This window comes from Cinclus cinclus, chromosome 9, assembly GCF_963662255.1.
Source record: "Cinclus cinclus chromosome 9, bCinCin1.1, whole genome shotgun sequence".
In the NCBI taxonomy this organism is placed as follows: domain Eukaryota; kingdom Metazoa; phylum Chordata; class Aves; order Passeriformes; family Cinclidae; genus Cinclus; species Cinclus cinclus.
The window spans coordinates 3,195,051-3,254,862 of NC_085054.1; the positions used below are offsets into that span (position 1 = coordinate 3,195,051).

Below are 59,812 nucleotides of genomic sequence, written 5' to 3' on the forward strand. Positions count from 1 at the left end.
CTAGAGATGGGGCACAGAAGCCCTGCTGAGGAGCATGGCTGTAGGCACCGTGCCTTTCTGCGGAGGACCTGCAGCAGGACCACGCTTCCCTGGCTCTCCCATGGCCTTTAGCACTCTTTGGAGCTATTTCAAGTAACACAGGAGAGGAGCACTCTGTTGGTTTGCCAAACGAGATTAAGCCAAAGGTGAAGAGAAGCCCACGCACGAAGAGCGGCGGGGAGCGCTTCTGCCCCACCGCCAGCCGAGAGCAGCCCGGGCTGTGCTGCCTTGGCCAGGGCTCGCCGGCCACGCAGAACTGCTGCGTTTGTGCGCGGCTTACCCCGCTCTGAGGGAGCGCTTCCAGGCTGTGATGAGCACTTGCGGAGACAACGCTCCCTGTGCCAGCAGAGGAGGACGAGGCTTGCTGGAATGCACAAATGCCTTTCCCGGGCACCGAGTTCCAAAGCCCCGGAGCGAAAGCCAGAGGCTGGCACCACAGGGAGGAGCTGACAGTGTCCCATAGGGCGTGGGACCTTTCCCCCGTGAGGAAGCGAGGAGCCCCTCGGGGCCCGGCCTCCCGCAGGAGGCAGCGCGACGCTTCTCCCTCCCCTCGGGCCCTGCCCCGCGCCCCGGCACAGCCGCGGCCGAGGGCCAGGAGCGCTCCGGGGACCTTCCAGCCCAGCCCAGCCCAGCCCAGCTCAGTCCAGCCCCGAGTAACCGGGACGCGACCGTCCTGCCTCGGCAGCCGAGCGCTGCGGACCGGCCGCTCCCGCCCCTGGCGGCGGCGCGGGCGGGCCGGGCCGGGCGAGGGGCCGGGCCTGTCCCCGGGCCTTTCCCTGCCCGCGGCGCGGGGCAGCGCAGCTCGGGCGGGGCCTAGCCGGGCCCCGGGGCCGCGGTCGCCGGCGGCGGGATGGCCTTGGTTCCCTACGAGGAGGGAGGCGGCTGGGCAGCGCGGCAGCTGCACAGCCCTTCGGCCACCTTCCACTTCGCCAGCCGCACCATCCGCCTCCGGCAGGACTGGCGGCGGCTGGGAGTGGCGGCCGTGGTCTGGGACGCGGTAGGTGTTCACGGGCGAGCGCTCGGTGCCGCTTCCTGCGGCTCTTGCCGAGCTTTCAGATTCACCGTAGAAAATTAGTTACCGTAGAACTGTAAAGGGAAGGCTTTTATTTATTTATTTTATCTAATGCTAGGAAAGAAAATGTTAAAGCGTGCTTTACTTCTCCCTCTTCCCCCATTAAGAGCTCCTGCAGGAACGCAGGGGAGACGCGCCACCTAAACCCTGCGCGGCCAGTACAAGGAAATATTCAGGATAACTCTCACCTCTTTCTTTACAGTGGCTGGTGATGTTAGCTTGGCACCCTTCAGAGCACAGCATGGATCCCACTGCTTGTAGCCTCAAGCAGGACTGCTGATAGACTTTATCTTGGCGATAAGAAGCGTCCAAAACAGAGGGGTTTGTGGTGGGTCCAGGGCCGCAGGGCAGTCGCTCACAGCATCACTGTAGGAATCCAAGGGCTTCCCATCAGAGTGGATCTCAGCCCCCACACAGATTGCGCTTTTATCTCTAGTTTAAAAGAAAGTGTAGCATTTTTAGCAAACTTCTCAAATGAATTGGTGTACAGGGCTGCTGGTGTTTCTGGACATCAACTTTGGCAGAACTTGCTGTGGGAGAGATCCTTATCAAGATCTTTATAACATATACTAGATACAACCAGCTAGAAGTGTCATTAGTTTACTTTCCGTGTGTCCTTCCTGAGGACATACCAGTGTTGTGCAGAAACCTTTTGAAGTACATTACTATGAAACCTTATTCTGGACGCCTGCAATACTGTGTTCATTTGCTAGTTTGGCAACCCCTCAGCTTTTCCTCTCCAAATGCAACTCTTTCTACCTCCTGTTATGCTTGGGGATTCATGGAGCAGTTACCACATCCAAGTTGTAACCTCTGTGGTTCCTTTTTCCTTTTGCCAGTAGGAGTCTTCCATGAAATTCTATAAAAAACTTACAGAAAGCATGAAAAGACTACGTGTGCACACAGGAGGTGGAGACGTGCTGAACAGTCTTGCTGCAGACCTGAAGCAGCTGACCCTTCCCATAACCTTCTCTCTCAGGTTAAACCACAAACCCTGTGTTCAGTATGACTGAAACCCTGTGCTTAATCACCCTTGTCCCTTGGCTTAGGCTGTTGTCCTGTGTGCTTATCTGGAGATGGAAGGCGCTGATCTCAGGGATCGGTCTGTGATCGAGCTGGGAGCTGGAACTGGATTGCTGGGAATAGTGGTCACACTGCTAGGTAAGGGCTTTTTTGTTGTCTCATTTAAAGCAAATCACATCTGAAGTCAAACTAGTTACAAGTGCATGCCTGGTATAGAAGTGAGCACCAAAGCTGCATGTGTGAACTGTGATGGTTCTTCTCTGAGTCATCTTCCTTCCTCCTTAGACTTGAGAGCCTGCTGAGATATTTGTTGCAGTGATGGTGCCACTGCAGTTTACTTTATGGGGGGACCCTATTGAGGCTGAGCCTGTTGCCATGGCAGGCAGCTCAGCAGCATTCAGCTCTGCAGCTATTCCCCCCCAGGGAACAAGAGCTGTGCTTCCCATCTACCACTTGTCCTCCCATGCAGATAAAGCTACAGACAGAAACCACTCTCTGAGCTTGCATATAAGCCTTTCATTAGCCTGTCTTGCAGACAGCATGGAGAAATGATTTGCTGCTGATCTGTCTGTGGCTGAAGAGCAGGAACTGGGTACGACGTTAAATTTGTGCTATCTTTCCCAGGTTAACTCCATAATTCAAAGCTCTAGTGGCTGTGAAAGGTGCCTACTGAAATCATAGAAACAAAACAGCTTGACAAAATACAGTCATGCAAAATCACACAGGCATAACTTTTGTCTGACCTGTGAAAGAGGCTAGCTGCCTCTCTCCTACAGAAAAATACGGCATTGGAGCAGGTTAATTGTAAGACCCCCTGTAAATTATTCTTTTGGCACATATGGAAAGGCCAAAAGTAACTCCTTGACTTTCATGCATTAAGAAAAAGTGCCAGAAACCATGTTTTTTCCCCTACCCAACTTAATCTTCACGTAGAGTTGTTTTTATACATAACATTTTTATACGTAATGTTTATAACATTTTATATTCTTAAGTGACAGATGAAGGGTAGGATGTCTGTACACATGGGAGTTTTGCCTGTTTTGTTCTTTTGTTTGTTTGTTTTTAATCAGGCAGATCAGGGGAGCTGTTAATGTTTAACAGGAACTGAGGAGCCTGCTGGAGCTAGAGCACTGTATTCCCCACGCTGTATTGAGGGCTATGGACTGTGAGTGTGAGCCATGTCCTCCTGTCCCCCTTAGGTGCCCGTGTTACCATCACAGACAGAGCAGCAGCACTGGAGCTCCTGGAGTCAAATGTGCAGGCGAATTTACCCCCTGAACTACGTCCCAGAGCAGTGGTGAAGGAGCTGACGTGGGGAAAAGACCTGGATAACTTCCCTCCAGGAACATTTGACTTTGTCCTGGGCGCAGACATCGTTTATCTGGAAGAAACATTTGCAGAGCTGCTTCAGACGCTGGAGCACCTGTGCTCAGAGCGAACGGTGATTCTTCTTTCCTGTCGTATCCGCTATGAGCGGGATCTCCAGTTCTTAAAGATGCTGAGAGAGCGTTTCTCTGTATCCGAGGTCCATTATGATTCCAGTAAGGATGTTCATATCTATAAAGCACAGAGGGGTAGTCACAAGGATGACTTTTGACTCTCTGCTTTGTTAATAAGCCACTGATGCTGTTCAGTTCTCCCCTTTGTTTCTACTCAATACACTCGTTCCTAAGCATGAAGTTGCAGTTGTGTTATTTTCCTGGCTTCTTGTTCTGCTGGTCTTGTCTGATCACTGGGTCTGATGCAGCAAGGTTTGTACTTCTGTTCTGCAAATTGAACCTCTGCTTAATTTCTGAATGGAGTTGTATAGGGTGTTCCACTGTGTTTTTATCAAATGTAATTCTTGAAACTGATTCAAGTTGCAGAAATCTCCAGCGTCGAAATTGTTATATCAAAAAGTCTGTTGTCTGAAATCAAACCACATTTAACTTCCAGGGGAAACTTAAAGAGATTACAGTGGGGTTTTTCCCTTTATCACTTCCTTAACTCTAGAAAAGTAAGAGTGGATGAAACAAAAGCTAATTCTCCAGCTCTAAATGCTTTAACTCTTTGGGACTTCTGCATCTTAGAAGTTGTGGTAAAAGGAACCACTTCAAAGGCAAAAAGAACCAAAGGCAGATGCTATAAAGTTGTTCTATTGCTGTCACTGCTGCATTGCAGAGGCACAGTGAAACAACAAGATCTGGAGGCACTGGGAACAAGGGATTGCCAAGTAAGCCAGCTTAGAAATCAGTGGTATTTTTCCCTGACTTGCACACAAATGGGCTATGCCTGCAGTGCCGAAGCAATTGTGGTTTCTGAGTTGTCCCTGACAAATCTGCCTCACACAGATCAAGGCTCCTTGGAGGGGATGCACATGCACACGTTCTACTGGGAAAGTGCAACAAGGAGACTCAAGCTGTTCTTAAAATATCATGTTAGCCCTTGAGTCTCAAAGTCCTGCTAGATAACGTTCTACTTTGTGCCTTTGTTTGTGCTCCCTCTGTCTCTGAGAGCTGTTCTTGAGGAAAGGAGGATGCTCTGTAAAGTCCTTGTAGCAGGGGAAGTACTCACTCTTGCCTTACTTGGGACCTTGGGGCAGTGTCTAGGTTTTAGTGTGCTTTCAGAGCACAGTGGTAGTTAAGATGCTGTTCTAAGTAAAGATTTCATACTCTGAGCTTGTAAAACACATCTGTGTTTATCCCACAAGATCTGGGAGTCCAGTTCACACCAGCAGCAGACTTCCTTCTCTTTCTAGTGGTGGAATAATGAAATTGATGAAAACAATGGGCTAACAGAAGACAGCTACACCTCTAAATGCAGGAATTGCTTTACTAGCTTTTTTTTTGTGTGTGTGGATGTGGAACTTTTTTGCTTTAAACTTAAACTCAAAAAGCCTCAGGTCAGGCTCAAACTTGGAGTATGTGCATGTGTTTGGCACTGACAATAAAAAACACCTTTGCAGGACAAAGCAACAGCTGCTTTGGGCCACGAACATTTTGGAACATTTTGTCACTCTTGCTCCCATCATACTTCCTTGTCGGTGGTCCAGAAGTGCTGGGCTGACTGTAATGTGGAAATGACACATTTTTCATTAAGGTTTGTGCTTCTTCCCTGGCACATCCCATGAATGCTTTCAGCGAAGTTACTAGCTTGGCTCCTGTGTGGGAGTTGCTGTAACAGTATCCTCAGAAGCCACACGGTGTCAGTAAAACAGTACTTGGGCAGCTGGCTGGGAATTCGCAGCCTGGAACTGGAGTTGGAGTCAGTCTGGGAGAAGACAGCGCCTTTATTTGAGAACAGTTCATGAGGTGAGCTCTCACGTGTCAGCTGTGGCTTCTGCTGTCCTATCAGCTGGGTGAGCCGTGGTTGAAAGGAATTAGGAGCTCTCCCCCCCTCACTCTGGCTCTAGTTTTCGAAGTGTAGCTGTAAATTCTCACCTCTTCCTTTTCCTTCCCACTGGTGTTTCCTTGTCTCCAAGCTCGTCTGGGATTAGGCATTAGGCTCATGTGTAGCTCAGGCTCCCCTTGGGCTGGAGCTGGTAGAAGGCCGTGTGCTGGTGCCTGGGCTCGTGAGTGTCCAGGAGAACTTTTCTGTGGGAAAAGCCTGGCAGCACTTGGCCCTCACAAGAGGCTGGAGCTTGCAGCACTGACAGCCGTAGCAGCAGCTTGCACTGTTGCCATAGCAGGAACGTGCTAAAAAGCCTGCTTAAATAGCACAGAATAAAGGCTGATGCAGCAACCTGCACACTACTAAGAAGGGGGTTTTGCCCCAGGCCTTGCTTTGACAACAGGATTTTGTGCTTTTGAGACAAATCAGGTTTTTTTCCATCTCTTTCTAATGGTTTATTTAAGTTTTCAGTGTCAGATTTCCCATTGCTGCTGTTACAGCCCACAGGCATCCTGCCAGCACAGCCACGGGCCAGTAGAGACCCAGCTTGGCTTTTACCATGCTGCTGGTACACAGCAGCTGTATGCACACCCAAGGGAGTATTTGAAGGCTGAAGTGATGCTACTGCCCATCAGTAACTGTGGTGAAAAGCACGAGATGGCACTGGCAGCTCAAGTGAGTGCCTTGTCCCTGAACTGCAGAGCTCTTTGTGGCCACTCCCCAGCCCAGCAAGTGGCACCCCCCAAGGGGACACCTTCTCTGACTGCTACTGGGGTGCATTACTGTTAGATTTGGGAGACAGATCCAGGAATACTGCAGTTAGACCACGACCGTGTGCGTGTTAGTTGTGGTTGCATTTACAGCTACAGCGGTTAGGGGCGGTCATCAACCCTGAGAATGTAACTCGGCTGTAACCTGCAGTCTATCCCCGCTGGGCAGTGCTGACACCCGCGTGCGCCAGGCAGTGAGTGCTGCCTTCTGTTGTCCCAGGTTGGGCTTCACAGGTTTTTTGTATTCCCGTCACACTTACCTTCAGGGAGAGGTCAGGAGTGAGTCAGGCCAGGCGTGCAGGACGAGCAGCAGAGGTGTAACTGCTGGTGAGTGAGCACAGGGAGCAGCCCTCTGTCCCAGCCCGCGGGAGCTCCTGCTCCAGAGTGAGATGATGCACAACAGCTGTTGCCAGCAGCTGTTTGGCAATTATACCAACACCCTACTCAAGCACTTTCTGTAACCCTGTTCATCCCAGCACTAGGGAATCCCACTCTTCCTTTGGGTGGTTCCATTGCACTGATCCTGTTTTGTAACAGGTCATCCGAGCTCATCTGTAGAAGGATGTGTTTGGCAAGTATCCCTGAGCAGTGGGGCAATGTACAAAGCCTCTTGAGAAATTCACTCGCTCTAGGGAGTGGGTCCAAGCCACAGTAAAGTGACCAGGTAAGTCACAATCGTTCTGTGGTACTTAGAAACCATCCCTGAAACAAATGCAAGAGAACAAACTTCAGTGAAATGTCATTGTAACCAAGGTAATGTTTGATTGATACTAAGATTCATAGCTGACTACACAGGGATCTATGTTACCCAGTTCAGTGCAAAATTCAAGCCAAACTGCATTTTTATCTCAGGGACTAACCCCTGTTTGGTGTTGTCTTTCATGACTGTAGATTTTTCTAAGCAAGAACATGAATGGCATTATAAGAACTAGAAAGTCCCAGCTGTAATGGGCTGACCTTACTGCTTCTCCTTGATTTCACTGGAGGTGTGTTTACCTCAGTGCTGAATTTGTTCTCCTGGCTTCCGTCCCAGTGTTTGGATCCAGCCTTGCAGATTACATAATAGGGTTGTGATCCTTGCAGTGTTTGTTGCCTTCTGTTTCTGTTCTAAAGACCATGGTTTACAGGAATGCTTAAAAGTGACACATGCAGCATATTTAAACTGTGAAAGGTGTAAGTCTTTCAAACATTATTAAACAACAGAACTGCCACCAGAATGGATACTGGAAAGCAGGTTTAAAAATACCAGGAGGAAGAGAAATGTTGTTTTTCAGGATTTAACCTCTGACTAATCTAATTCAATTAAGATTTAAAAAGCCTTCTCTTTGGGGAGAATGCTTTATGAATACTTAGGGCAGGGCACAGACTGAAAGGACACCACAGACTGCTCAAAATAAGCCTTTTCTCATATTCCTCTAGCTACCATTTGCCACTAAATTAAATTGGTGTAAATGGAACACCCTGCTCAAAAAAGAGACTTTGTAGAGTTTTTGAAAGCATGTTTATGTGACTGCACATAAATGTTTGTGTAAAAAGGGAGTTATGACAGTTTATACCACCAAGGTTACAGTAAGAAAAAGCACTTCTTTATGACAATAATTCACAAATTCACAAGAATCACTTTAATATACAAAGCAATTACTACCATTCTGAAACACAAAGCAGCTAATATGTACATAGTGTTAATAAAATGCATTATAACCCAGTACAATTGTTTTAAAAACACAGATAAAGCACAAAAAAAAAAAAAGGAAAAAAAGAACACAACAGGGATGTTTCCAGATTTTTGAGGAGATGTAAAAAAGCACTTATTTTCCCCCAATGATTTTCATTTAGTCTTTTAACTTCCACAAGTACGTGGGAGTCAAGCTCAAATACCCTGTTCTGTGCTGATATGGTTTGGGTAAATAATCAGAAATGCAGATGAGGTGAACATACTCTTTCCAGCTTACATGACAAAGGGAGAATAATAACCCTTGCTCTGGAAGCTTCCCTGAAAAACATTGTTTCAAAAAACTTCAAAATATAAATCCAGAGTAGAAACAACTAATTTCTGAAGTGAACAACCAATCTGTGGACAAAAGTTTGTGGAGGGTTTGGCTGCCAACTAGCACCTCTTCTTGCCCTGTTCCCATCCCAAGAAGACCATTATAAGCAGCACAGCTTCAAATCTCATATAAACTTGAAGTTGTAGAACTTTTTAAAATTAACGTTTTAATATAAATAAATGTAATTAAACACACAAAAAATGGAGTGGCACCTGGATAAAACACAACTTGTGGAGAGCAAACATCCTCAGTTCTTAAGAGCGGCCATTTCCAGGTAAGCAACTGGTTTGAGGCCAGCCGTCCCCATGCTCTCATTCAGCTATCCCCTAATTTAGAGAAATATGCAGCCAAGGCTGAGTGAACTGCTCAAGTCCTGAGTGCAGGGAATGCTCAGCTCATGGAGTGTGCCAGCCACGGGTCATTCCAGCCTGGCCCTGGCCCTTTCCCTGCCAGCACACTGCACCCGAGGACAGCTGACTGCTCCTGCCTCTCCTGCTGAAAGCGAGCCCTGAACTCACCACGGAGCAAGTCCCAAACCTGCACTGGCAGTGCCAGAAAGCAAACGGCTCACTCTCTTCAATTTCTGCTATGCCAACTAGCCCAAGCACACCTCTTTGCAGGCCACAGCTTAAATACATTTTAAAAACACATTCCAAGGCAAAACACTTGAAATGCAAACCCTCTTTACACCACCTGGATCTGGTCCCTTTTCCCCAAAGATTCACGCACTTAAATCTCTCTACCCACAGACCTGGACCTGTCACGAGCACACAGCAGGTGGATTTCAGCACCTCCTCTTCACCACTCTGGCTCCTTCCAGACCAACTGAGCTTCAGGATACATTCAGGCTTTTGTAAAATCAGTGTCTTTTACAGCTAGCAAATTACACAGCTCAGAAAAGCCAGTTTCCAGGCAGACGACAGAGAACCATCAATGCACTGTATGCTTTTTAAAACCTGCTCACAGTGACAGACTTCAGGGTTATAGGTAAATTATCATCATTCCTGCAAAAGAAAGGTGGTTGTGCTTTTCTTTTCAAGCACGGTGACACAACGTCAATGTACCTTTGCTTCCTGGTGTCAAATTATTGGAAAGCCTTTCGATTTACTTTCTTGGAATGCAGCTCGTAAAATCCACAGACAAATCTTGAATTAAGAAAAGGGGAATAAAGTGGATGAAAAATAGTTTAGCTTTCCTTCCAAATTAACCTCCTTTTCCCACATGGGATCACCGAACTAGTTCAACTCTAAAAATAATTTCACGTCCATCCTCCACGTACTGCTCCAAGACACCACACACTTGATTCTTGCCCCTTCAGCTCTCCTGCCCTTCTGAAGCAATGCCTGCTGGGCACCAGGTGCTGATCTGCAAGTTCAATTAGCCAAGGAGTCAACTGCTGTGGAGGAGTGAATTGTGTGCAGGCAGCAGGATCGCAACAGTTACGCCAGAAATCCTCTCAAGCAAAACAAATTTATCTTAATTTTTTTTGTTCTCTGTGTTTTGTTTGGGTTTTTTTTTTCTTTTTTAAAGTGCACATTTTAATTAAACATTTACAAAGAATATAGTGTAACAAAAATAAATACATGACCTTTTGGTTTGGATCATTGGCAAATGTTACATCACTAACCAGGCTCCAGGGTGAAAAAATTACAGTAAAAACAAGGTCTTAGAAAATCAATTAAATCCTCTATGAAATGTCATAGATTTGCAACCACTGATATCGAACTTGCTTTGATTGGTGGACTTGTCTTTAAACCACAAAAAGCACTGTCTGCCATAAACAAAAAAAAAAAAAAAACAAAATAAAAAAGCAAGTGCCATTTTTCACTAACAGATGATTACTACTTGCTGCTGCAGTTCACTGGAAGCCCAGATTTTAAAAAAGCAACCTGTGTTACAAATTTAGGTCAGAAACTATCAGGGCTGTTTTTCCTTACTAAATCTCTTTTTTTTTTTTTTTCCTGAGCCTCTTAATGATTCCGAACACCCCACCAATTTTCTGATCAATGTACAAGTACCAGAGAAGACAGTGATCTACAATGCAAATGCCAACTCCAGGCTAGCCAGAACTACAGGTGTCTAAGCAGTCCTGACAGGCACAACAGGCTAAAATTGTACTTTCAGATACAAGCAACGGTGCCAGTGCTGGTGAAATTGCTGCCTAAAGAAGAATGCAAGGCCACTACCCCAGGAGGAAAACAGAAGTCTTACCAGTGGTTCCTTTAGAAAATAACACCTTAACAACCTTTCCAAATGTTTTGCCTTTGATATATAGCTGCCAAAGAGAAAAAGCACAAAAGTTAATTACTCTGGGTGGTGGTAGTTGTAAAACAACTGTTTACATAATTTCAAAAGTCTTCATCAATAAAAAACAAACTTCACAAAAGCCATGAAATAAAATTCTTGAAAATGGATAACTGAGAGACAGCACAAAACAAATCAGTAATAAGCTCTAGAATAACGCAGCCCAGAGCTATTGGGGTAAGGGGGTAAGGGGAAGCTTTCACACACACACACACACACACACACACACACACACACACATCCACACACACCCAGACACACAGAAAAGTAAAAATTCTTTTTCTGACCTCCATATACTATAATACTCAGCATTCCTGACTTAAAAGCTCTCAGAGCTGTAGATTATATACTGTGTGTATATATATATATATGTACATATATTATACATATGTATTTTCCAAGAATATCTAAATTAAAAGAGCACCTTTGACAATATCTTAACTGCCTGACTGGTGCTGTTGTTTTGCAAAATAATGACATTACAAAAATTATATTTCAAACCAATTCTTGTTTATTATGAACATAACGGATCTAGCCCTTTCTAACCCTCTCTTCAGGTAAAAGAATCTATCAGTTCTTGAAAACTCACAACCGTGAGATAAAAAACTAATCCTCCCTCCTCCCTGTCAGCATAATTTCCATCCTACTTCCAAATGGCCTTAGTTTATAGAAGCCTATTACCCCAACCTCACTACTTGGTAAATAACATAGGAATGGATTCCTGTGTCATATTCTTTCCCTTTTTGGGTCAATATGAATAGTAAAGCATGAATGGGTAGCCTAGCCAGCCCCGTACTTGGTCTAATACATTTTTTATTATTGTAATCTATAATTTTCATTAAATAAATTTGTGTCCCTAAATCCTCAGTGCAGCATAAATAAAAATATTCTTTCAGACCCCTATGTACTTTGAATTACATTCCTTTTCTTAGTGAAAGTTTATTTGCTTATGAAGTCCAGGCTAAAACCACTACAGGCCACTTGCAGACCACACACAGACAAATGGGTAACACAGTTCTCCTCTCACTGCCACACGAATTTGCACAAACTGTGTGTCAGGAGAACCCCACCTGGGCACTGTTTTAGGCTCCCATGCCCACTCAGCCCCAGGCTTTGTGCCCAGTGATTATCAGCAAGCTCTGGACTGTGTTCATTACTCACTAGACACAGCTCTCTGAGCCCAGATCGCCTTGCTCTGGTTCACAGCAAAACCTCACGTTTTTGCAAACAGATGTTCTACAAAAGAAACAGCCTTAATGTGGGCATACACAGCCTTTCTGTGTTTCTCAAAGGTGCAGGAACCATTCCATGTAATTGCAAATCAGGCCACCATGAGCTTCATGGTTTACAAGAATGACTCCTGTATTATCAACATTTATACTTCTGTACTCATTCTGGAAAATATAACTGTTTTATGTATTTGTATTCGCTGAATTTAAGAATCAGATCATTTTTATAAAAGCACTGCTGAGAACTTAGGGTCTTCTTTAAATTTGCATTGCTAAACTAATAGATTCATCTCCCATTAAATAAAACCACAAAAATCAACTCTCTATGGCAGATAAAAATAGACCATTTATAAACACCCACAAAACTTGTGAAAGTGATTTCTTTCGTATTTCTCATACTTATGTTCTCTTCTTGAAATACAAGTGTAATTTGAAATTCTTGATAACTCTAGATTTAACAATAATGCTGTAAATTCAACCATGCTCCTTTAAAATTAAGTCTTGGAAACTGAATGCCCTCTCAAATGAGAAATCTAGAAGTTTTAATACTGCTTAGGTGTTTGAGACTCAACTGCCCAGAGTCTTCCAAGTATTCTTCTTGTATCACAAGATACAAGAAAAGATACTCACAAGATACATCACACTGATGGTATAACCGTTTAGAAACCTGTGTGTGAAATTTATCTTAAAAGAGATGGAGTGAATGGGAAAAATATTAGCTAGTACTCTGCTAGGGAAGGCATTAATGGAGACCAGAGCCTGAGATCCTTATCCAGATGTTTCTATACATGAAAGTTTGACCAGAAGCCCAAAGTAAACTTACTCCATCAAATGACCCAAGTGAACAACAGTGAGAGACTAGCTTCAGAGGGCCAGTACACAAACCACACATGATTCTTTTTTTGGACACATTCTTTTTGACAACTCCTTGACATTCTTTTTTGATTCCTTTTGAGCACGATTCTTTTAAAGTCCTAATGCTTAGTACAGAGTTTTGTTTTTTTTTTTTTTTTAAACGTGAACTACCTTTTTTAACACCATAAATATGGGAGAGATCACAGTTCCTCAGTGCACAGAAAAAAAAAAAAATACATCTTGCAAACATCTGAGGCATGTGGGTAATTTTAGCTGCAGGAATAGATTACTGAGTAAATCTAACCCTTTCAATAAAAAAATACCCCAAATAAATTAAGAGTTTAGCTAACCTGGCCAGGTTCAAATAATCAGTATTGTCCCTTGTGAAGCAGGAATTGGAATATTTGTGTTTGAAGTCCTCTTTAATATTTGAGGTTGTCTTAGCAGCTGTCATACTGCAACTTAATTTATGTGTAGAAGGCAGCCTCACAAAGTTTGAAAAAGAATTTAGCAAACCAGGCTGGTATTTCTACTGAGTACAGTAGTTTCCATTGCATAAGACAGTGGTAGGGAAATAAAAACAACCTCATTGCTTGACAGGACTTGGGACACAGACCATACTGTCATCAAGGAGTACCTAAGTGGAGTTGGCCATGCTTCAACTGCTTAGTTGTTCTGCATACAAATAGGTAGTGGTTTCATGTGTTACCCCTGTTTACTATGTGACTGTTCTCAGAACATCACAATTGCATATTTTTTCAAAATTTTCTTTCCCATCCAAATACCATTTCCCAACCTATATCCTATGAAGTTGGTGTCTGTTTTCTGTGCATTCAGAATGCTGAATGCATTTGCACACGTAAGCTATGAGAAGGAACAACAGACCAGTGAAGCTCATTTCAATGCATTTGTTTCTGAGGTATGGAGAAGGTTCTACTAGTCCAGGAGGGCTTAATACAGATTGCAAATCAGACCCCCTCCTGGGCTAGTTTGACAAAGGTCTGTTATCTCCACACCAAGAACATGGCAGTGAAGTGCCCTTCGTCTGGCATGCTGCTCAGCTGTGTATTTGTACAGTTCAGCATGAATGTGTGAAACCAGTTTGGCAACCATTGCTTCTTCACTGCACGTGGTACACTGTACATGCTCCACCTATGCGGCCCACAGTTCTCTGGACCAAGAGGCTGGGGTGGTTCTGTCTCTAAGGCAATGGAAAGAGCTCAGCACAAATTCTTGACATCTTTACAAGAGGACCCTCCCCACAGCAACTTCCCAAGTGACCACTGTTACTCCTTGAAGAGGATCGGGAGACGAGAAAGAAGCCTGTTCTTCTTCACGCTGAGATTGATGATGAAATTCATCTTGTAAGGGGAGAAGTGGAGGCAAGTACTTGAACATTCACAGTTTGATGCAAAGCACAGATGAAGTATATTCTGTAGTTGCTTCAGGCAGTTTTGCGCATAGAAAAAAAGAAATGTTTAGAAAATAAAAAGTTTACTTTGTCTTTCTGGGTGTAGCCAGAACCAGTCTCTATCCCACCTGGACAAGTGAAAACGAGAATCCAAAATTAATCTGATTTGTGGCAGTAAAGGTCCTTAAGTGCTTTCAACTCCTCAATCAGTGTCTTGTTTTGGTTTTCAAGTACAGCCACCCGATTTTCTAGACATTTCACATACTCCTTTTTCTTCCTGCGACACTCACGTGCTGCCTCTCTGCAAAGCAAAAAAGGCCATTCAAATCCAGAACAAACACTTGTAGACATGGGCTACTCTAACTGTTTTCAGGCAAACCTTTACTGATATTGCCATTTTCAGAACGTGGAGGTACTGTTAAGAAATGCAAATGAGGAAAAACCACTGAGTCCATAACAACTGCTCCTCACAAATCACACACACTCAAGATCCACATATCATTTCAACGTACAGATCCCAGTAAGGTAACACCAGTAAAATTATTATTATTATTATTATTATTATTATTATTATTATTATTATTATTACTTCTGTGAGCAAAGGGTCCTACTCAGTGATAAGATTTTGCTTGCAGGATTTACACTGGAGCCTTTAGGCTGAGTCAAATGCTGCTGCAATAATTTGACTTTATTATCACCTATTATTCTTTTTACAGCCTTTAACTCTTCCCTTTGCTGCAGTCCAACAAGATGGTCAACTGGTGTAAAAAAGTGCTGTATTTAGACCATTCATGTATTTGCTCTTGACCAATGCTTTCATTTTAGTAACGTCTGCATCACTGCAACGATAACATTAATGACAGAGATAAAAATAAAAAAATATCACAAAATAAACAGTAAAAACCATGTAATTCTTTAGTCCCGGTCAGCTATGCAAAAAAAAAAACAGACCTCAAGACAGTTGAACTTCTAAGTCTGGCTTGCAAAGAGTGAGCTGCCTGTAGGTAACCTGCTAACACACCAGGAACACCAGTGAAAAATACCAGAAGGTATTCATGTGCTGCTGAGCATCCTGAAGGCAGGAACACCAAGGCAGGAACTACCCTGCACAGCAATATAATGGCACCAACGTGCAAAGTAAGCACAAGGCTAAATGCCACAGGCAGATGGGAGCCCAGGCAGAGGGCTCTTCTCCTGCAGTGCAGCTTGTCCAAGCAGCACGCTGCAGACACATGGAAATAAACACTTATTTGCCCTGAACCTTTAGGTGCAAAGCAGAACAGCTTCAAAAATAAGTCTGTGTGACCCTTCAGTGCAAGCACTACATGGAATGGTGAGACAGTCAGTGTTCTGGGAAATGAGAGGACAAATCAGAACCCAGTTCCTCCCTTTATTAGATAACTAGTAGCTGTAAAAACAGAATGCATTCTAGGACCTAACTGATAAGAAGCCTATAAAGTAATTTTTGAAATTCAGCTCCCAAATGAGACAGGGTGAAGAAAACATAGCCTGTAAGCCCTGAAAGGACTCAGGTATCCATTTGTCACTCCCACAAATACAATTTCACATGCCTGCAGTGCTTCAGTAAACCATGTGTAACATTTAGAATTTAAGTAACTTTGGGCTGTTAGATTAAGTACTAGTGGATCAGGAAGTGCCTCCCAATGCAATTACTAACATGTCTCCTTGGGTGACAACATTTTCTTTCCGTGATTCTTTCCCCCCTTATGCTGTATATATTAAGTCACCTCAAGTCTGTGTGTGCTAGTTGTTAATTATGAACAGCCAGTTTTACTGAATTACAACAGAGCTTTAAAAATGTATACAGAAAATTTGCACAATAATTTCTATGAGTATTTACACTATAATCCTCCAGTAAGTACCATCTTACCATCTGCTTCTCTATCCTTTTTCCCACTTTGCTATGGAGCTTAGATTTGCAAATATCTATTAAGCAGACAGGCTAAAAGCACCACATGCAACATGATACTGTTGCAAAAGCTGTCAATTTAACTCAAGTGGGGTAATTCCCCATTGTTTTTCTTGGCTTTCACAAACACAAAAGCTTTCTTTCACTGGAATAAGACTGATGACTAAATGAGGGCATTCTGTGATTCTAATTAATTTTTTTTACAAATGCATAGGCTGAAAGGGTGATACCTACTATTCACTGGTATGAGAAAACTACATAAAAAGGGAGATGGATGACATTCTGTATAAAAACCTTTTAAAAAAAGTTAACTCTGCTGTCCAGCATTATTTACTTCATTAAAGCCCCTTGTATAAGCACTGGGCCTGCTCAAGTAAGTTTCTATTGTGTTCACAGCACAGCAAACTACAGAAGATAAATGAACCTGTACAACATCAGTTTTTTTCAGATGGACAGATGAAGTTAACAAGGCTTTCAGGGGGCTCTCCCTGCTCAGAAGGGCAGGAAGCACTGGGTTCTCAGCGTCACAGTGTTAACACACAGCCTCCAATGGAGTTCAAGCTTGGTGTGATGGGCCAGTTCAGACCTGCCCCTTCCCACTCCCACAGCAACAGACTTCAGGAGCATCCTACTCAATTTCTCCCTACTGCTCCCTTCCTTTCCTACCTCCACCCACTCCCACCTCTAAGCTTAGCTGCTCCTCCTCACACACTGAATCCTACAAGATCAAGTTTTTACCTTTCTTTCAGCCCCTCTGCTGCCACTACTGGCTCCACAGGACTTCAATCAAAACGAATAGCTGCTCATTTAGCCTTTGCTTGAGCCTTTCTGCCCCTGGAGGAGAAAACCCAAAGCGGCTAAAAGAACAAGTGAGACAATCAAGAAAGTACTCATGAAGAGCACATGTGGGCCAGCAGCAAGGAGAAGTCATGCAGAAGGCTAAGGGAAAGAATCCAGGGAAGAAAACCACATGAACGTACTAACTCAAAAAAAGCAACTCATCTTGGTGCTTGTATCTCCAGTCATACAAATATGCCACCAGTTACTTTTCTCCTTACTGCAACAACCAAATTCACACACCTCACAGATCAAGTCTGACACTTCACTCAAGGTTTCACAGTTGCAACACGCAGCATTAGGTAGATGCGCGTTTGTGCTTTACATCTTTAAACAAAGGCAAATTTTTCATTAAGCATTTCATAACACGACTAGGAAAGATCAGCACTCTTAGTGCTTGACACTCCAGCCCTATACAGAGCTGACTGGGAAAAAGAAGTGATCTGAAGGTACGTGCCTGTTCTTCATTAGACGCACTTCTCTCTTCCGCGCAGCCTCTTCTGCCGGCTGGGTGGGAAGTGCTGGGGAGGATGCCATGACTACTCCTGGTGCAATGGTGCTGGTCGGGGCGGTGCGGATCTGGTAGGTCTGCACATCTCCCGAGGCAGCTGCAGGGACATGGGAACACGACATCAGTGTGGTGGCAGCGCTGCCACATGTGCAGTGGAGAGCACCTAGTCATCTCTCTAACACAGTCACCTCTCTGATCCAGTCATCTCTCTAACCGTGCACCCTGGGCCACAGCTCAGGAGGGACAGCCATCATCTGGGTCATTGCTGATACCTCAGGCTTAGTTTATGAATATATGCAAGGTTTTGGGCATTTCTGCTGAAGAAGTCTTCACTTGAGCTTGGTAACTTGATTTGTTTTGCGATACAGCTGTGCTTCTTTCTCCCTTGTTGTATTTCTTTGTACTTCTCTGGTTTTCAGGCAGTTCTAGCATTTCTAGAGAAGGATGGGGTCACTATTTCTAGCTATGCTCCAAATGCCTGTCAGGAAAAGGAGGAACTGCACGTGTATGTATCTAGCACAGAAAAAAAGGTATAAAAATGTAGCATTTATTCCCACAAGAGATGGACAGTGCACACTACTGCTTCTCTAGAATGAGCAAGGTCTTGACTTTCTTTTAATTACTGTAATCTTAGTGTTAATCTTTCCTGAGCTCATAAGAAACCACAATACCACCTAAAGAAATCATATGTCCTTAAGAACACAAAAACCCAACAAATGCAACAACAGTACACTGCTATGCATTTTTACTGATGCCTGGTAAACTCTTCACTGGATAACTTTCAAATCAACTACTTCACAGTCATAGAAGCAGGGGCATGCTTCTGTTCAATTAAAATTTTGTGAGACTCCTCAACTTTTAATAAACAAAGTGTATTTTGATACGATAGCTGCCCACAACTTACACTATGCAAAAGCAGCTCTGCCAAGTTGAGGGCTAGACCAAATGATCACGTAAGGCACTCTCCTAAATTGTTCTATAATTCCCAGACTCACTGAGTGAGTGAGTCACTCAGTGACTAGTTACAAAAGTTACAGTAGGAAGAAATTATGACTTGAAATTCAAAAAGGAGAAAACCTACTAATAAATTCAAACATCCTTCTCTCCTGTCTTTAATACTTGCTTTAAATTTCCTATTGTTGCACATATGGACAACTCAGAACTCTGAAGTGGTATTAGTTTTTGCAGAACATACAAAAAATCTGTGTGGACAAAATGCAGGAAATACAGCATGGAGAAGCAAAAATATATATATTAAACCTCAAATATCCACAATTTTACCAATCTAAAGGGAAAAGCTTCAAGAAAATATGACAAATAGCTTTGTCCAGAATGTCAATAATTTTATGGACTTAGCTGTGCCAAAGCTGTTAATTCTGTTTCCTGACACATTTGAAAGAGTCAGGCTGGCAACTGATATCTGTGTAGAGAAAACATTACACAGAATGACTGGCTGTGAAGTTTCTCACCTTGTACAACAACCTGGTTGCTGGGTACAAGTATCTGCTGCCCATCTGTGGTCTGTGCATATTGTAAAATGGTGGTGCCAGGTTGGGTTGCAGCTGCATTGGTCATCGTCAACGTCTGCAGACCTTGTACTCCATCTGTGCCATTGTTAGACAACTGTATTGCTCCTCCTTGGGTGATGGCAACTGCAGACAAAAAATAAAAAAATCAACCCAGCATTTAAGACACCAATTCACTCATTAACTTACAGTACTAAACCTAGGTATGGAAAAATACTGATCTAAGCTAAATCCTTTGATCACTTACACACCCCCACATCAAACACATGGCTTCAATGTACACCAAAGAAATCGTCCTTTGAAAGGCAAGTTTTCAAATGTTTGTGAGGGCCAAAACCTGCAGCCTAAAATATAAATATAAAATATAAATATATATTTTATATAAAATATAAAATATAAATTAGTTTCTCTAATAAAACAGAATCACATGGAGGAGTTACAATCCACCCCCAGGGAATACTTCTTAATTTGTTAAGATTTTCTTCTTGGTTGGTTTAGGCATTTTTCTCAGTCCTTACTTTTTCTACTCATCTGAAATTCCTCTCATCTTCTGTGCTTTATGGCCTTCAGTCTCCTCTGCTGCTAGCGCTATCCATCTTGTGTTTTCACTTTCTTCTTGAATTGGCTTATTTTTTCCCCTTCTGATTGTTTCCTCCTTTTCTACAACTTCCTCAGACCCTTCCTAGCTTTTTTTTTTTCCATTCATAAAGGTATAGTTTGGTTCAGGCAGTCTTAACTTTGCTGGCTTTTTTCCTTTATTTCCCTCAATCCTGTCATGCAGGTATACTGGGACACTGCCCCTTTTGTGACTCACAGAATTTCACTGTGTTCCTATATACAGACACACTAAAACCTGAAGTGTCTGCACACACAGTTAATGGGAAGTTATAACAGGAATCAGAATTAACCACATCCGTTTCAATAAAATTAAGCAGAGTACCTGGCAAAGGGGTTAAAGAGTAAAGAGAGATACAAAATTTTAGAGTTTTTAAGAGACAGATATAAACAATTAGTTATTTCTCCCTTTTGTATGTGTTGTATATGTCTACCACTGTATGTGTTAGTGTGAGATAGCATGTGTCTGATCTTTACTGCCATATCCTCAATCATTCTTCAAGTCAAAACTCTGTATCTATAAAATCTAACAAATAAAGAAAACACAGGAACATATACTTATGATATATATTAAGGTTGCTGACGTCCTTATTTTTCCAGGACTTTCTAAAAGTGTAATTGCAGACTGTAATAGTTTTTCCTAATGATGAGGTTACAGTTTTGTGAACAAGTGTTAATGATCTGCCAAGAAAAAAAAAAGAAACTTCTGAATTCCCCCATCTAGTTCCTGCAGTGAAGAAGTTTATAATAGCATTATGGTTACTTCCTGTTTTGCCTCAGGATGCCTTAGCTGCACCAAGTGGCAAGCAGTCCAAGAATGTTAATTGAGCCTTTCAAACACTTACAATAGAAATCTGTTTAAAAAGGCCTGGTTAACAGTCAAAATAAAATAATCTTTTTTTTTCACCTCCTGCTTTGTCCTAGTCCAAACAACAGTTATAAAAATAATAGTTCTTCATCTTCTCATCCCCACTTACTAGCACCACTGAGAAATTCAGACTACATACTGTACTGCCCACTGCTGGTTTGGTAAATGGGAGTTGGCACCGTAACAGTGGCGATGGCAGGTGCTGCTGTTTCCTCTTCAGACTTTTCTTCTTCGATCCTTGGCACTCCTGGGGCGTCTGAGGACAAGTCATTCAAAATTTTTCTGGCAAAGACAGTGTGTTGTAGAGATTTTAATAAAAATTGGGGGAGAAAAATAGTCTATCTGATACACAGTGCTGGGGAAAACTGTGAAGTGCAGCAAGCCAGCAAGGAAAATATGAGTGGAGGATGAAAACCACACACACTATCTTCAAACTCTTATTGGACAGGATTGTTCAAAATTTCAAGCACTGATGGGCAAGGGAGCCAGCACAGAGCAGCTGTGCTTGCCAAAACCCACAATACAGCTATTACAACCTTCCTTTTTTCTTCAGAGCATGTTTCTCTCACCCATTTTTATTTGTTTCCTGCTTTTAGCTATATAAACACTTAAACGGGGGCAGATCCTGTCTCCTCACTTACACTGGGGGAACTGCTCAATTCCTAAGACTATAAACACCTCATCCAGAGAGCTGAGTACCAAGGGAGTTAGCAGGAATGCTTGCAGAGAGCCAGCAGTTCATAATTTAACACCTTCCTGGGAGACAATACCCAATGTTTGAGAACAGTCTCACAGTTATGTTCACAGGTGCCTTGCCTGAGAAAGTTCATGCATAAAGGAAAGAACAGATTGTTTCATTATCTCCATGAGCTAATTATCCAAAGTCAAAACTTCAAAAAATCCCTGCTACAGGTCCCACTGAACATGACTGCAGACTCACCACAGCAATCATTGAAATTTGCATCACTGAGATCAAACACTGTCCTTCCTCAGAGGACTGGCAAACCCTTTGCACTGCTGGCACATTCTATTATGTCACTGCAAAATGCAGTAAATGCCCTTAGGTAAATGGCAGTTTTTGCAATTGTCCTCTTATGTTTTCCAGTGGATTGGCACTGGAACTCAGTGGGAAGAAGCAAACCCAGCTGTAGACCCTAAGTTCCAAGGCAACACTACCTTCTTATACAAGCCTCCTAAGCTGTGGGAGCCAGAACACCTGTCTGAAGCTGTCTGAGGAGAGCAGTCATCCTGTTTAGCAGCTTGACCAACAGAGCTTTGCTGTTGCTGTTTGGACTTTGTGTGCATGCAGGAAACACCAGCACTGTGTGAAGAACTACTTGGACAAATAAAAAAATTCTCATCCAAAGAGCTTGCAATCTCAGTGTTAGACCAGAAACTAGTGAATGAAACAGATGAAAAAATACGGAGAGAGCAGGGATGATGAAGAACAAAATCCAAGGAGATTAAAAAAATCACTTTTAACCTCATGTCATTATGACATCGTAGTTAAAACCTACCTTTGCCATCATAAAGATGGATTTAAGGCAAAAGATAAGGTGGCAGCTTTACAAATACAGCAGCCAAGAACTGACACGGAACACGTGATGTACTTTAGTAGCAGAATCACAGAGGAGTTTTTGTGGAAGACGTATAGCTTTCAATTCTGTGAACATATCTGCACCTATCTTGTTTCTGGGGCCAGTTACAACAGGCTGAATAATGCCAGCTGGGAAGTCACTAAAGACAGCAGTGGTCTGGCTCAGCCTTTCTGACCTAACCAACACCAGCCCAGAGGCTGAGCTGCATATACAAGTTTTACAGCTACCAAGTGTTGTTGCTGTGTCACCACGATCTGGTTTGATGACAGAGGCTGTGTTGTGGCACCAGTGCATGCAAAGAAGTCCATCTCAATGAGAAGTCAGCATGCACATGCGCCCTCTTCTCAGTTTTGCTGCTTGTTTACTTAGCTCTGCTTTCTCACCATATACAGCCACTCTTCCATTTATAGTAAAATCAAGTGTCTTGCTGCAGAAGCAGACTCAAGGGAATCTGGCAGCCTTGAAGTTAACACTGCTCCTCACAAATAAAAATATTTTCCCAGATCTATTATGGCTAGGGATCTTCAGAAATGATTTTCACTACCTTTGGCAGAACAGCCTTGAAGGCTGCTGGAGAAGGCAGATAATAATCTCCAAAGTGCTAAAAAAGTAGACTGGTTGAGATATGTTCAGGCCTACAGCCCAGCTTCTATTTCCAAGGCTATGCTCATAGAGAAAAAAAAGAAGCATCTAAATTTTCTAAAGCAGCAGGAATTCTCACAGGTCACTTAAAACCTACTGAACCCCAGAGCTGTTCCTTAATGCTATTTAGCATATTGTAAGAATGAAAGTGGGATTTAGCACAGACACAAAAAGCTGTACAAAGGCATAATTAACAAACACAACACACCATGTGAAGGAGAACCTCAGCTGGTTTTGCCAGAGGTATTTGCCATGAGAAAGAGACACTAGATGCCTTTCACTATATTCAACTCACAAACTGACTTAACTTTAAACACAAACTACTTTGCTCAAGCAAAAATTCTGTCTGAGCTGTGGAATATCACGACTTCCTTAAGTCTAATGGGAGACAGGAATTAAGTCTGATTGCTGCTAGCAGGTCAACAATAATGAAAAGCAGTCGAGTTGATTTTTTGCGGCCTACGGATTACACAGAAGTCGCTTTTTGCAAAGCTTCAGTGTTATTTTATGTACTACGTATTCATTAAAGCTATTTCTAAGACATCTCTCACAAGGATACCTCAATTTTCTGAAATGTGGCAATTAGCACAATCTCAGCTCACTTCTGTCTTAAGTGAGTGTAACTTGACGACCACGGACATATTCATATTCCAATTCCAAGACATTATAGAAGAGAGATTTCAGTTAAGTGGCAAATCTAAAAATAATAAAAATACAATCCCACTGTTTGTATCTCCATGTGAACAGACCCATCCATCAAGCAAGATGCTTCTGCTTTAATCTCCATACCTGTAGGAGGGTCGTCTGGACAGAATTTCTCTTCGTTTCTGTGAGTCTGTGACACTGTCTACTGATTCCTGTGAATCTTCACTTTCTGCTATAGTAGAGATCTGCAAATAAGAACAGCAATCAAATTTAACAAGACACTTCCAATGCCTTTATTTTGAGGAAATGTTGACATCCTGTGAAAAACACCCCAATGCAAGTATTCTATCTAGACAATGAACAGAAAGTTACTGCTTAGTAATAGATCCAGGAAAGAATGACCACAGCCAGTGATCTGCCCATCAGAATGTTCCTTATAATTTAAATATTCCACTAAGAAAACATAAACATTAGTACCATATGGTTTTTGCCTTCCATGATGTTTTGTTTTCACCCATTGCAAGGAAACAAAGATTTTTTTTTTTGTAAAATTCAGGGAGAGAATAAGTAAAACAAATCAAGGTAGCAGAAACATTTGGAAACAAAGAATAAAATACTGAAAAAACATAAATTTATAAGTAATGAGGTAGATATGTTAAGGAGAGACTGTCTTTTATGGGAGAAATTGCCAGGAAAATGTAATGCATGAAGATATTAAAAATAATGTAGCGCTGCAATTATGAATATCTGTGCTAAATAAAGCAAAATGTTTATGCAGGAAAGCTAAAATTAAAAAAATATTAAAATAGATGATTAAAAATTTGAAATGTGCATGACAAAATATATAAAAGCTAATGATGCTTATGTGAGAAACAGAGCTCACATCCTGACAAATTATGCACTGTAGAGAAGATTTCTGAAGGCTCAAAAATCTTGCTGGCGCCCACATCTTATAATCATCAGATAGAGGACCTGAAAATGTCCAAGGCTGACTGTGAACTACTGGGCTCTGAGTATCAAAACACAATGGATCTGCATTAAGCCAGGTGAAGGCCAAGCATGGTTTCATTGTCAGTCTCTTCTCTTCTACCTCCAGGGTAGCAACTTTTGCAGTTATCTCCAAACTGCTCACCTCTGATAGATTAAAACTCTAAACTTTTGACTGCAATGGCTGAGGATGGTACAGCCTGCCACAAACTCAGCACTGAAGCTGAGAAGGAAAAAATAGACTACTATCAGAATGGCCTAGTTTTAAATGATGCATACCTTATTTCTTAAAATAATATCCAGTTGGATACTTGTATCAAAAAGTCACAATACCTACTTTTTGAAATTAAACATTTTTTGAGCTCATTGTTCTAACAGCAAATGAATAATGTACAGTCCTTGTCCTGTGTAGCTGCTGTACACCAAAAAATTTCAGCATTCAGTAACACTGAACTTCAAGTGGATAAAAAGCAAGTTAGAGGTTTTAAAGATCACAGACTAATTGTCTCCTCTATCTTCAGACCACCTCACCATACTGCATTACCCGTCTTGCTTTACAGAAATAAAAATGCCAAGGCTTTATACAAAGGACACAACACTTAATCAGCACATTTTAAAAACATTTACATGTGAAGACTGATAGGTTTATTTTGAGAATCAGTAACATACAGAAACCTTTTTTTGTAAATCAATGCAAGTATTTCTTACTCAGCCAAGACTCATTCTAGAATACTGGCCCCATTAATTCTTAAAAATTACATTACCTAAAAAAATTCATCCTTTTGTTCGCTTCAGAATAATATGAACTATTGATTATTTACTCAATAAAAATTTATGGAAATACAGTAGAGAGAAAAAAGTAGAGTAACACTGTAAGAAAAAACATAAAGCTGTTAAACTCACCAAACAAATTCTAGAGGGAAATGAAACTCGGCAATGTTTGAAAATGAAAAAGTGGTTAAGCCAGAACAGAAAAACAAAGTCAGAGTAGCAAATACTGTACAGATTAGCAAAAACACAATCCAGGACACAAATACATTGAAACCACTGCAATGACAGGCCTATTTCAAAGACCCAAATCACATCTTAGGAATTTCTTCAGTCAGTACCTGAACTGTCTGGACCTGTGGAGACTGAATAACTGATGGCTGGGCAGCCTGAATTACTCCATGCACTTGAACTGTCTGCCCATTGGGCAGCTGAACTAAGGTCACCGTGGGTGCAGAAGATGTTGCGTGAGCTGCTGGCATAGATACCTGCAAAGAAGAGACAGTGAGCATAAATTAGGCTATTGCAAAATCTCCTTACTTCAGTAATTGTTTTGGTGAAAGAACTAAGTCTCTTCCAGACCCCAGTCACACGACCCAAATGTTTCAGTGTAATATAAAACCCCCTGAACTGCCTGAGCCCAACACCTGACCTACTTCACAAAATAATCTAATGCAGAATTTCTGCAGGCTCTAACATAATGCGTAAAATCACTGACAAGAGTAAGAAAAACACAACAGCCTCTATTTTGAGGTAACCTGATACAAACACATCCTTACCTTTTACTTAATTCACTTGGATACTGCTCAGACTCGGGTGTACTCCTACAGACACTGCTGAGTCAGAGGCAGAAACATATGGTAGTGAAGCTATTTTTGTTCTCACTCAGGAAAATGCAAAGAGTTTGTCAGATGTAAGAACTTAACATTTTTAGGGAGTCATAACTTTCGTTTTCTACTGATTAAGCCATATGAGTAGCTGGCATGTAAATGAAGAAAACTGACCATGTGTTCAGACAGAAAAACCCCATGAGTCTGCAGTGGAAACAAGTATTTTGTAGGCAGTCATTGTGATTACTGTGTAACAGGTCAACACAAACTCTAGTTTCAAGAGTTATTTCTGTAAGGAAAAATTGCCCACATTTTAAACACAACTGCATTTCTCCAGCACAGACCTGCAGGCACAGCAGCTATGCCAACAGGGTTACACTGATGACCTCAGCTTGGCACATTAGGGCTCACGTTTTGGGGACAGTGGTAGCCACACAAAGCTGTTCACGGGGCAGGCTCACCCTGGCAGCCCACAGAACTACTGTGGGTAGCTGAAGTGCCACGTACCAAGGCTGCTCCACGGCCGGGCCAATGCCCAGTGCACAGCCAGAACCCCCAGGTGTCTGCTGACAGGATTGCCTGTGTTTGGGGCTGGGGGCTCCTGAAAGGCTTCAGGGTGCCAGGGCCACCGTGCCCTCAGTGTGTGTCCGTCCCACACGTCGTGGCCCTCAGGGAAGGACTGCGGGCGAGCGTGAGCTGCTCTGGCAGACCTCAGCCAGGTCACAGGTCACTGACTTGCCAGCTTTCTTCTTGTCACCCAAGCTTGGAAAATCTAACAATCCTCCGGGGTTCAACAGCATTTTAAAAAATTTCGATCCACATAGCTGCACTGCCAGAAAGGGCTGCACTGCTCTCCTACCTAATCTCAAAGGGCTGCTATGTACTGGATGCAGAAAGAAATTCTCTGCTGTCCCTATGAACACATGGTTCTCAAAAAGCTGCAATAGCTGATCTCTGAATTCCCATAAACATCCACCACTTACAATGAAATCTTGCTTAACAACAAAATTAAAGGGAATTACACATAGACCTCTCTCCTCCACAGCTCTCTCCCTAATCCACCAATGTGCATTTGCTTTTACCTTCCTTTTTCAGGAAAGCAGCTGCAGCATTACATAGTGCTGCTTAGCTCGCATCTGAGAGAAACTGGGGCTGAGATTAACATGAGAGCACTTTCCTCTGGCAAATTATATTCCTTTACCAAGCGACCTTTCTTAATAATGCATGTCTGACTAAACAGTCCTTGGCAATGACATCAAAGCTGATCAACTGGAGGCCATTGTGGTTGGATTAAGCCCACAGCAGAGTGTAACTTCCGCACATGTCTCTGACTCATACTTTGTGGAACTGGGACGAGTTTCCTTTTGACTCTGAAAACTATCCTGAACTCACTAAAAGTGCAGCAAAACTAAGCTTGCAAGAGGGGTGACCTTACAAGAGATAATACAAGAATTAAATTGGTATTATTAATTATTTAGATTTGGCTAGGCCTCTGAGGGCACTCCTTAATGCTAAACACTGCCACTTCACCTATTAAAAATATCATAGTAACACAACACTGATGTGAACAACACAAGGAATTATGTTTGAACTGTTTTATCACCTCCACAAAGTCTGTACAGGCTGGGGAGAAACCAAGGTGCAAATAATATAGTGAATGACAACATGGTGGTTCACTTGGATTTTAACCACACCTGTATAGTGTTTTCTTACATGGAAAAAAGTCTTATTCAAGTAGTGGGGTAATTATGTCCAAGTAAACTGCATTCTACCCACTACATACTTGTAAGTTCAGCTCCCTGGAGCTTAGCATGTTAGCACATAAATGTATAACATTCTTGATTCTCTGGAATAAATCATAAAGCACATCAAGTGAGCAGCAGTTAACTGCTTTTGGAAGGGAAATAAACTAGTTCCACTCAGTTCACATTGAAGCATTATTCACACCACCTACATCCTGCGCCAAAGTTAGACAGTGAGAAAACTGCCCAAAGAGGCAAGCTGGTGCAGGGCAGCTGGTGGCTTGTAAATTCACACTGCAGCTTCATCCAACAAAATCACCCTGTGCATTTAAAGAGCTCCAATCCTTACACTACCACTTGAATGGAAACGTACAGACTACAGAGGGCAGGACTTGTTTGGAAGGCTCTGGACTTTAAAAAGACACTAGACATTTATAAAATGTTAAGTGATTTAACACTTGTGCCACTTAAAAGACACTCAATTCCACAAACTATGAGCTCAAAAACACCTGTTTGTGCTTTGCAGGCTGCAATCAGTTTTCAAATTAAATGGTTACAGAAAAGTGCCAAACAGATTCTGCAGTCGTTTATACAATGGGGCTGCTTCTGCCAACCATCAGTGTATTCGAAAATGAAACCCAGTTCCAAAATCAGAGATGTAGCTGGGATTGTGTTTCTTACCTCTCCAAAATAATTTGGGGACAACAAATGATCTACTTCTGTCTCTCTAACTCACTAACAATTCTGTGAAACTCCAGAGACAACAAGGTAACACAAGCTGTCAAGTGCCAGATTGTTCCACTTGATTATAATGCTCATAATAGTAATCCCATCTGATAAAATGTTGTATTTGCTGCATTATCTACATATTCAGTTTGTTTTCTTCAAAACTGAGCTGACTACTACAGACAAGTTTTTAACAGAAAACACAATAGCAAGACAATGCAGTCAATATAAAAAAGACAGCAGATTACACGTATTGAAATGAATACCTTTCAGTGGTATGGCTGTGGTAAAGAATGTTAGAAATATTTTTACTCATTACTGTGTTAACATTCACAATTTACACACATACAACTCTTCAGAACTAACACAGCCTAATGTGATGGGAAGTCAAAAATCTCTACTGCTTTAAAAATGTGAAGACAAATATTATAAGAACTATACATCACATGTGTTTCAGAATGGTATCAAGGCCTGTGAGCAGACATTATCCCTCTTAAAAATATTAAGCATAAGTAAAACTATTACACCATATGATTTTTATACCTGGGCTAACGTTGCAATCTGTGGTTGTGCCTGTACTGTCATCTGTTGGGTTTCTGCCTCTGTACCGGCTGCATCTCCACTCTGCTGGTTCTCTGCTCCAGATTCCATGGTCATTTAGTTACCTACAATCACAATATTTGTTGTAAGTCTGAGTTGGTATGCAAGTTCATTACTCTTGGTGGATCTGGCAGTAATCACTGCAGCTGAATTCCCATTACTACATACTGTTTTAATTTTCTTATTAAAAGTTGCCAAATTATTAGTATTCAGGCAAATTCTTTTCATGCCAGGTATATGCCTCAGGTAGATTTTTCTGCGTGTAATGTTTCTGAAAAACAAGTCCAGTCTCCTCCAACAATGAGTACAGGAAAAAATGCATTTTGCTCATCCTAAAAAAAACTGAGCAATTGCACTCTGATGACCTAACACCTCTGCAATTTGGAATAACGATCTGTCAATATGTCAGGAATGCCAAGGTGACAACATGCCCTGTTACAGCCCCTCCCTCTCCCCCCAGCTGCAGTCTGCAGATATCCAATAGCAATTGTTTCTGTGCTGGGCACTCAGTTCTCAGTCATCTTTGCCTGAACTAAATATGCAACATCTCCATGCAAGTTCTTTCCATCACCACACTGTGTATAGCTCTATGTCACAGCACCTTAGCCTCTTCCACCCAGTAATTTTAAAGCCTGGATACAAAATGATGGAAGCCACTTCTACTTGAACCTTGCCACAGATGATTTTATATTTAGAGGTACACATTAGTTTGCCATGACCTAAGTTTTTTATCGTATAGCTCCTAATACACTGATATTTCTAAATACTAACTGAGCAAACCTAGATCACCAGAACACACAACTCTATAAAAAGAGGTTGCATAACTTCCAAACCCATGCACGTAGGCAGAGTGCAATGCCTGTTAAATTCTGCACTGATCTGAGAAAATCACTTTTCAGTTCTTCTTTAAGTACTGATATGAAAATATTTGCTATCAAAAAGAACTTCAAAATACAAGGAAATCATAGAGCAATGCTACTGTATTATACAGAACTCCAAATACCAGATATTAAGAATGGGTATTACCTCCATAGTCACAACACTTATTCTGTGTACCACCCTGTGCTGCCCAATGTATTCAGGCCTCTGGCTACCCTAGGGCAGCACACCTCTCTTCAGAGCTGGTCCAAAACAACCACTAGAGCATTTCTGCTTTGGGAAGGGGCCTGGAGGCACAGGATGCTCAGAGCAGGAGAAAGGTGGAAAGAAGCAGAAATGCCCCTCTCCTTCCCAGCCCTCCAAGGAAAAGACTTAGAAGCATCAATACAGGTGGTGGTACCATGTCCACACTCACGACATTTAATTTTAGACACAAAGTCAGGGAAACTTCAATTTCAATGCAAACTATGCCTCAGTGTTACAGGAAACAGAATACCTTTTATACTGCCTAAAACAGCAGCCACACTTCATGAATATGAAATGTCTTACAGCAAGCCACTGAAAATCAAGAAAGATAAAACAGCTTTTCACAGTAGTAACTGCATCCTACATCAAAAGAAAGCAAGTCAGTGAATATAAATCAAAATCTGTGTATTTACTACTGAAAATGACCGTTTAAATGAGCTTGTGTGTGTCTCAACACTGAAATGCCAAATAAATATCAAATATTTAGTTCTAACATCAGTAAAGAAGGAAAATAATTACAGCTGATTTTCCTTGAAAATTAACAGTAAAAGAAAACACAATTTTTTAAAACAAGCAAATTAAATTATTCTAAACAGTGGAATTTTGTTATGCCTTTCTCTCTAGCAAGATTTCTGTGCTACAAACCAAGCCTCTCCCATGTTGTGTTTCATATTTCAGAAAGCACACAAGAAAATCCAAGCATTACTATCATTTGCAATATACATCACAAAACAGATTTTAAAGTCTTAATTACGACAGTGGGTTTCCTATCCCAACTTTAACACACAAGTCATATTTTAACACTTAGTCCTCCATGCTATATGCCCATTTTTCTTATAAGTATTCTGCATTTTGAAAACTATGAAGACGACCATAAGTTTCCCTTTGATTTCTACCATTTCCATTACCATTTTACTATTTGTCCAAAGTAAGCAAATCAACAACTTTTTCCCAATTCTATGCATGTATCATGGTGACTCCAGCCAAAAGACTACCTCATCGGAACCACTTCAGAAGCAGACCTTTCACATCAGCAACATCACCCAGCCAAGTCTCTCCAAAGAGCTTTAAAACACAACTTTCCAGCTACAAATCCAAGTATATTGCAGAACTAATAATGCTTTGGCTTGCTGATAGAAATTGTGACTCCAGCATGGAGTCAATTGGGATTAGAAATGGATGAAATGTGCAAGTATCAGGTATTTAGCAATGTTCACAAAGGTAAACGTGTTGCCAAATTCCTGCTGATAAATGCAAAGTTTTCCTAGGAAGAACTTCCAATTCTCTCATACACTATTCAGCAAAGGTCCTCTGTCTTTACAAGCTTGGCTTTCACAATTGCATCATCTTTTGCATATGTAATCAGCAAAAGGATTAACTGTTTGAGATACTCCCTCTTCTACAACACCAACATTCCAGAAATCAATTTCTTAACGTGAATTGCAAACACCTAAAAGGAACTTCCTCATTTCATAATGTAAAAACCAAGCAATGCAGGAAGCTGCCTGCAAGATTTACACTTTTACACATGCAGTTTGAGTTTCCAATGACCTGTAGATTTTTTACAGGTTCTCAAGTCTCATGTTATTTACAGATTCTAAGGACTCTGGTTCAATTTAGCTTGCACTTATACATCACAGTATTTGAATTCTAACAGCTTCGCTACTACCTTTTACAGTAATTTGTGAGAAAAAAGAGGAATCAGATGTTTGAGCATCAAGGCATCATATTCCAGAGACACTGGTTACTACCTTGTTTAATGTTTGGGTATGATCAAGATTGCCAAAACGTACAGGACCATGCACACAGAACATAAACACTTACTAAGCTGCATGTATGGGTAAGGACATGATGGCAGAAACTAATGTTGTCAATTCCTATTCTTGCAATTGACAGTGTAACAGATGAAAATGTTTCATTTGAAACCTTAACCTCCCAACACATATAAATGAATGCCAACCTGTACATCTCCTTCCTAAACTTTTGTACCCCTAGTCCAGACAAGCTTTGCTGACATGCATCCCAGCATCTTTCTGCTTTTGTAGGTGCTCCCTCTCCTTCCTCCTGCCCTGTTCACAGTGACCCACCCTGCTCCTGGGCACTGATTTTCCTGATTTCACCACACCAGGACTTCTCAACTGAAGACAGAGATCTGAAAAGTGTCCTAGTGGGGAACAAGTCTCCAGGGCACGGACCACATATGGGAGCCAAGGGAGCACACTTCTCATTTTCCCTTGCTTCCAGGCTACTTTCCAACTCGTCAGGAGAGGACACCCACACACACGGAGTACTCTGAGAAAAGATTAGTAACTGCAGCATTGACCCAAGTATATTACATGAAACTAGCTGAAATCAACAGCTATTAACAACCAGAGTTGGAAAACCAGAGAGAGACTGCTTGTCTAAAACATCCTTGGTATGAACTCTGAACAGCAGAGAGCTGATGAAGCTACCTGGTTAGAGATGATTTAACTTGTGACTTTTGTGGTACACAGCTTTCTTCATTAGTTCAGAAGTGGCAGCAGTATTATATTTACTAATGCTTTTTATTAATAACTTACTTACTAATGATCTCAAACTCTGGAATTGAAGGGCCAAATAGTGAAACATTCAGCTGATAGATGGGCATTTATTTTAGCTAAATCAAGACTGGGAGAAAGGAGTTCAGCAGAGGATAACTAACTGTCCTAGCTGAATTTACACCATGACCACAGAAGACAGATGCTACTAAAAACAAACAGCTGCAGATTGCAACTGAACTACACACACTGCCGAAAAATCCAAATAAACCTACCTCCTTAGCTGCATAAACCTGGAAAGGGCACTTAGCTAAGGATACTGCAGAGAGATCACTTCAGATTTCTCCTTGACACACATTTATGGCAAGAAAAGACAGTTGGACTGCAACAATAATAAGAAACAGGGTAATCTTTAACTACCATATTTGTGTAGCTGGACCCTATACATCAGCTGCAGAGGCTGGAGGGCTGTATTAAAAATGGGTTCAGTGGAATTTGGGTATTCAGAGAAAGCAAATATTTAGGGCAATGAAAACCTGTTTTATGAAGAGACTAGATGGATTTTTATTATTTATCCCAGAAAGGAGAAAAATGCTTCAAAACCTAGAAAATATATTGAAATTATTAACAGGGTAAGTAAACTAGAAACATGCACTGTCTGACTATAAAACCAGCAAAGCCTAAAGATGTCAAATTTTAAAGCATAAAAATGAAAAAATAAAAAAATATATTAAATATTATGAAAATTGGTATTTCATGTACTGCATAAATGGAACAATAATGCTACTGATGACAAGAAATTTATTAGGACTTAAACATGGGTTAGACAGGCACCTGGGTAAAAACAGTATCCAAGAATATGTTGAATTAGTACAGCTTTTTCATGCCAAAAAAAGTGCTGAACCAAAAGGAAGATAAAAATCTAATGAGTTGGGATTTAAACTGATTTATAATCTTTAAAAATTCAAACAAATACTTTTATTTGGGGGGGGTGGTGGGGCACAGGGAAGATTATATCCTGTGTAAATTTTGCAGGTTCCACTAATTCTTCTGCAGGTTCTTTTGAGATACCTACTGATCTTCACTATCTTGAAGACAGAATGCTGAAAAAGGTGCTACAAGTAATGCTAACTCCTTTAATCCCTGTTAATTAAAGTAAGTGTCATTGCTGTGTATTCAGTGCATGAGCTGTTAGTCACCTCCTCTCCCACCTGCCTGGAGTCAGGATAAAATATAATTGTCTTCCAACAGCTCCCACATCATCTTCACTCTTTAGTATCCTCCCCTTGGTATGTCTGTGGTCTGCCTGCTCTGTTTTGCTTCCCTACATCTTTTTCTATCTCCTGCCTGATTTACTCTCATGAATTTCAGCATGACTCCTAAAGATTAGGCTCTGCTCCTTGGTCTCCCCTTGCTCACACAAGCCGTGGAGCTTTCCTACCCTGCAGACAGGCTACTTTTCATCTCCCAAGGCAGACTGGAGAAAAGAAAGGTGGAGATACTTTCCCAAACACCATGAAATCCAAGAACCAAAGCATGACACTGTGGCTGTTAGAGCAGATAAAACTTCCCATTCACTTTCATATGCAGAAGTTCTTAATACCCCAAAGCTTTCTATGTTTTTCCAGCTGGACAGTTGGCACCTCTCCATGCAAGCCGTTCTTTCCTCTCTTTACTGACTTTGTGGTGGCAATTCACTGTCAGAAGTTCAAGCCTACACTGATAGTCACTGCCCATACAACATTACTGCACCTCCAGGAAACATGGTTTGCTTCATACCTCGGAGGTACTGTCACACCTTTCCCCCAGCAAGCACAGCTACACCAAGTGACATGCAGTGAGGAATCTTTCTCTGACTTCTGGATTCATTTTATTAAAGTATACACACAGAGTTTGAAGAAAAACAAGTCTCCAGAAACAGGGCAGAGCAGAGACCTAACAGACTCATGCCCATTCTGAGCCTGACTTGTACCACACCCAGTCATCTACTCACCTAACACTTTCCAAGGTCACTACTGCCACATGAACCTCCTGATCCAGGGCAATATCCACTTACACAGCTGCTCATGGCAGTGAAGGACCAGAGCACCTGAGGGAACAGAAATTGAGGCAATGCCTGTCTCAAGCCCTGTATTCACAGCAGGTGTGACAGTACAACTGTTCAGGAAGCAAGCAGAGCTCCAGTATCCAAAGTTCAGGAATTGGACTCATTCTGTATTAAATGCATGTGGCTTTACAAAGCCACAGATCCATCATGAAAGCAATGAGAAGATCATCAAATACCACTGTGGTACACAATTGTTTTCGCATTTCCAGCATAAGCACTGAGAACATTGACCTGCAATCTGTAAACATTTCCACTGTCACCTTGGAGAGTGGCAGCCCTTTCAGCCACAGCTCAACAGCCACTTTAGGAACTCCATTCAGCAACTGCCAGACTGAAAATGTTCAGAGAAAAATAGTTTTATTTACAGCTAACATGTGGGACTTCAAATAACCAGTAATAAATGCTTAACAGGACAAGAGAGGCCCATAATTATTTCTTTTGTCACTAATGACTATAGTGGGCTGGCACAAGAATTGCAATTTATACCACAGCCTCTTTGTCATCCCAAGCTGGCACTGCCACTGCTCCTGGGTATTTGCTCCCTGTGTCCTCTCCCTTGGGTGATCAGTCTGTGTGTCATACCACAAACACAACCTATGTTTGCTGCTTCATCTGAAACCTACCTTTTACCACTCCACAGAATGGGTCCTCCACAAAGCCATTTGATGACCACACCAGCTTCTGGGTCAGGGAACCCCAAAGGCCGGGCAAACCAAGTTGAAGTGAAATTAAAGAATGGCTACAACAACCAATGACACTAAAAATGCCCAAGAGTCTTCAGATTGTGTTCTGCAAATAATCTGCAAAAAAGCAATCTGCCAGGCAAACTGAAGAATAAAAAGCTTGAAAAATTCTTCTTGTCACCAAAGTTACAGTAATCTTGAACATACAAAAAGAATTAAATCTCACTGTAAAAGTATCTCACACAAAGCAGAATCATTCTAGCAGCAGAATGTAGTATCTGTAATACCACCCAGCATCTCCATCAATGTGACACTCAGAGCAGTGTCTAAAAACTTTCTGCTGACTGAATACAGTGTGCTGACTGAATACAGCCACTGCAAGAAATGTGAAAAAGGCTGTATTTTCAAACAGGACATGGAAGAAATGCAACCAGGACTCTGAACTAAAATCAACAAACTTTTCTGACTCATGGCGTTTTCAACAAAACTTTCGTTACACTTGTAAAGTCAGTGAAAATTTCTCACACCAGATTTAGATGAGTGATGAAAGTATTGGAAATTATTTGCATTGCATGCTCAACCTCTGTTTCACTAAAGAAAACGTGGCCAACTTTAAAACAAGGGCAGAAGACGAAGAATATAATCTCATAGCTACAATGGTGAACACCCAAACCAGCAATCTCCTCTAGATTTTGTTCTCTGTTATCTTAACTCAAGCAAGCTGACGTTTACTAGCAGATGGTGAATCAGTAAAGCACAGGTAAGGTGTATGAGTGAAAGTTGCTTTAACACTCTTCACTGCTGTATCCTCCTAATCTGACTCCATACTCCAGGCATTGTACTAGGAGCTAGCCTTCAAGCTTTTTAAAAGAAAAAAAAAAAAGGCTCTGACAGCTATTAACTGCAATTAGTTTCTTGTATCGCAAATTACATGAATAAATACAAAAGCATCCAGCAAGTATTTGGTACACACACATAATTTGAGTTTAACCTATACTGTCTTTTTTTGTACAATATAAATTATAAATAAATAAATAAATATCCCCCACCCCTTTTTACTAACCTCATCTAATAGTTGATACAAGTCTTATGTGAATACATGAGCAGAGTCCAGTAGAAGCACCCAAGGGGAGACACCAAGCAAGCACTTCCTAAGGCATTAACAGTAAAAAGCAAACAAATGACTCTCCACTGTCTTATCCCCTCCCTGTTCAGAAATGCCCCCAAAATACTGCCAGACTTCACTTAGACAAAACAAAATATCAAAATAAATCCCAGGGAGGTTACAAAGTCATTAGGCAACTATTACAATTACTGAAAACATAATCCATAAATATGTTCTATTTATAAATGCTCTGTGCTCCTATTGAAGGCACTTAGGGTATTAAAAAACTAATTCACATGTATTAAGTGTGTGATCCTCAACATGCAGAACAGAACTGTGGTATCTATTTATAAACACATTTATTAGTGCAGTAAAAATGACCAAAATCCATCAGAAGATATCTGCAAACTGAATTTTAGATAAGCAAGACATTTTTAACAATGTCCTGCCCAACATATTCAATCTAAGCACAGAGACTTCTAAGAACTCTGCCCATTCTTAACACATTCATTGCCAGTATCATATTTATGCACTTCAGTTACTTACAAACTGACTGCACTTTACTACAGCTTACCATCTGTTCTCTGACATTATTTTTAGGACATAAAACTCACCTCATCTTCAATCTATGCAGATTTGTCAAAATACATGCCTGTTTCCTCCCTGTGACTGCTGAAAGTACTGTGGCTCACCTCATCACATGTAGCTGCTGGTTACTTAATAAAATCTATCACAACATTGTATGTGCATGGTATCATTTGTAGGCCATCATCTTTAATACAATATAAAATATAAGCACCAAATTATTTCTTCTTATGCTGTTGAGGGGCTAATGCTCCTGGTGAATACACCACAACTCCAGGAACAGGCTCTTTGCAGTTGGTGTGAGCCCAGCAAGTCAATAATCAGCATAGCCTGATTAGCTTGTGACAAGCTTTATTTCCAGGCCCTAACAAAATTCTTATTTTACCTTTGACTGAAACAGCTGTGGGTGGAGAAGCAAGGTTGATTCCATGGGATTTGAAGCTGACCTCAGCCCAAATGACAGCAGCTACCTGAAGCCAGCCACTTCTCATGTTTGCCCTTCTCACTCCAGTGCTGAACTGTGACCGCACACCAGTCTGATGGCAGTTCTTATTTAAAAAGGATGACGTGATTATCTGTACCATGACAAGTGAGGGAGTCCTGCTCAGCCCAGGGTGAAAGCTTGCTGGATGCAAACAGCACCCATCCAAGAGCCTATTAATGCAGCCTGAGCCCAGACAACAGGAGTACAGCCATGGGTATAACAGACTAACACCTTTTCTGCTAAGGAGGCCCTGTGTCCAAGCTGGTACACCCTGCTCTTAGCACAGGCTGATAGCCTGGGCTCAGTGCCACGCTGAAGCAGCTCTACCACCCCTCCTAAAGAGGCAGGCTGTACCTGGCTGCCACAGTGAGCAATACAGAAACATTCTCTCCTATCACCCAGGTATCTACATATGCCAAATAAATAACTTACCCCGCTGGTCAACCAGCAGAACATTTTGAGCCACTTCCCTTCACAACAAACACTGGCATGTGAAGGTGCTCCAGCAGAAGAGCTAAGGCAGCCCAGTGACAGAGAGCTAATCCAGCAAGAAGTCAGAGACCACCTCCTTTCCCACTGACAGAGAGAAAAGGACTGTCACTGCAATGATTAAAGCAGCATTCAGAGCAGAAAGTGATGCCAAGGTAGCAAGGCTAAGATCCATCTAAAAGAAGGTGCATGTGTTCCTTTTTTCCACTGGGTAGAGCTGTCAGAACTTGAGATTTCCACATGACCTGCCAGAGTCAGATGAATATTATATTTGTTCTCTTCCATATGCATTTCTATGTTTTATGGTCTTTTACTGCCTCACCATTTATTCTGGCAGAGTAAGAACCACCTAAATGCTGCATGACATATTTTGACAACCTTTTGACACGTTGTAAGGATCTTTGTCCACTTGCCAAGCAACCTTTAAACATTCCAGGTCTGAGGCATCAGCAGGAAGAACTGTTGCAATTCCAGGCCTGGGGCAGCCTGCAACTCTGTAGGGGAGAGCCTCTATGCATTTTTATTAAAAAAGGGGTTATCTCTGAGGTGAGGTACTGAAACTTGTTCTCAGCAAACACCTACAGGAGTGATGACTGACTGTTCAGCACAGTCACTCTCCTAAAGTGAAGCAGAGCTATGAAGTTGTTAGGACAAGGGTATTTAATATATGACTGCCTCCTGCACAGGCTGCACTCTAGAGATGTGTTAGGGAAATCCACAGGCTCAGTCACTGGGTCTGTGACAAATGCTTATGTGAGCGAAGCTGAGGCTGCTGTAAAACTATACAGATCACCCAGCTCTCTTCTGGTACTTGGAGCAGATCAGGAACTTAAAAAAAAGATACAAATAAAAACCAGAGCATCACACAGGCCTGCATCAGTGGTTAACCAGAGTGCTCCAAGCCCAAGGGCCAAAAATACAACATGTAGTAACCTCTGACCTTTAACAAAAAAAGGAATCACATCCATATAGGTGTTTCCTTAATTGTATTAATTTAAATTACATACCAGGTATGATTTAATGGAATAATGTGATAAAGCCAGAGAACCACATAAACATGTTTATTATCACCTGAAATCTTTCTATTCCAAATAAATGTTTTCAGAGTCTCTGTTAATTTTACAAATGTGAAAATATTAATAGACATACGTAATTTATCAGAATAGAGTACTCTTAAGACTGGACTGAAGGCTTTTAAGAGATTACACTGATTAAATATGACATTGTAAAATAATACGAATGCAAATTTATATTCTGAAACTCAAATCTTCTGGGAAGTCCCAGATATTCAGGGGACTTTCCCATTAATAGTAAATGTTTCCTTTCCCACTCTGTAATGAAGGAGAGCAACTGTCAGTATTTAAAGTTCTTTGTATGGTCTCAAATGTTAAATTAGTGACCTGAATTTTATAATCCATTTATAATAACAACAACAACAATAAGCCTGAGGTTTAAACAATGTAGGTCATCTCAGCAAAATACTGTGCATTGAAAAAGGTCAGATACTGGGATCCCAAAGTAACATATCACACTTGGTTTTCACATCATTCTTCTGTTGCAGAGAACAATCAAATCAGCTGGTGAACTTAGGGCAAGCATGGAGTTTCAGGTATTTATAAGCTGCACAGTTGAACTTGACATGAGAATTTTAGGTAGAATTTGTGTCTGCTAAGATTTTGTCTGTGGGTGAGAAGGGACAGCTCCATGGCTAATGTTTCTAACCTACTTCTGAATGTCAGTGGCTAAAGTATCAATTAATAAAAAATGTCACTTGAGATATTTATGCTGCAAGCTTGACAGACATGAACTATTTAAACAAACAGTAATCATTCTGATTGATGCTTGGAACATATGTGGTATTTCTAGAGTTCAACCCATAGTACAAAAGCATTAAGTTATATAACCTGGTAAATATTGGAAAGTCTTGTTTAAAAAAAAAAAAAGAGAATACTTTTAATGAGATCAGAAAGAAAACACAACAAAACAGATGCTTCAGACCAATGTTTTCACTGCTTTATTAGTAAGTATCTTTAGAAATGGTCACCTGAAAGTAAGACTGAGTTATTCATACAAAGCTGACAATTACCAGATACCAAGTCGAATCTCTGAAAAAAAAAAAACACAAACCAAACCTGTATATTTAAAAGCAACATAGTTTAGGGGTTCTTTTAAATGATTTAATAGATTTGTTTCATTTTTAATAGGCGGTACAGAGTATTTTTGTGCTTCAATGCCCTCCAGGAAGTGAAAACCTTTGAATTCTTTCTGAGGTTGGAGTACTAGAGTAGAGTATGCCCAAGTATGCACAAGAAAAACAGCACTTCTTTACAAACCTTGCCCTTGTCAAATTTCTGAATGCATCCTATTCACAAAATTAATCACAACATTAAAACCAAAAGATTTAGGTCTTAAACCACAGTTTAGACTCAAAAATACTTTTAAATCCTAAAATTGCTCTGGCTTTAGTACTTTTAATGAAAACATTGTTCCTTGGTCAATTAGCACGAGTCTCGAAGCACTATCAGATTATTGCTTAATGCAACAAAATTAAATCTGAGACCCCAGTCTCTCTCTAAAAACCAACAAAAATGCAAGAGTGATCAAACTTTGTAGTAAAGTAATTCTGACTAACATTACCAAGCTAGTAGATTCTAGTTTATTTTTCATGTATTTTTTTAAATTTGCCTGGGCAGTGCAGGAGAGTCTTTTAAAGGAGAAAGATCACTCATATGCCTGGCCAAGCAGATCTACTCTGCAAAAGCATCATCTCCAAAGAAAGAATAATGTTTCTTAAATATTTAACTGGAGTTTAAGACCTCTATCACCTGTGAGCAACATGACTCCATGGAGCCCCATGGAACAGGGGTGTGATTTGCTGGTAATGCTGAAGGTCTGCAATGACCCAGAGTAAGCAATGGGAGCCACCCCAGAAAGGGCAAGAGAAAGAAACAGAATCCATTTTTTACATCAATGTGTTGCACACAGAAGAAAATCTCTATTTTGCTTTCTGCAACTACAGCTACAGTCTTGCAAGCATTTCTGTTGGCAGAACTGCCAGCTCATGCTCTGGTTTCCTCTAAATTCTCTCTTATTTACACCTTTACACTTGTCTGTGAAGCTGTCTAGTAAATAGGACTGGAAAACCAATTTGCACTACAGACATGGAAACACAACTGATTTCTAGCCTGGACCAGTTGTCTGATCCAGTTCACAGGCAATCATACTGGTGCTACTTGCACAGGAACAAGAGCAGGAACAGGGAAGGTGGAGCAGAGTCTACCCAGCTACAGCAAGCCTGTCAATGAAAGCAAAGTAGATCAAATCATGGGTATAGGTGTCACAAGACTGTGGAAAGCCAACAAAGATGCTGAAAAGAACACCTCTGTTATGTAATTTGATTACTGTTGTGATGACTCTGGTTAAGAGTGCGAGGCTGGAAACAGGATGAGTATTTTTTATATAATCAGCATTAGCTTTCTGAGGATTGGGCAGAAATGTCTTTTTCAAACAGCCACATTGCTGACAAAGCAGCTATTTGCAGCAGGTAACATACTTCCTCCTCTCCCCAGTCCAAGGTAACGTGCACTGGTTACACGTGCCACATTAACTTTACACTACAACTTCCAGGCCAGTAGTTTCAGCCACCATTAATTACTTTATTACAATCCAGAAGACAGGCCAAGGTGTTTATCAGTTTGAAGCAACAGTGACAGTACAGTGAGTTCACTGCCCAGGTGCCTTGGGCCAGCTGACAGGATGTGCACCCAAGTGCTGGACCTGCACCCTTTCTGGAGCTTCCTATTTCAGCCTGGGCTTCATTAAAGATACATTATACAGAATTCTCCCCTGCTGACTGGGCTCCTCATAATGAAAAGTACCTAAGAGGCACAGTGATCTAACCTCTTGAGAAGACTGAAACCTGCCTCTGAAAAGCAGCAATTAGTTCAATCACACAGGTATCAATCACACAAGGCTTTTAAAACAAGGAAACTTTCCTCACTTTGTTTTTTTTTTTTTTTTTGGTTGTTGTTTCTTTTTTGACTTACTGTGTTCTTAGCTTAGCTGCAAAGACAAACTCATGTGGCTCTGATCACTATGGACAGAGTCCAACTCTTCCTTCTTTCACTCCAAGTCATGGACACGCTGCCATTCCCCACGGTGGGTCTGCTGACACAGCTCTGCTGCTGAAGGGAGAAAGTTGGGTCCCCCTCATGCCTTCTCCTACTGTCACTGCAGATCTACTCTAGTGTTTGTGCTAACAGCATCTCAATCACCAATCAATTCCGCTCACTCATGCAGGAGAAAATTATGTACTAAAAAAGCACAGCTCTCTCCTGGGTTAGTGATTTGAACTGGATTATTATGCTTTCTATAAAATCAACAGTACAGACAATATAAAGGGACGGTCCAACACCACACAAGCAGGAGCAGGAGGGAGACAGCAAGACGTGTCTCCTGAGAGCCACACAGTGCTGTTATCAGCTCAGACAAAACCACAGCAATAGATCATTTTTGTTGGTTATACTGTGGCATTAGTGCACAGTACCCTTTTTCACACCTTCCCTCCCTCTTTATCTCCCCGAATTTTCCTATTAGCACAAAGGGAAAATGTGGATGAGTTTCACAAAGAGGGTAGGGGTCGTGCACCTACCTAAGTGATGCCTTAGGCTTTTTTTTTTTTTCCAAGTGAAAGAAAGCTCACTACAATCCAGAAAGGTGTAAATTTACAAATGCTGCTCATATTGTATGCTGCTTGGAGCAGTGGACAGGCACCAGTGGATTTTGAGGCCAGGCCAGCTACACACAGCCAGATGATGTGTCATCAGAAAAAAAAGGCAAGGAAATTCTTCTCCATCCATTACTTAATGGGGTATAAAGCATGAGGAGAGAGATTTTACAGATGAGATTTTGACACTCAAACCCCAGGAAAGGTGCAAGGGAAACTAAAATCCAGTTGATACCGGACAGCATAGAGAATGAGAGATTTAGGGTAGCACCTATAAGAAAAGTGCATGTAATATTGAACCCAAAATGTCACAGGAGGTTACAGAGTTTCTGAAGAGATGATTAAAGCACTGCAGCAAAGAGCTGCAGTAAATAGCAACAGGAGAACTTAAAATGTGAATAATAATAATAATAATAAAAAAAGTAAGTAAAGGAAGTGCATAGAGACCTTGCTTAAAAAAACACAGACAAAAGGTGTTTAAGACAAGTAAATAAGCAACACAACAAATCAGTTTAACACATGATACTGAAGTTTGGCAACAGCTACTGCTCATGTTTATTTGCTCATGGTTAGCACATATAAGAACTTAGACTTAGCTGAATGATCCAGCTCTGTGGCAAAAAGAACCCCAGCAGCAACTATGCCATCCAGCTTAGCTATAAACACAGCGATCATTAAAAAAATCTTACATAGGCTGCATTTTCCCATTTAGCAGCACAGGTGCTTGAGCTGCCCTTACCTTCCCTGCTCATTCCAACCCCACCCCTCCTCAGATTATGCTGGTACAGACACTGTGCAGCCATGCAGCACCCAGGGGAGGGAATGATCCAGGTGAAAATGAACCACGTTCCACACCTCTCAAACAGCTGGATCATTTCCCCAGGCAGCAGCCCAATCATTTGTGTGAGTGCAATGGAAAAGACATGGAAGATGCTTTGGTCAGTAATACTACAATAAAAAAATGCTATGAGGAACTGTGGTTTCAGTTCATCAGCCAGTAGATAAGCATGAAGAACTCCTGGATTTCTTAGGCTACCTGCTCTTTTGTAAGTTCACAAATCTATCTGAAAAAGTTTCTGCCTAAAGAAGAAAATACAACCGAGCTTTAGTTCTGCCATGTGCAGGGAAAAGGAGTTTTCCTGACAACCTCACTGACTAAACAGGCTATTGCTGAATGCTTAGAAGATCAGAGATTTTTACAAAACACTTTAACTCTCCCCTCCAAAAAGCGTGAAAGCATCAAGGATAGAGATTTTTATTTCAGTTTACTGAACTAAGGCAGCTTCAAAACAGTTTGGGGTAAGGCTTCCTGCAACTGTGTCTCAATTAACCAGTGTAGTCTCCTGTCAGAAAATAACTGAAAAGTAACAAAATCCAGAGCAGCAATTGGCAGGACTCTCCCATCTTCAGAACTAATTTTCCATTTTTCACCTAATTTTTTTTAACTTTTTTTTTCCTTTACAAAATATCATCTCTTTTTACAAATATCAACTCTCACAATATTCTCAGGACAAAAATAGGAATGTTTATTATCTTAGGATAATATCCTGTACCTCTCTGCACTCTAGACAAAAATCACTGCAAGTAACTAACAAGTACCAGTGCTGCTTTAAACTTATTAAACACATTAGCTAAACCATACGCGTGTTCAAACAGGAAAACGCTTCCTCCAAATTCTTTATCCTCTCACCTTAAAGTGGCTCTTCCAACACTGAGTTTTCTATTCTTTCCACTTGACACATAATACTATAAATCCAGCACTGCCAGACAAAAACAGCAACAGAGAATCCTTGGCTGTTTTTGAGTTTTTGTTTTTTTTTTTTTACCTGAAAGGCCAACTACAGCCTGGCACATTTTCACCTCCTGCACAGCTGACAAGGCTGTTTTAGAAATATGGAAAGCTGGAAGGTGTTGCATTTGTTCTCACTCACCTTTTTTTACTGCAGTACAATCAAGTGATCTAAAAGCTTTGAAGAACAAAATAGGTATCAATGCCTTCATGCTGGGAGATGTACATAGATCATTAATGGCAGGCTGCTCATGTTTTCATAATCACTATGAAATATGAGCTCACAGACTGCAGATGAGGCAACACAATTTTGATTCAGTTAAAAAAAAAATAAAAAATCACTGCCTTGTCATGAACTTCAGCTGTATGCAGGTAGGGTACCAGAGAGTTCAAACCAAATTGAGTAGCATTGTTCCTGTAGATGAGGATTGCTGACATGTCCCATGAAACCAACTTTAGTTAGATTAGTGGCAGAAAGCTAACCCGGCCTTCTCACTGCACAAAAGCCTTGAGAAGTGTGGCATGAGTAACTGATCTCCACTTGCTTCCAGAGATCCAAAAATAGAGGTGAAGTGTGAATACCCCATTTGTTTCAAAGCAGTGCCAACAGAAATTCCGAGTTGGGGCCTTGTCTCCTATCAAAATATGCACCTACAGAGCTGTAGCTGCACTTAGGCAAGAGGCTGCTTACTGCAGCAGAACAGCTACTCTGCACTGTAAGATCTACAGAAGATTTTGTATAGCAATAGCTGTGCTGGTGCAGGTTTCCAAGAAACAGCCAGATTGATGACTTGACTCCTAAATGAGATGTTTCTAAATTTTCTATATCAGCAAACCCCTCCTCCCCTTTTAGACCTTTGTGGTGTTTTGTGTGTCAGGTTTGTTTGACTGGTTCTTTACTTTTTTACCCACAGTAGTAGATACACCTATCGCCAAACCTATGAGAAAAAAAATAAATTAGATGCAGATTCAGTGCAGATCCAAACACCATATTGAGAGTACCAATCTGAATACTGGTGTTCTCTCAATTAAATGAAAGCATTAAAAATGATTACTCTCTACTACAAGCAACAATTTCACTTTAGGTCACCTGTAAGTGATGCTTAGCAAATATACAAGCACCTCTCTGTTCACTTTTCTCTCTGAACTGTGAGGGGATAAAGCTTGTGAGGAAATGCAGAGATCTGTGTTTGAAAATATGGATCTGAGAGTCTTCCACGCTATCATGAAATAGAACAAAATGTTTTTCTAAAACTACAAGAAACAACAAGCAAGGATTTTCTGTCCCATTTTTGTATTTCAAATGTAGTGCGTATTCCATCAAACCAAGAATGAATGAAATACACCAACAATTACACTCTCTTTAATCACTATCAACAGCTACGTTGGTTACTGAAGTCCTGGGATGTCTATTAATCAATGAGAAGTTCAGAAACCTCTTCTCATGTTGGTATTACACAGTGAAAGTGATGTAGAGCATCTTTGACCTTCATTTCAAAAGAAGTGGTGGAAGTGACAGAAAACAGAAATTCACATACAAGGAAGTATACACGTGAATCACAAATACCCATTTTGAACAAAACCTATTTCAGTGACTTTGTATTTACTGTATAAATCGAATTTGTTGATACAAGGAAGAAAGGATGCAAGTAGAGTCTCAAAATTCCTATACTCTAAAATAATGTTTAGTGGTGGTCAGAATAGGACTAAACAGAGATACACGATATTCCTAAGAAGTCTCTGGTCTTTTATTTAGGAAATAGGAAACATGTTTCTAACCCCAGGGGAAAAAAAAAAAAAGACAGGTGTTATTCCAGAAGCATATTGTGAGCAAGCATTCCAGTATTTAGGAGGAAGAAACAATAATTTAAAGTGTTTCATGAAGAAAAATCATATGACCATTTAAAACTTTTTATCCTTGTATACATTTAAGAGATGTAACAATCTTTGCTAAAAAGTTAAGACTGCCACGTTGTTTTTGCTTACTACTGTAACACAAAACTGCAGATATCCAGTATTTGAAAGTAGACCGAAGTCAAAACACTGTCTTTTATTCTAGGCAAGAAAAGAGGAAAAAAAGACCCCCAGCTGCAGCAAGGCAAGCCTGGTGTAAGGTGGAAAAAGGCATTTGAGCTGACATTGGCTCATAAAGCTGGGATAGAGGTCAAATCCTGTTCGCTGTGCAACACCCAGGTCTGTGGAAAACCGGCAAAAGCAAACCCCAAACCGAGATTTACCAGCCGCAGCCTGGCTCGAGTTCACTTTGGGTTAAAAATACTGCCCGGGGAGAAGCAGCGCGGCAAAGAGAACCGTATGTATCCCTGTTACGTGACCCGCGCGCCGGGCTCGGGCTGCGCCCGCGGGTCCCGCCCGGAGCGCGGTGTTGGGTGACCGGCACCACTGCCCGGCGCGGCCTCCCGGAGACGGAGTCACAGCGAACCACCACACCAAGCGCTGCCCCGGCTTCCGAGCAGAGATTTTATTAAAAGCTTCTCGTTACAGAGCCAGGGAGCGCCCCACGCACTCGTGTCCATCACGGCGGGAGTCTGTTTGTTTATCCGGACGGCGCGCTCGGAGCGCCGGGGAAGCGGAACTCCGGCGGGCGCGGGGGGCCGCGGCGGCCCCGCGGGAGGGTCCCCGGAGCCCGGCGGGGCCGGGGGGCGGCAGCGGGGGAGCGAGAGCCGGAGCGCACTCGGCGGGGCGGGGAGGGGGCGCAGGCGGGAGCGCGGCCGCCCCCCGCCGCCGCTCCCCCTCGTCGTCGTCCTCCGCCGCCTCCTCCGGGGGCCGGGGGGCGCGGCGCCCCTTCCCCGCCGCGCTGAGCGCCGCCGCTGGCTGCCGGCAGAGCCGCCGCCGCCCGGCCGTGGCGGCCGCCGCCGGGCCGGCTCCCATCCGCCATTATCCTTTGTTCGCGGCGCGGCGGCGGCGGGGATGTTGCAGGGCTCGGCTCCATCTTTAAGGCGGGCGCCCCTCCCGCGGGCGGTGCGCGGCCGGGCCCCCGCGTCCTGCCGCCCGGCGGCTCCCCTGGTCCCCGCCGGGCTCCATTTCCTTCCCTCCCCCCCGCCCCTGTTTGCTGGGCGCCGTCCTCCTCTTACCGGTTACCAGGCTGCTCCGTCACTGCTTTCGTTCGCGCCTGGGATCTCGCCGCAGTTTTATTCTCTCCCCCACGTAACACACCGCGTCAAACTACACCTCCGCCGCGTCACTCACACACACAGGCGCTCCCAGCCCGGCGACAGGCAGGCAGCGGCCGACTGAGGAGCGCCAGCCAGGGAGCAAGCGCCGAGCGCGCCCGGCCCCGCACGGAAACCGCCGAGCGCTCACGGAAAGCGCCGAGCGCCCGCCAGGCGGCGGGAACGGCCGAGCGCGCCGCCGGCCCCCGCGGAAAGAGCCGAGCGGCCGCGGAAACGAACGAAGGGCCCCTGAGGGGGAGGCGGAAAGAGCCGAGCGGGCGGCGGGAAGGCGCGAGCGGCGCTTCCGCCCCGGGCGGCCCGCGCGGAAAGCACCGAGCGGGGCTGCGGAGAGTGGGGGGGGGCGGGGGGGGCGCGCGCTCACCCCCCCCCGCCCCCGCCGTGCGCGCGGCCGAGGCGGCCGGAAACTCGCGAGCGCTCACGGAAGCGGCCGAGAGGAACTGGCGGCCCCTGGTTCACCACAGAGTCACGGAGTCCATTAGGGTGTGGGATCATCGAGTCCCGCCTGGGACTGAACGCCACCACGTCAACTAGATCATACCACTTAATGTTTAAGTTCCTTAAACCCTCCACGGACGGTGACTCCACCACCAACGTGGGCAGTCCATTCCAACAGCTACTCTGTGAAGAACAGCTCCCTCATGTCCAACGTAAACCTCCCCAAGCTCACCTTAAGACTGCGTCCTCTTGAAGCCTTTCCGGAACAGAAGGGCCCAGAACTGAATGCAGCATTCAAGGAGTGGCCTTATCAGTGCCAGGTCCAGGGGGACAATCACTGCCCTGATCCTGCTGGCCACACTATTCTGGATATGGGTCAGGGTGCCATTGGCCTCCCTGGCCACCTGGGCACACTCTGGTTCATGTTCAGCTGCTGTCAACCAGCACCCCGAGTCCTTTTCTGCTGAGCTGCTTTCCAGCCTCTCTGCCACAGCGTGTAGAACTACATGGGGTTGTTATGACCCAAGTGCAGGACCTGGCACTTAGTCTTGAACTTCATACCAGTTGTCTCACCACTGATCCAGCCTGCCCAGATTACTCAGCATAGCCTTCCTGCCCTCCAGCAGATCAGCACTCCCACCCAACTTGGTATTGTCTGCTAATTTGCTAATGGTAGACTCAACTCCTCACCCAGATCATCAGTAAGGACATTGAAGCGAACTGGGCCCTGTGCTATCCTTGGGAGACACCACTGGATCCCACCTGGATGCAGGACTGTTCACCACCACTCTCTGGGCCCATCCAGCCAGCCAGCTCTTAGCCCAGTGAAGAGTGCACCTGTCCACATCATGGGCTGCCAGCTCTTCCAAGAGTATGCCATGGGACATGGCATCAAAGGACCAGGCATGTCTCCACAAACACACTGGTGCCATGGGGGACCTGCTACCCTCAGCCCTGCAAGGCTCCCATGGGCACCCCCTCCCTGTGTGCCCCATTGCTGGGGCCACTGCTCAGACCTCCTTCCTCAGCCCCCCAGTGTCACCCCAAGACCCAACCACCTCTTCCCCTTGCAGGCACAGTATGGCGAGTAAGGTGCCATGGTCAAGCAATGCTGCCCCTCAATGCCTCACCCCCCCTGTGGCCAGCCCTTGCAGCCCAAAACCAGGCACAGGGTGACTGCTCCTCTATCATGACACAATATCCCTATGGAAAATCCCAGCCCTGAGCCACTTCTCCCACCAGTGCTGGAAGTGGCAGAGGTGTGGCCACCAGGCACCTAAGTTATCAAACCACCATGTCCAGAGTAGCTGGGGGCAAGGTGGGGGTTTGCACACATGGCACCAACTCCCTGCTTTGCCACTTCTCAGGAGGGACAAAAGTTGACACCACAGGGCAGAGGACCAGCCACGTGTATGTGTCTTGTCACAGAGAAGCAGCCGTGTGCTGTGGTCCTCAGTCTCATCTGCACTGCCAGCGTGACGGCTGTCACTGGGGGTATTAAATGCTGGATAGATTAATTGTTTCTGGGAAAGGTGTTTCAAAGTACTGGTTCCACCAGGGAGCAGGGAAGGAGCCAGTGGTGCTCCAGCCGAGTGAGTCCATCCCCATCTTCTGTTCATGAACCTAACTGATTGCACTGGATCATGCACCCTGAAGGACGGACTGCTCCCACTACAACCAGATAAAAACTATCTGTACTCAGAAAAGCTGCTTTTCATCTCCCAAGACCTCAAGATGGCACTACATAACAAGATTTGAATCTCCAAAGCTGTTCATTTTTTGCGGCTGGCCTAGCATGACACTGCTGCCAGGTGCACTGCATGACTGGTAGTGCCACTTAGTTCAGTTCATCTCAAGTCTTGTTTTCTAAAAAAGGTTGAACTGATTTTACTTATGCTGAGTTTCATCTAATTCCCTCCAAAAATGCAAGAGATGTTGCAAGGAGCAATTACAGCTGCACTTTGCCTTAGATTTTGTTGATCACACTTATTCTAAAATAAAACTTTGATATTTAAAAAGGGAAAAAGGTAACTCAGGTTAAACAGCTAAAACGTTGTTTCATTGCCAACATGTACTGTGGCTTGGGCCACAGCTCATTTTCTGTTTCTGATGCACTTTTTCACTCTGCCCTGCCTGCAGACAGGAGCTCCAAAGTTGCAGGACAGTGTAGCCTTTATGCCACCCATTTTTCCTCTGCTGTGCCTTTGGCTCATACTGTTCCTGTCTGCAGCGTATGGCTGACATAATTTTTGGAAATTATTTTTCCTTTTTAGACTCTTCTAAGACATGAAAATCTCCACGCACTAAATAGGTCTTTTACAACTCCTTTTGGGAGCAGAGTGTTTCTTCCACTCAAAGCTTTTGAGACAAGCAAGAAATCTAAACTCAATGTTCTTGATTTGGTCCATTCATTGGCAGTGAATGGAAATGCTTCTCACTCCAAATCACCAGTAGAGGTGCAAAAGGCTTGTCTTAGCAGTCCTTCTCATTTCATAGGACACTGAGGTAGAGGGTTCTTTTTGATAGTGTTTTGACATTTGAACTCTAGCCCCATTGCTCTGTGTTAATATTTTAATATGTGTTTAATGAAGTATCTTTTCTGCATTTTGTTATCATACACAAATGGAAATCAAATTAGATAATTAAAATATGTTATAATTCATCTAAAACATGAACATTTTTACATTTTGCTAGAACTTCTGCATTTCTAGAAATGATTCCAAGATCAAGATATAAAGGTTCAGTCTCTGTGCTCCTTTGAGTAGTCAAGGACTTTGTGTGAGAAAATATTTATGATGAGCAGAACAAATGCAGCCATCTGAGTGTCTCTTGTTTGACTCATGGATTTCTTCAATTTTCTCCTCCTTCTCTTTGCCCTTTATGTTAATGATTGTGTTTCATCAGCTTTTTTTGCTCACACGGGTGACAAAAATCACACATATTTACCACCCATACATATTTCCCAGAGCTGAACTGCTTGTCCTCGCCCCTGTGCAGCAAGCCTAAAGAATCACAGCAATCAGAATTTAAGGGAATAAAATCTGGTCCTTGAAAAGCAAATAAAGGGTAATAATCGGATCTCAGCGTATCAGAAACCTGGGCAGCACTCCCAGCCTGAGTGAGGAGAGTGCCACGGGTGTTCCTCCAGGCTAGGCAGGGCTAGCTGCACAGCAGCTGCACAGCTGCTTGCGTGGGCTCTGGTCCTGCTGCCCCTTCGGGGCCGGTGCCCTGCTGACTCTGCCAGCCCTGCTCCGGCTCACAGCTCCCTGGCAGCTCCTCAGCACTTCTCCGGGAGTCTGTCAGCTCACCGATGAGTTTGCACAGGGCATCTTGTGCACTGGCTGCTTCTCTGCCAGCTTGTGTAGGCTCCCCATATAACAGATAGCTCAAGAGAGCAATTGATGTCAAACTAAAACAAATGCCTCTGACAGGCCAGATGCCTGAAGGGCGTTGGGATTACACCCAGTGGTGTGTATCTCCATCTCTTGCACTGTCACAGAGGCTTACACCATGGATGGATGTGAGCTGGATTCATGCTTGCCTCATACTGACTCACTGGCAGGGCTGTGTGGATCTTGCATACACAACTGCTGTGGGACCTTCTGGCAGATGTTTTGCACATTCCTCCTTCTCTTCTGAGCAAAACTGGGGCACTAAGGGAACTTGGAACTTCTGGGAGAGGGAACAACGGTCTGAGTTGCCAAACCCCTTTCTCTCACTGACAGGATACCTTCCTTTTGTGGATGCCTCTTGGGGATTCTGTAGAAAATAGGATAGCAACGACGTGCCAATTACCCACGAAGTCCAGAAGAGAGCGGCTGGCTTGGAGAGTGAATTGGAGTGCTCAGCAGTTTTCTTCTTCATCAGCAAAAGTTTGCTTGATGATGAGTGAAACCCAGCAAGATTAATTACTTTTCTTACAATTAAGCCTCAGAGGCAAATTCATTAGTTTTCAGATTCCAGGTCGGTTACCCTGGGCAGTGGACTCCTTGCACACAGCATTCCAATTGATTGCCCATGGCCCAGGGTCCACAGAGGCTGGCCAGTGATGTGTAGATCAAGAAAGGTTTGTGCTTGGCTGTGTGGTGTGGCAGAGTCACAATGCATACAATGCCACTGGAGCAGTCAATGCTGCTGCACTGGCAGCATGAGAGACAATATTTATTGTGGAAATACAGAAGCACATGCATTTTTAGTCTTCATAAAACTGTAAAGACAGTAACACAAAAGTATTTTTTGCAGGCCACAGCGATCTTGGGGAGTGATTTATAACAAAATAATCTTTCAGCATCAAACACTCACTGACAATTTCTAGAGGACCACTCTGCTCTGCCAGTGCAGAAACAGAGAGCGTGTTTTGTACAAATATGACATTAAGCACAAGTATTTTTTGGGAGGAAAGAAGGCAAAGAGGGCAGGGTGTGCTCTGTGGCTTTGCAGCTGCATACACTAATGGATATTCTCCCAAGGAAATTGAGAGAACTTGCAGAAAATTAAAAGACAGTAGAGCTTCCAGCACTTTCCACTGTACAGAGTATCACATTTATTTCCAGCCTATACAAACTGAGCAACTGATTTTAAAGCAGATGTAAGAGAAGGGAGGGGTGCATCATATCCCAATGATGGATATGGCCATTCAGTAGTACAGACAAAGCTCTGAACTGGTGCTTTCTGGGGACGATGAAGATAATAAAGAGGTGTTATTCCGAAATCCAATGACAAAGTCATGCCGGTTCTCCATTTCAGCCTCTGCTTCTGAGATAGATGGAGGCTTAACTTCAAACTCTCATACAGAGCAGTCTTCTATCATTTCATAGCCTCTCAGGATGAGCTAGAACTGCTTACTCATCAGGACATGGACAAAACCCTACAGGTTTAGTATCTGTCACAGAGAACAAGATTCACTGGACTCCCTGAGCACTTTATTACAGATCTAGGTCTAAATTCCCAGTTAACTCAGAGCAATGTAACTGATAATAGAAATGGTTTTTCAACATCATCCCACTTAAAGTTAATGATCTGCACCTCAGATCTGCCCTTACTGCTCTTGGACATTCATCATTGCTAATAGTAATAAATCTTCCTGGCCAAATACAGGCTTTACAAGCAGGCAGATTGCATGCTCAATTAGCCCAAGGAAATTGGTCACTTTGCTTAACCCCTGCTGTTTGAAATATGGAGTCCCACTGCTGCACCATCCTGCTGGAGCAGCGTCACATCTCTTCCACTGATGGAGCAGCCAGGGAGGGAAAAAGCTCTGCCTTGAGTGTTCCCCACCACACATCTCGTGTGGAGCAGAGGACCTTCCCAGCTCACAGGCTGCTGCAGCAGGGTTTGCCCAGCCATTACTGCTGGATGGATCTGGCCAGCGTAGCCATTACTCAGGGAGCTCTGAGTGCTTTGGTTACATTCTGTGCTAAATAACAGCCCATTTCTGAATTATCAAATATCTCCTCTCCCAGAAGCAGGGGAGGGGATGTTTCAAGGGCAGGAGTGTGGGAACAGATAGACACAAGCAGCTTTTTGACACTTTGACAGCATGCTGTGTTTTCTAAGGGTAACCAGAAAAATAAATCTTCTGGCCTTTTGAGCACACTGCAGAAAGCCCAGCCCAGCCCAGCCCAACCCAGCCAGGAAAAAGTCTAATCTTTCCCTTCAGTCCATGAAAAATGCCTCCTGAATATTTTCTTCCCATTATGGCTTCACTTTTCTCTGTCTTCCTCATGAAGCTGAATTTCTTGTCCCTTTGCTTGAGGCCTATTTACAATTAACGATTTCTCATATTGGTCACTTTGTTCTGAGAATTTAGACCAGATTCTTCACACAGTGTTTTCTCATTGCAGAGACATCTCTGTGCTGCTTTCCCTGCCTTAGGATCGACAGATGCTGGCCCTGCAGAAGTACGGTTGTTGTTGATATCCCATCCTATGGCAAGTCCCTCATGTGCCAGATGTCGGCAAAACTGCTTTGGGCTGAACCTCTAAAGGTCACATAAGCTTTAAAGAGCATCTTGTGTTTTCATGTGACAGATTGTCACACAGAAGGGAGAATTTAAGTGAATTGGTGACCAGGGAGGGGCTTAGACATGCTGTAAATACCTGGTACCTCTCCAAACAATGGTGACTGTTTTCTTGTCTATTAAGCCCTTTTATCACATACTTCATGGCTTGTGGGCCTGGGGTTGCTCAAAAACTTTCAGTTGCTTCAAGAGCTAGAAAAAGCTATGATTGGTATAATTGCATTCAATAAAATACCAGGCATGGCAAATATCATTCCAATGGGATACTAACCTGGCACTGTGGTGTACCTGGGACCCTGCATGCCATGAAGCAATTGCTGTCATGAAGCCACATTGGCCCTACACACGAGGGAGAAGGAGCTGGGGTTTCTCAGTAAAACACCAGTTGGAGAGCTTTTCCTTTCAAAGAGGAATGGGATTTCATCTGCTGCACATGGAGGAAAAAGCTGTTGGATGAGACGCAGTGGAAGCAAAAGCCAAAATGAGAAACCAAACCAAACAGAGTAAATTCTGTCAGGGTGAAAAGGGAAGAGAAGGGGAAATTACGGAATAATTTCTGGAAATACCCTCAGCTTTGGCTCCTAGAGCCTACATTTTAACTCAGAGATGGATGCCAAGGGTGGTATATTCTGTATCACTCTGATGTTAAATACCCCATTTCTATATGCACAGCCTGCTGGTTTTGAGCCAGTTCCTGTCACATAGAAAATATTATTTAGACTGACTGCACAATTTGAAAAAAAAAATAAATCTTACCCCTCAAGAAGCTAGCAAACACTAATTTGGTGAACAATTGTGGTTCTGGAGGAAAGAGAAGAGCCTGTGTGTGGTGTTTGGTTTCAGTATCAATGTTTCACAGTCTTGATTAAACAAAAGTCCATGTACCTTCAGCAGCTCCGCTTTTTTAGCAAGTCCACTTAGTATAAACTCAGGTTGCAGGAGTCAGGTAAAGGAGGGACAGGTTGTTTAAAAAAGAAAAAAAATAGTGAAAACATTCAAAAAGTAGTGCAGGTTGATCTGAAACAAAAAATGCAGGCAAAAAAGAGGGTGGGTGGAAGAAAGTAATGATTGCCATTAGCTCTCTTTGGTTTCCATAACCGGCATGTGCTATCTATTACTAATTTAGCTGATGAGAGAGCCACAATTTCTTTGAAACATGCCAGGACTCCAGTCTGTCTCTCAGCCTGTAATATCCAAACAACAAATTGGGTCCCAGCTGGGATGTGTTTATCAGCTTAAAAAGAACTGATTTTCTCTTCCACAGTCAGAAGGAAAGCATTGTCTGACAACATGAACCAAGATCAATGTTCTCCCCAAACTCCCTGCAAATGGGCAGTTTTGGCTATTGGATTGTCCAGATACCGATTCTGGCTCTGCAGCTTTAACTCTGCCCTGTTTCTGGCAGCCCATCACCATTGTCCATCCCACCAGCAGGGTCCATCATCACCTTTTATCCACCTCCCACATCTTCTGCAGAACTAATTACGTTTCAGCCTTTCTGCCTAGAGGCACTGGCTTAAGTGAAAATGAGTCTAAGCTGCTTTGAATCAGAAACAGGCAAGCAGAAAGTCTTGGTCCAGATAACTGGGTTTAGCCTTTGTGTGTGTGTGTGTGTGCTCCTTCATGCCTATTGTCTTTCAGGTTGATTTTTATGGACTGCTAACTATTAAAGCACAGTGATTTGTACAATACTTCCATTAGCCTTGCTATTATGTGTAGGTAAGAATGAGATACTGTATCTAATCACAAGTATTTATTTATCCAATGATAGAACATATTTACTTGGGTGGCTATATAACATACAATTTAATTTGTTCTATGAAAATAGTGAGCCTTCCTTACTAGATTTGTGTCAAAGTATCTGAACATAAATTGGAATTCAAATAAAAAATCACACTACTTTAAAGTATTCTTATTTAACTATTGATAAAATAGCTCAGATGGGCACGGTGTAAATGACAGTAAAATTGGCATTTACAACAGCCCTATTAGACAAAAGGGAATTGGACTGAGAGAAGCCAATCGATTTTTTTCTACACTGCGCTTGAAGCAAAAACTGTGTGTAGAGAGGAATCTACTAATTTAGAAAATCTTAGTTAATTGGGGTACAAATGTTTGCTTTCTGCCTCTGGAGGTGGTCTTGCTGGGGTGTAGGTGGAGGCTGTGGTGAGAGGCAGCATCTAGCCCTCCCCAAGGACCCTGTCTGACCCGGTGTCCTCTCTTTTGGGGTGATGACCCTCAGCCCCACTGAAGTGACCCTCACATGCCATTGCTGAGAACATGCTCTGCCCAGGGGGCTCCTGATGCTGCACCTGCCTCGTCTGCTGATCCCTGGCAGCCCCAGGGAGCTGCTGCTGAGATCCAGGGAAATGGCCCTGGGATGTCTGCATGAAAATTTGCACGAGAAATCAGTACCTGAAAAGCAGCTCCTCACTTCAACTTATATATATATATATATATATATATATATAATTTTTTTTTTTGGACAGCCCCTGCTCATATCATGCAGCTGTGGAAACATGTTTCCCTCCCATTCCCCCCAAACCCCAAGGGTACAAAGGTTTTGTGTTTCCAAGCCCCCAGCCACAAGCAGTGGCTGGCTGTGAGGTGCTCCGTGGGTGTCCAGCCATGGGTTGTATGTGCTGCCTGACTGTGAATGTGGAGCTATGGGATTCACAGCATCAGTCTGGCTGGGGAGCAGTGAGTGGGAGCTGGCTCTGTGTGAAGGAAAAGTGGAGGCTACTGACTGCAGATCCCCTTGGCAAGATAACTATTGATTGCCCCCCTTTCCCCCTCCCTTAACTGGTAAGGCTTGATATAAATGAGTTTCCATGCAGAGCTATATACAAAAGGATATCATACGATGGGGAAAAGGCAAAGCCAAGCATTTGGCTGAGTTTAGGCTGTACTGTGCCTTTCCAAGCACAATAAAATTAACAGAATTATCTCTGTGTGTGCTAGTGCTTGTGGAAGGCTAATGGTGTCAAAATGGCAAAAGAAAATGAGAACAGGTTTGGGAAGGCAGCAGAGTGTTATCCCTAGATGAGAAGATTTGTGGTTTAATTTGAATAGCTTCACCTTGGAAAGACCCTTCTCTGAATGGAGAGTAAGTTATTCTGGCTGAGGAACTCTCCTGCCCTTTTCTATCTGTAGGAAGAGAGTAAGAGCATGGGGAGGATGCTGCTGTGTCTGGATGCAGCACATGGAGAGCTGACATTCCTTAGCAGAGAATATTTCTTCACTTTTATTTAGCTCTGGGGCATGGGTGATCTCTAGCCCTACGCCCATCATACCTGTCTCAATCTGTCAAATACATTTAGCTCTTTTGGGAGCATAAGTACACAAGTAAAACCAATTTTGAGATCCAGTTTGGTTTCATTCATGGATTCCTTTTGCAGAGAAGGAACAAATTTGACACTACCCATCCAGGTTTCTTGCCTCAGTTTGGAGTTTCTGCTGAACCTCATCTGGGTGAACCTTGGTTTCTCCAAAATGGAAATGCAGTAGGAACTTCGTAGTTTGCAAAACCATAGTCAGGTCTGATCTTGCTCCTGATGTCTCCCACCACTGATTCCCATGGTGGACATGAGACCTGCCCTGAGTTACAGCAGTTTTTGTGTTTCTAAGCTCTGAATTTCATCCTCCACTCATTCTCTGGGCTTGCCGTCACTGTCACTTCAATCATGGCTACATCAGCTACATGTCCAAGAAGAAGGCGGGATAAATATCCCAAAGCTGCTTTTGTCTTTGAGGCTTAGCAGCCCTTATTGTAACTGTGATTTGAGAGGAACGGGAGGGATCATGAACTGTAGGGTGAGAAAACAATGCAACACAGTACCATTTCAGTGCCAAATTTCCATGAGTTGGCTGACACAAACATCTCAGCAAGGCAGAAGCGTGGGAACCACAGGAACCTGAAAAATGCAAGAGAAAGCACCATACTACAGCACTAACTCCTAGTGAGCAGAAACAAGCTGTTTCTATAAGCACAATGCCAAAGCTCTGTTAGAGTGTGCCAACCAGATTCCACGAGGAATAACCTGAGGTTAAACAGCTGCAAAGGCCAGATAACCTGGGGCTGGCTTCATCTGCAGAGGGCAGTGGGCTGGGTGCCAGTTCCTTAACCAGGTTAAAATTTGGGTGATGGTGTCTGCTCTGTTAGGCAAGCTCAAATGAACTAGCCCAGGTCAGACACCTTTGGGAGGAAGGCTGTTTTTTCCCAGCACTGATTTCTTTGTGCAGGATCCCTGCTTGTTAAGGACATCTCACTTAGCACGGGTTGCTCTGCAGCCAGGGGTCCATCAGTGCTCCAGCGCAGTGTCTGCCATGCCTACATTTGGAATGATAGCACAGCTGCCAGAAATCCTGATAAGAGTGTTCTCTGATCATTCCTTTTCCCATCATTTCTTTCATGTCATCTCTGTGGGGAGGTATCTCAGATGATGAAAGGTTTGTAGGGAGAGGCAGTTTTTCTGATCTGGACCAAAAATACAGATGGAAAAACCAGGCAGACTTGGGTGAAGCCCTCCTCCATGCTGCTGTGCAGTGCGGGACAGGGGTGGCTGCCAGGTGATCTGTGGAATACCAGTGGTTCCAAAACTCCTCCATCAGCTTTTGCCACAGCAGAGGGTCTAACAGAGGATATCACCCTTCCCTGCAAATCTGGTCTTGCTTTTGGGATGGAAGACTGGGTTTGCATGGCAAAGTCTTGGTGGTGGGGGGGCTACAAGGGTGATTTCTCTGAGAAGCTGCCAGAAGCTTCCCTTGTGTCTGATGGAGGCAATGCCTGCTGGCTCCAAGACAGACATGACTCTGGCCAAAGCTGAGCAAAGGCCAGTGGTGCCTCTGGGATTACATGTTTAATAGCTACAGAGACACAGGTGATACTGCTTAATCATTAGATTTTCCTGTGACTACCTGCAAGTAAAATCAAACTCTTGGAGTCCTGTTTAAGATGGGCTTAATGCAAGAAATATTGGAATGCCATGCCCAGAAGTATGTAGGATGACACAGATATCTGGGGTTTGGAACACTACCATGGGAAGCTGTATGTGTACCATGAGTTACTCTGGTAATTCTCTTTGAATGTGCCACCCTGCTGGGACACCAGCATGATTTCTGTCCCCAGGCTGAAACAGCTTCTGGGAGATCAAGATTGTTTTTTTTGTTTTGTTTTTTTTTTTAAATTTTAAATCTTCTGAACAAGAACTTATGTGCAGCCTAAGCAAAAAGTCCTGGGGCTGCAAATAGCAGAGAAAGGAGCTATAATGACCATATATATTTAATAGCAGGTTGTAAATGACATGATGTTTCAGCTGGAAATCTTCAGCAGTGGAAGACTTGATCTCAGAGTGGTAGCTGCAACCCATTATCTGCAATGAAACAAATGGAAAGACTTCTGTGCTTTTGCTTGATGCCTTTTTTATGTTCCAGGTTTGGAGATTTCCCTTGTTCCCGTGAAGCAGACTGTGCTGACTAAAAGGAGAATGGCTGGCAGCTGGCTTCAGTGTGGGAGTCATGCTGCTAATGCAGCCTGCATATTCCCAGACTGCTCTCTGGGGCCTGGATTCTGCTGCCCTGCTCCCATCGAAGTCAGGAAAGACAGAGCCA

The 59,812-nt window shown here is 42.9% G+C and overlaps 2 protein-coding genes across 2 annotated transcripts; one reads left to right on the forward strand and one right to left on the reverse strand.

The window, feature by feature from the left end:
* Positions 1–889: 889 nt before the first annotated feature.
* On the forward strand, positions 890–3,731 carry METTL21A (methyltransferase 21A, HSPA lysine). The gene is made up of 3 exons (XM_062498502.1): positions 890–1,036; positions 2,161–2,272; positions 3,334–3,731. The coding sequence occupies exons 1-3, from the start codon at positions 890–892 to the stop codon at positions 3,729–3,731; spliced, it is 657 nt and encodes a 218-aa protein (XP_062354486.1).
* A 10,545-nt stretch (positions 3,732–14,276) lies between these two features.
* On the reverse strand, positions 14,277–47,745 carry CREB1 (cAMP responsive element binding protein 1). Its single transcript, XM_062498000.1, has 8 exons — positions 47,650–47,745; positions 28,889–29,010; positions 25,389–25,535; positions 23,437–23,537; positions 20,547–20,689; positions 18,868–19,050; positions 17,345–17,495; positions 14,277–14,421 (listed from the first exon to the last, which is right to left on the reverse strand). The coding sequence occupies exons 2-8, from the start codon at positions 29,000–29,002 to the stop codon at positions 14,277–14,279; spliced, it is 984 nt and encodes a 327-aa protein (XP_062353984.1). The 5' UTR covers positions 29,003–29,010; positions 47,650–47,745.
* Between the last annotated feature and the right edge of the window lie 12,067 nt (positions 47,746–59,812).

What these genes read in the sequence shown, in the direction of transcription:
- METTL21A (XM_062498502.1), top strand. Translation starts at nt 890, where the DNA reads ATGGCCTTGGTTCCCTACGAGGAGGGAGGCGGCTGGGCAGCGCGGCAG. An exon ending in CGGCCGTGGTCTGGGACGCG is followed by an intron (nt 1,037 to 2,160) that starts GTAGGTGTTCAC and finishes CCCTTGGCTTAG; the next exon opens with GCTGTTGTCCTGTGTGCTTA. An exon ending in AATAGTGGTCACACTGCTAG is followed by an intron (nt 2,273 to 3,333) that starts GTAAGGGCTTTT and finishes TGTCCCCCTTAG; the next exon opens with GTGCCCGTGTTACCATCACA.
- CREB1 (XM_062498000.1), bottom strand. Translation starts at nt 29,002, where the DNA reads ATGACCATGGAATCTGGAGCAGAGAACCAGCAGAGTGGAGATGCAGCC. An exon ending in CACAGGTCCAGACAGTTCAG is followed by an intron (nt 23,538 to 25,388) that starts GTACTGACTGAA and finishes TCTTATTTGCAG; the next exon opens with ATCTCTACTATAGCAGAAAG. An exon ending in TCCAGACGACCCTCCTACAG is followed by an intron (nt 20,690 to 23,436) that starts GTATGGAGATTA and finishes TGTCTTTGCCAG; the next exon opens with AAAAATTTTGAATGACTTGT.